Raw genomic sequence first — 72,089 nt, forward strand, 5'->3', positions numbered from 1 at the left:
GCACTGTCAGCAAATGTATTCCCTCATCAAATATTTTTCTATGGAAGATACCACCATGAAGCCCAGACTCGTTTATTTCAGGAATGGTATACATTTTGGTAAGAAAATTACCGACATTCTCATTAAGAGAGCTCAAGCTGCAGTTGATAAATGGTAGGCCGAATAATGTGATTCAGACTCAGTTAGTGATGGAGGCAGGCAATGTTAGAAAACAAATACGTTTTATCTGTAGCATTATCAAACATTTAACATTTGAAACATTTTTAACAATAACGTTGTAGATTTTTTGTATACTGTGATGGCATGTTTTAAATGATAGATCATTTCACGAAAGCTATACTAATACAAGTTTAAAGTACAATTTAAAAGTATCTAGCTTTATAATTAAGTAACGGTCAACCACCAAGATACATTTCCTACTAAGTGTCATACTTTGTCTCGTCCCAGTGGCCTCGGCACAGCAATGGCAACTTCATCAGCCTTGGTAGAAGTCATACCTGGAAAAGCCCGGCCTCACAGAGGTTCTGCCATCAAGAGGATAAGATCAGCTGCAAGAGGTCAGCACAGAAGATACTGCACTATCATCCTGCAAGAGGCTGATTTCTAAACATGTGAGGCAACTTGTTGCGACTTTTTGTCGTGCAACTCCTGACCCTCAGGTACAGTTGATGAAACAACTAGAGGTGGTATTAGGCCTCACCAAGTGTCGCTGTGCCCAGCTGAGAGATGCATGCATATGTCATCACCCTGCCCATAAGGATTGGGTGGTACACCACATCCCTCCCCCAAGTGGCATGACCACCAAATGAGTGATAACAACAGGGATCAAAATATGAGGGAGGGACACGTTCTTGCGCTGGTATACTTTTATCAAACAAAACCGCAAAGACAAGAGTTTAGTCGGGGGTTGGGCCGCAGGCGATAACGTTGGCTCACTAGCTGTCCACTCAAGTCCTTCTCACTGTTCATCTGCACCACAGGCAGGATGCCTGGGGTTGGTGCTCCAGCACCACCTGAGTGGCCACGTCCTTCACACAGGTACACTTCTGGTTTTGTGCCGAGAGGATTGGGAAAATCACACACCTCTACCGAGTTGTCCCCATTCTCTCCACTCTGGACATGTGGAAACTCTGTCAGGAAGAAGGACTACTATGTTGCAGATAGGGCTGCCACTCTGCATGACTGCTGCTCTGAAGGAACTGCTGCCCTGCTGTGCTGCCTACTGCCCTCTTGATTGGGGAGGAACAACCCGACTTGCAACTTCATATTGAACCCAGGACACCATAGTGACTGTAACGGCTAGTCTGCTAACCTCCTATCTGAGACTCAGAGACATCAAAGGCCCCCCAACATCATTCATCAGCTCATGTATAGGGTATTTAGTGCATCAGCTCCTGGACCGAACTGTATTGAGTTTCTGGCCCTTAAGTGGTGCCGCTCAGGCCCTGGCCCCTTGGTGTGGCTCAAGGGAGCTGAATTCAAGCTTGTGGGCTCTTTGCTACCGCAAACAGGCCAGTTTGCACTGCGTTCTCGCCGCTAGCACCACAATCCAGTATGAAGCTCCACTACCCCAACTCATCATGCTTCAGTATCGACCTCTAATGAGGACCACCAATGCGAAGATCTAGCAATGCCCCCCTACGACACTGGCCGCTTCCACGTGTTTCGCTGACAGCCCCCTGTGACGCTCTCCCTGCTCTTCAAAGCCATCTTAAATGCAAATGGGAATCTTTGCACCAACTTGAGAAGGTAAACTTCAGTTGACCTAACCTGGTAACTGTAGCATACCTGTGCTCAGCCTGAACTTGTAACTTTGACCGGTTCCAGCACGACCAGATATTCCAAGTTGGTGCCTTGTACTTTTTGACACTATTTTGACTAAATTCTTTAAAAATTCTTAACTAAGGTTCTACTGATTGGATTGTTATTGTTGGTATTGATTTGTTTGTATAACGTGTTGTTGGATCCATTTTTTGTGTGGTGTTTTTCCTTTATTTTTTGTTTGAAGTGTTCAACAAATACTTTACACATTGCCTAAAAGTTTAGCCTGACTTCTCTGCAACAAGCCACCAGGGGTTTGAGCAGAGGTTAATTTGGGATTTGCTTGTACCTTACCCTGGAAAGGATTGTGGATGCTTCTTGACCAGGGCTCACACCCCAGTCAACCAACAACCCAATTTCTTACAAACCGCATGCGTTGCTGCTAAAGAACCAGGAAATATACTGCCATAAGTTGAGAAATGGACAGTGGCACACCACTACCTAATAAGATCTTCCAGAATTTTAAAGTTCTTTAGAAATATGTTAGAACGTATAGGAATCAACATAGTTCTGACCTAGCCAGACTTGCAGTTGGATTCCCCCAGTCTTTATACCAAAAAGGGGTTAATCATAGAACAGCTAGTAGTCTGCTTTAAAAATGTGTGCGGCAGGGACACTGCTAATTGAGTTAAATTATGCCAAATGAGTAAAATAACATTCGGATCAGCAGTCTCAGTTGGTGACATAAACAAGAGTAATTACAAAAAGGGTGGTCGGTTACATCACATATTCTAACGTTAATTTCATCAGTAAATTGCTAAAAGGTACACACAAAAACAGAGTAAATATGAAACTGAATTTAATTCAGCTGTATGCAGTGATATCCAGTACTTTCACAGGTGTTATATTTCATTTCATACAATACATGGCAATTGATGAAGTCATCATTCAAAACAGTGCTCGGTGGGTGTCAAAGAGAAGGAGGGGTTTGAGATTCAGTAGGGTAGGGTGTGGTTGGGATAGATTGAGGGACAAAGAAAAGGAATTGTGTCCTGTAAACAATTCTATATCAATCTGAGAACATTTCCAGTCTACAATAGATCACACGGTTCCCTATATAAACAATACACGGGGGCCACATATGGCAAATTTTGTTGTGGCGTGTATGTTGAAAATAATGCTGTCGACGTTTCGACCCCTATGGTAAGGGCGGGTGGTTCCTCAGTCTAGGGTCTTCATCAGGACAATAGAAATGGTGATAGTGAGCACCTACGGAAATAGATACGTATATCACTCAGTAGGATGAATTAAAATTAGTAAAAGATTGGCCTCACTCAATGGCCCATAAGCTGGTGTACCTACATATATTATGGCGTTTGGAGACGTCCCACCTCAGTTGGAGACTTGCGCCTTTGGGGGTATTCTGTGGGAGAACAATTTAACATTAGGAAGGATTACGTTAAGCAGGTCAGGGAGGAGTAAGCCCAAGGTGGAAACACCCACACTTACTAGATTCTTCTATGGACGATACCTATAGATGGATATGTGGAGTCCCAGATGAGTTAAGAATTGGCGTGGCACGTAAGAATCTGTGGGTACAAAATATGCATCCATGTATATGTATCCCAGTGGAAGGGTTAATAAGCACGTGAGACGCTCAATGAAAGGGTGTAGCGTTTGGCGGCATAGACTTACTTGGAAATCACCTTCAATCGTGTCCATTAGTCGGTGTGGTATAAATCATACACCAGCTAGAAGAATTAATCAGGGAGATGGTCTTGGTGTAGGTCACTCACACCATCTGTAAGAACCAGAAAGACGGTATTTGCTAGACACTCTGTGTGCTCAGGTCAGCTTGCTAGTTAATGAGGCTAAGGCAGTTACTGATTCCTTAAAATATCATATCAATGCCCTCAAGTCGGCATCCACAGAACGGTACTAGTTATAAAGGTTACTGGAATCCCTTTGATTCCTTTGACAGAACGGGATCTAGAATTATGATGAAAAGCATGAAGCGCGATGACATGCTTCCATTGCTGTTGTAACGAGAAGAGCAGCCCGTATACGCAGCCTCTCTATCTGAACGTACCTGTGGCTCTGCTGGCGCGAATCTTCAGCGGGAACCACCGGCACTTGCACGGTATGACTAGAAATGCTCCATGCAAGGGAGGGGGCGTGTCCCAGGGGGTGTGTCAGAGCACCTCGCGGTGCCGCCGCTAGCTGCTAGTACCGCGGATGTTTCATCACTGCGCATGCGTGCTGACAGAACTGGTGTCATGACAGGGCGAGCGATTCGCAGGGGCGCATTAGCGTGTACAGCGACCTCATCATTGCGAAGCAGTACAAAAAGTAACCACCGACATATACAAATGGATCCTGTATTAGTAATATCGCATATATGTTCACACAAACCTTATCATCATGGACTAGCAATAGCTTAAACAGAGGCAGGCTCCCCTTGTAATAACGCAATGAGTTTCTCCAGCATTCTCACACAATGTCCGTGAATCGCATTATTAGATGTTAACAAATTAACAGATTGTCATAAGTCCAGCTTTCTCAGTATTAGATATCTATGTCCAATAAAACACATCCTAGCATACCTGTTTTTTGTGCAAAAGGCATTTATCAAAAATTAAGGGTCAGATGTCAGTCCTGCTGATTTCTACAGCATTCTCACACAATGTTCGTGAAAGGCATTATTAGATGTTAAAAAATTCTCAGTTGGTCATTAGCCCAGCTTACTCCGTGTTAAATATTTATGTACAATGAAACATATCCTAGCATACCATTTTCTGTGCGACAGGCATTACCAAAAATTTAAGGGTCAGATGTAAGTCCTGCTAGTTGTGAGTAGGTCGCATCAAGTTCATTAAGACCATTGTCCACAGTGTCCAGTGTGTGCCACCACCAGCCATTTGAAAGATTCTGGAGTATGAGCTTTGGACATAAAATGTTCGACGTCACTCGTGTTGCAGTTAGTCATAGATTTGAGAGTCACCTTGACGTGATCTATGCCATTATATGTCCTTGCGACCTGGTATATATTGGACAAACAAAACAACATGTAAAGAAACGAATTCTCCAACACTGTAGTCGTATAAGATGCCAAACACCAGGGTACCCCTTGGTCGAACATTTTATGTCCAAAGCTCATACTCCAGAATCTTTCAAATGGCTGGTGGTTGAGAAAATTGTGATTGGACCAAGAGGGGGTGATTTGAATTCGCTACTTAATTTGAGGGAATGTAAATGGATGCACACACTGGACACTGTGGACAATGGTCTTAATGAACTTGATGCGACCTACTCACAACTAGCAGGACTTACATCTGACCCTTAAATTTTTGGTAATGCCTGTCGCACAGAAAATGGTATGCTAGGATATGTTTCATTGTACATAAATATTTAACACGGAGTAAGCTGGGCTAATGACCAACTGAGAATTTGTTAACATCTAATAATGCCTTTCACAAACATTGTGTGAGAATGCTGTAGAAATCAGCAGGACTGACATCTGACCCTTAATTTTTGATAAATGCCTTTTGCACAAAAAACAGGTATGCTAGGATGTGTTTTATTGGACATAGATATCTAATACTGAGAAAGCTGGACTTATGACAATCTGTTAATTTGTTAACATCTAATAATGCGATTCACGGACATTGTGTGAGAATGCTGGAGAAACTCATTGCGTTATTACAAGGGTAGCCTGCCTCTGTTTAAGCTATTGCTAGTCCATGATGATAAGGTTTGTGTGAACATATATGCGATATTACTAATACAGGATCCATTTGTATATGTCAGTGGTTACTTTTTGTACTGCTTCGCAATGATGAGGTCGCTGTACACGCTAATGCGCCCCTGCGAATCGCTCGCCCTGTCATGACACCAGTTCTGTCAGCACGCATGCGCAGTGATGAAACATCCGCGGTACTAGCAGCTAGCGGCGGCACCGCGAGGTGCTCTGACACACCCCCTGGGACACGCCCCCTCCCTTGCATGGAGCATTTCTAGTCATACCGTGCAAGTGCCGGTGGTTCCCGCTGAAGATTCGCGCCAGCAGAGCCACAGGTACGTTCAGAGAGAGAGGCTGCGTATACGGGCTGCTCTTCTCGTTACAACAGCAATGGAAGCATGTCATCGCGCTTCATGCTTTTTATCATAATTCTAGATCCCGTTCTGTCAAAGGAATCAAAGGGATTCCAGTAACCTTTATAACTAGTACCGTTCTGTGGATGCCGACTTGAGGGCATTGATATGATATTTTAAGGAATCAGTAACTGCCTTAGCCTCATTAACTAGCAAGCTGACCTGAGCACACAGAGTGTCTAGCAAATACCGTCTTTCTGGTTCTTACAGATGGTGTGAGTGACCTACACCAAGACCATCTCCCTGATTAATTCTTCTAGCTGGTGTATGATTTATACCACACCTACTAATGGACACGATTGAAGGTGATTTCCAAGTAAGTCTATGCCGCCAAATGCTACACCCTTTCATTGAGCGTCTCACATGCTTATTAACCCTTCCACTGGGATACATATACATGGATGCATATTTTGTACCCACAGATTCTTACGTGCCACGCCAATTCTCAACTCATCTGGGACTCCACATATCCATCTATGGGTATCGTCCATAGAAGAATCTAATAAGTGTGGGTGTTTCCACCTTGGGCTTACTCCTCCCTGACCTGCTTAACGTAATCCTTCCTAATGTTAAATTGTTCTCCCACAGAATACCCCCAAAGGCACAAGTCTCCAACTGAGGTGGGCCGTCTCTAAACGCCATAATATATGTAGGTACACCAGCTTATGGGCCATTGAGTGAGGCCAATCTTTTACTAATTTTAATTCATCCTACTGAGTGATATACGTATCTATTTCCGTAGGTGCTCACTATCACCATTTCTATTGTCCTGATGAAGACCCTAGACTGAGGAACCACCCGCCCTTACCATAGGGGTCGAAACGTCGACAACATTATTTTCAACATACACGCCACAACAAAATTTGCCATATGTGGCCCCCGTGTATTGTTTATATAGGGAACCGTGTGATCTATTGTAGACTGGAAATGTTCTCAGATTGATATAGAATTGTTTACAGGACACAATTCCTTTTCTTTGTCCCTCAATCTATCCCAACCACACCCTACCCTACTGAATCTCAAACCCCTCCTTCTCTTTGACACCCACCGAGCACTGTTTTGAATGATGACTTCATCAATTGCCATGTATTGTATGAAATGAAATATAATACCTGTGAAAGTACTGGATATCACTGCATACAGCTGAATTAAATTCAGTTTCATATTTACTCTGTTTTTGTGTGTACCTTTTAGCAATTTACTGATGAAATTAACGTTAGAATATGTGATGTAACCGACCACCCTTTTTGTAACTACATGTTGACCCAGGTCGGTGAGTAAAGGGTTTACCCCATTATTACCTCCCATAAACAAGAGTAATGCAGCTTTTTAACCCCTTTAGTGCTGCCGTCGGCCGTTGGACGTTGCGAGCACTACCTCCGTAGTGCTGCGCACGTCCAATGGCCGATGCGGCCCCACCCGTTTCTTAGAACGTTCAGCACTGGCGCTGAATGTTCGATGCAAGAAACTGGTTAAAGGAAGGGTTGGGCCTACTGGTGTAGATATACAAATCAGGAGAAACGGAAAGAAGTGAAAGAGAAAACAAAATTGGCAGCCTGAGTGGAATGCAAACAACCTTTAAAGACCGAAACTTCGCCTATTGCTCCTAGGCCAAAAGAGGTCAAATGTTTAGCAGGGATTTGTGCTCAAAGACCATTTTCTGCTCCTGAGTGCCCCCAACAGCAAACGAGCACTAGTCATGCGAGTCCAAATCAGGTCATGCCTCAAACTCTCGCCAGTCTGGCACCCTGTACATGTGAAGGTCGTGTGAAACAACGTATTATGCTGAACTGTGTTACCTTCCCTTGTTCACCTTTCCATAAAAGGTCAGTACTTTCTTCAACATAGAGACCATTCCTCTTTCTAGTTGAAATGAGGGGACATCCTTCTTCCCTTCTAAAAATTCCTTCTAGATGTTTCCACCTTCAGCATCAGTAGAGAAGGACATTTCAGGTAAAAAGAAACAATGTTGTCAAACAGACTAAGCCTGTTGCCTCAGGTTCACTGAGACACCGACATGGCACATACTTGGTGTGGGCTTTTTCTTGCAGTCTGAACAAAGTTTTTCTCTGATGTGTGAGTCTAGCAAGAAACCGCTTTATATACGTTTCATTAGTTAACTTTATTCTTTTCTCCTCTCAAAAGCCCATTCTCCCCACCCCAATGTACCCTTGTCTTACCTTAAGCAAGAGCCCTTTGATCCAAACAGCAATAGCTAAAAGATGGTGCACTGGTACGTTATATCTTTTCTTAAACAGCTGCTGGACCTGCCAATCAAAATGCCAGTTAGAGAGAAGCAACGTGTGTTGACTGTGTCTGGTGGAAACTGCAGCTCATGTCGCCATTTGGAGAGAGGAGCATCTGTCCAGCTGTTCATCCAAGAACGCCGGCCTTGGCACTCCCTTTGGACTTTTAGTAGCAAAATCCATATACCCCTCTACTATTTCAAGATAGTTTGCATTGTCTCGGGCTACCGGGGAAACGCCCGGTGTCCACTACAGCTTGTCCGGCCCTGCTATGCTCCCTGAACCTAGTTCTGTCCTCCTGACTTAAAATAACAGAAATATCTCAAAACTCCTCTTTGTATTGGCAGTTTAAGACTGAAGGCCCTTTCAAGCCCCGATGTCTAGGACCTTTGAAAAACTATACATTTGGCTAAGAACATAATAATTTGGCCCCCGGAGTGTTAATTGGTTGTCTTCTGACCACTGCAGCTCAGGCCTGCCCTTTGAAAGAAGAACCTTCGCCTAACTTGTTCATACAAGAACTCAGACCCTGTTCACCACCTCTTGTAAATATTCAAACTACCTCCTAATACTTCAGCGGTGTTACCATAGTCGCTAATTTATGTAAAGTCATTAGAGGTAATGTTTATTACTGTTCATTATGTGTGCATAAATTGCAACGATCCCGATTTGCAACGGATATTGACAGCATATGTGGTGCCAGGTTGTCATTTTTTCGTCTTGCCTAACCAATTGTAAAAGTGCTCTGATACCCTACTGCGGTCAAGTCGCGCTATATAAAACTTCATAAATAAATTAAAAAAAATAATGATTACAGATCATTATTATCACCGGCTTCCCGTCTCTGCCATAACTCTCCTGCGAAGAAACTAAAAAAGCAGACGTGCAACCTTCACATTTTCCCAAGTTTTTCTGTTCTTCTGTATTTAATTGGAGCTCTGCGAGGAAGTCGGTGTCACTCAGGATTCTGAAAGTGCCACAAATGACCTTCGTGGTCACAATCTGCTGTGAAAACAGATATTATGCTAGAAAATGATAAGCTGCTCAAAAAACACATTTTCGTCCACCTCAATCTGAGCTGCACATGTGCTGAGAAAGTGTAGTGGTGGGAATCAGATAAGGACAATGACAATAATAAAGGTTAATTAGTTACTCAGACTATGCAAATGAATGCCAAATGTCATGTTCGAGATTTCTGAAGAGGGTAAACTGGGATGATCTTGCATTCGGATACTGCACTGCGTTAATAGCACAAGACTGAATATCATCAGCGTAACAAAGCACCTGAAATATACAGCTTTGTGACTTCTCTGCCAGGCTTGATTTGAGAAAAAAACGACCAGCGTATAATTCCTTATTCTTCTCACAGGCTTTGCATTATAGAGTGGCTCACTGTCGTCTCAATCCAGACAAAGAAAGAAGTCTCCCATTTTGTATGAATTTCCGTAAACTATGTTCAGTGCACATTTTTTTTGCAGATTTATTTAAGTTTCAAAAGATAAGTTTATTGATTGAAAATAGAAAAATCATCTAAGTATCATGTATTCCAACATCAAAAATACACTGCGAAGTTCAATATTAGCATATAGGCAGGAAATCACAAGCAGAATGATATTTAAGGCAGGAATAAAAAATAGGCTCAAATATTATCAAGTATACAGCTAAAACAAGTATAAATAGAACAAAATAAAGGTAATAGTAATCACAATATCAGAAAATCTAAGGAGGCTGAGCAACTTCTTGCATATGAGGGACAGGAGCAAAAGATTTTTTAGCACTATTATCTAACGATTACGTAACGGGAGACCACAGTTGTTGTCTTTTCTTGGCAAGAGACATAGGAAATACCAAGTTCGTGTTCAGTCTGATCCAGCGGGTTACCAGCAACAGGTGATCTAACACCACATACTCACCTGGGCCCATACATTTATTCACAACACACTGGCAATATCCGCTCGGGACATGTTTTGTAATTCACTAGATTAGTTGTCTTTTTAGTACCTAACTAATCTTTCACTGATCAAAAGTTCTTTCCTCTGGTCAATGGACCATTAGTTGGAACTAGTTGATGGTGATATGACATAAGATTTCAATATACTTACACATTTGGAAATGACCACAGAGTCTGGATGTCTTGTAAAATTTTATCTTAGATTAAATTCATGTGAACCACATACACCGTACAGAACATACTCCGTTTCTCAAAGGAAGGAAGATTAAAATGATCAATCAAATGTTCATTCATTTATACTTTGCAATGACACTGCATGAGAGAGAGGATAGAGAGAAAAGTACATAAGCGCATATACAGATATAGATATATTTACCAAGTATGGTGTCGAAACCAACTACCAGGCCTAGGTGTTGGAAAGGGTCCCCCAGGAAAGGTCTGACAAACAAAGACTTCAGGACAGGATTCAGGACAGATGACCTCTCTATCACCGACACTTGCGTAGCACCCCTCTCTGACACTCTCTTCCTCCTCGAAATTCTTCTGCAATCTTCTAAATTAATTTTCCCAAGATAAGTGGTTCAGCAAATCAGCATCTCTGTCTGGGACTTCTCCGTGCTCTTGAACAGCATCCCAGCCTCCCAAACTCTCTGGGCTCTTGTCTCTCTAACTAAAAACTGCCTCAATTATACCCTTCTGTATTCCACGACCACCCAATAATGTTTCAAATTTATGAAACTCCTAACTCGTATTGGACAGGCAACTGGAGGTGATGATCACACCATGCTTATTTTCTAATATTTAGTTTCAATCCTTTGTTTGAAATCCCACCCATTGAGGTTTATACATCAGTGTTTATTCCCACCTGTATTCACAACGTAATTATCACATATTAGAAGAAAAAAACCAGTAGATCTCATGCATTTTAGTGCACTGTTGTTCCGTTTCCCATGAAAGTTGCAACTTGCAGCCTTTGACGAAGTTCAAATTGACATCGCGTATTTCACTTTTGGTTCACTGCGCATGTTCGGTAAAACGAGAGGGAACAGACTGTAGTTCAAGACATAAGGCCCATAACAAGCACTATTGAAAGAGTCAAAAAGACAAATGTTAAAATCAAAAATAAATGATTTCACTATATACCACATATCTCTACTCTAATCCCATTTACTTATTTTTATTCTTTCCGTATTAACATTAGTACAATAGCTGAGTTTAGTTTTCCAGCGAGCAGGTGGCAAGCATATGAGTTTCAAGTGGCCATTTTATTAGCTACTGCGCAACTGCAGAATGTTTCCCTCCAAGCATAGTTATGTCATACTACATAGATGAAGTTGACGCATGCGCACTAAAGAATTTTGGTTAGCGGCCATTTTAGCATCACTCTTGAGTTACTGGTTAGTAAGACACATATGCAAGCTTCGATCTTATACTTAAGTGTCATGTAAAGGCATGTTATTTCCACAATACAAAATGTAATACAGGGTTAGCAGTTACCGGAGAGGATTGTTTCCAAGCAGTTCTCTTTTCCACGAGCCCTTGCTCCATCAAGTCTATGATTGTGACAGACAGAATACCACTAACCTATGTAGGAAAGTTTGGAAGCATCTTTCCAGTTTTTTGTTATCTGCTGAAAAGCAGCTGCTAATAATAAGTCAATGATTTGCAATTGTGCTTTCTTGTAATCCAACCAGTGGAAAGGCTGCCCAGAAATATGTTTGCGAAGGACAGGGGAATGTTAGCACAGAAAATTGTATTTATTTGTGACCAGACTTGTATCCAAAAATGCAATGTTTGTGGATAAAAAAAAAATGTCTTAAATCCGCCTGTGGATCAACTGCTCCCTCAACTCCGCAACCTTCCCGGAAAGCTGGAAACATGCCGAACTCAGCGCCCTCCTGAAGAAACCCACAGCTGACCCCACCGAACTCAAAAACTACCGCCCTATCTCACTCCTTCCATTCCCGGCCAAAGTCATCGAGAAAGCTGTCAACAACCAGCTCGCCGCATTCCTCGAAACCAACAAATCCCTCGACTCCTCACAATCCGGCTTCCGAGCCAAGCACAGCACTGAAACCGCCCTCATCGCAGCAACAGACGACATTCGAACTCTACTGGACAATGGAGACACAGTCGCCCTCATCCTCCTCGACCTCTCCGCAGCCTTCGACACGGTCTGTCATAACACCCTTTTACAACGCCTCAGAAACGTCGGAATCCAAGGAAAAGCACTGGAATGGATCACTTCGTTCCTCACCGGAAGAACCCAGAGAGTCCGCCTTCCACCATTCAAATCAGAGGCCACTGAAGTCATCTGCGGCGTACCACAAGGATCCTCACTCAGTCCCACCCTCTTCAACGTATACATGAGCCCTCTCGCGGCCATCGCACGCCAACATAACCTCAACATCATCTCCTACGCTGATGACACTCAACTGATCCTCTCACTCACCAAAGACCCTAACACCGCCAAAACCAACCTGCATGAAGGAATGAAAGAAGTAGCCGAATGGATGAATCACAGCCGTCTGAAACTGAACTCAGACAAAACAGAAGTCCTCATCCTAGGCACCTCCCCCTCCGCCTGGGATGACTCTTGGTGGCCAAAGGCCCTTGGAAAAGCACCCATCCCGACGGACCACGCACGGAACCTGGGCGTCATCCTGGATTCCTCAATCTCGATGAACAGACAAGTCAACGCCGTTTCCTCATCTTGCTTCAACATTCTTCGCATGCTCAAAAAAACATTTCGCTGGATCCCCACCGACACTAGAAAAACAGTCACCCACGCTCTGGTCACGAGCCGTCTGGACTACGGAAACACCCTCTACGCCGGTACCACCGCAAAACTCCAGAAAAAACTCCAACGCATCCAGAACGCTTCAGCCAGGCTCATATTAGACATCCCGCGTAAAGATCACATCTCTGGACACCTGAAAAACCTCCACTGGCTCCCCATCAATAAAAGGATTACTTTCCGGCTCCTAACCCACGCACACAAAGCACTCTACGAAATCGGACCCGAATGCCTCAACACAAGACTGTCCTTCTACACCCCCTCCCGCCAACTACGATCCGCCAACCAAGCCCTTGCCACTGTACCTCGCATCAACAAAACCACAATGGGAGGTAGATCCTTCTCCTACCTGGCAGCTAAAACCTGGAACTCACTTCCCACTCACCTTCGCCTTACTCAGAACCACCTAGCATTCAGAAAGCAACTTAAAACATGGATATTTGACAAGTAATTCCCCACCCTTCTCCAAGCGCCTTGAGACCCTCTGGGTATGTAGAGCGCTATATAAATTTATTGACTTGACCTGACTTGGAAGCGAACATGACCAGCAAGATTCAGGAATATAAAGATGCATTTTGTGTAAGGAAATCAGTGTAAGTAGGAGTCTATGGTAATGGTAAATAAAAAAGAGAGTTTGTGTAGCGCTAGCTCCTCTGGATGATTTCCTAATTATTGTCCAAATCTTATCCCAAACAGGAATGCGCCAATGTATACCAAAGTCGAATTCCCATGAAAGTTCAGTGTTCGTTTTGGGATGTAATAAACAAATATAAAGAGTAGAGGCTTTGGGCAATCTAAAAAGTAGGTTATACCAAGTAGAATCTGATAATGGAGAAGGGGGCTGCAGGGATTTAAAATAAGAGTGTGAATCTAATATACCCGTGCGTAAAGCTAAAAATGTATGTAAAAATGAGGAAGATAAATGGAAAAGAGACCAAACCTTTGAAAAAGTGAGGAAGGTGTCTTTAACGAACAATTGAAGAACCCACAGAATACCCTTATCTCTGCAGGTTTTCCGGTAAATAGGTTTGTTCTTAATGTTGATGAAGCTATTGTGCCATATGGTGGAAGTGAGGGATGTATCCATGTCATGTGGCGTAGAGTGGAGGAGAATGTTCAATATTTTAAAAGAATGGTTAATGTTCGGTGCGCAGAGTTTTTGTGGTTTACGCGTGAAAGATAAGTATTCCTGAAAAGAAAAAGGGGAAAGAAAGGATCTCTCCAGATCAATCCATAAAGCCAATTCAAGAGAAGGGTCAGACAACCACTTGGATATATGTCTTACTAAAAAGGTTTTATGATATTTGCGGAAATCAGGGAAGTAAACACCACCTTCAGATTTCGGGCGTGACAGTTTTAGTAATAATATTCTAGGTTTTTTATAAAACCACAAAAAGGATGTAAGGAAGGAATTTAATTTTTGAAACAATTTTATTGAAATGGGTAAGGGAATATTAGGAAGACTGTAGAGGATAATAGGAGTCAACATCATTTTAATAGTGTTGAGGTGTCCCCACCATGAAAGATGTAGAGGATGCAATTTAGTCGTGAGGGCATTCAGCTTCTCAATACATTGGTTACAATTTAAAGGATTGATGTTTTATTGGAGGGGGTGAACAATATACCAATATATTTTACATTAATTGGGTTCCAGGTAAAGTTAGAGACCAAAAAGTCATCCTTGAAAGTATATTTAGTTAGGGGTAACATTTTGCACTTGTCATTGTTTAATCTGTAACCCGAGAACAAAGTATATGACAGATCTTCATTTAAAAAGGCCGGGAGGGAATGGTGAGGTTGAGAAAGAAATAGAAGTATATCAACTGAGAAAGGGCAATGGAAGACAGCCTTGTCTTACTCCTCTGTGGAGAGTAAAATAAGGGGAGGTGAGACCGTTAGCAAAAAATGCAGCTTTAGAGTTTGAATAGAGCAAGGAAATCAAGGAAATGATTTTCGGGCCCAAACCAAACCATTTTAGTGTCTGAAAAATGAAAGGCCAATACACTCTGTGAAAAGCCTTCTCTGCATCCAGGGCACTGGCAGCAAGATTCTCTGAGAGATTTGGTGATTTGGAAAATTTGTCAAAAAACAAACCAGTATTGTCAGTGATAGAATGCCACTTGACAAAGCTCATGTGTTCCTTACCCAACAAGTGAGGAAGGTGCAATTCCAATCAAAGAGCTAATGTTTTAGGGAAAAAAATGTAATTTATATTGACTAGGGTAATTGGTCTGTAATTTTTACAATAATGTAGATCTTTGCCTTTCTTTGGGATAAAACAAATCAGGGTCTCTAAGAAAGTACATGAGGAGCTACCTGAAACAGTAAAAGAAGAGATTAGAGTACGCAATTTAGGTAGGATTATTTTGGAAAAGTGCAGTCAAAATCCAACTGTAAAACCATCCGGGCCTGGGGCCTTGTCCTTCTTGAGGGTTTTAAGTGCATTGAGTAAGAGGTCGGATTCTAGAAGTTCCATATTTGAAAAAGAGGTTGTATGCATTTGGATTGAGGAGAGATGGAGAGAAATGTCCTTGTCTGTGGGAGTGGTCTCTGGTGTATTGAACAAATTATTGTAGCATATCAGCGACTCTGTGTTTTGGAGTATTAGTGTCCGTTATTATAGATTCGATACAGAGTTTATTTTGTTTGGCCTTAAGATAGTTCGCAAATAATTTCTCAGATTTATTATGTCCTCCATAGAATCTGGCACTAGTCTTTAATAGAAATAAAGAGGCGCTGTCTGTCGTATCTTTGTTGTATTTAATCTTAGCATTAGTCAGATCAGTTAGACACTCTTTCAATTTAGAGGTGTAATAGAAATGTTCTAACTTCTTAAAGAGAAGTTCTGTGTTCAATGACCGGGCAATCCTCCGTTTATTGGAGGTGTATCAAATGATAAAGTCACGTGCTGAGACCTCGAAAGTACCCCAGAATATATGAAAGGGTAAAGTGTCAGTGTTAGTCAGATGAAAGTACTCATAAAAAAAGAAACAAAGGAAGTGTTAAAATGTCAGTCTAAAAGCAGGCAATTATTAAAACGCCATCTCCTGGGATAGTCAGATTAAGGTAAAATATCTAGCTGGATGGAAATAGGGGCAAGATTAGAGATAAGTATGGGACCTATATCAGCCGACAATAATGATTGGGAGACATTGTGTGATGTGAATTTATAATCAATTCTTGACTGGGTCTGGTGAGGTGAAGATTAAAAGGTATACTCTCGCAGGGCCAGATTACATAGTCTCCACATGTCAGATAGGTGTAGATGCTTTATGGTTTGTGTAAAGGTTTTTATGTGCTTTTGTTGGTATGAAAGAGACTTTGGAGTTTCGACCAAGAAAAAGGTCAACTACTTGATTACAATCCCCAATGAGGATCACGTTATTTGAAATGTTCTGAGTAATCAATTGGTAAACTTGGGTCCAAAAGGGGGCATCACCAGAAGTAGGGGCATAAACATTAAAACAAGAGAACAAAACACCTCCAATCTCTAATTTGGTAAATAACCATATACCCTCTTTATCTGTATCTTGTGAAAGGAGTGTAACATGCAATGATTTATGAACTAAAATAATAATTCCATTTCTTTTGCCATCGCCAGGTGAGAAATAGACTTTGCCAATCCAGTTTTTCCTAAGCTTTAATGATTCTGACTCTGTAAGACGTGTTTCTTGTAACAAAACAATATTAGCATCTAATTTAGATAAGTAAGATAATACTCATTGTCTCTTAACCGCATGCGCGCTAGTGGGTTTTCCCGCTGCGCGCTGAGATTTTGAAAATCGCGCGTTACGTGACAAAGTCAGCTCGTCATGCGCGTAGCGCAGGTAACGCCCATGACGAGCTGGCTTTGTCATGCGCGTCTGAGGGGTTAATAGGGGAGTTTAAGCCTTTAACATCCATTGAAACGATTTTTAAAGCCATAAATTAAAGACGCAGAATGAATAATAAAATGAAGCAGCCATAATGCATACATCGTTAAGAGGTACATAAGATATGCATAAATATAGAATGACGTTGAAACTCAAAAAAACTAAGAAAGAGTGGCAGAGAAAAGAAAAGGATGTATTGTGAGTATTGATAATCAATGTAGTAGAAGAGGAAAGGAAAGGACCAAAGTAAGGAAGCAGAATAAGATAGAGTTACAATGAAAAAGGTCACAGGGAAAAGGAAAAACATACCTACAACAATTTCAAGACAAATGAAAGATGGGTGGGGGGATATGTAGCCACATGGAACAATGGAATATAACACTTTACATCGCAGTTTTTACATCGCAATGCAATCAAAATGCGGTCGTTACAACAACCACTTTGTTATCTCCCAGTGCCATTACAATGCACTAGATGGCGCGCTGGACTTAGTAATAGTATGATTTACTATTCCAACTCCAGTGTGTGCAACACTACGGAAGGTGTTGGAATAGTAAATCATACTATTCCTTAGTCTAGAGAGGCATTTAGCACAAGTCGTTGTAACGACTTGCGTAGTAATGGCACTGCCTTGTAACAACGAGGTCGTTGTAACAAACGTATTGTGATTGTATTGCGGTGTAAAAACCGTGATGTAAACGTTGTTTCCCGGAACAATGACATGTCCAAACTCCAAGGGCAAGGGCGGGAAGAGTTGCAGAACAAACAACATGTACAGCAATTGAAGAGTTACAAGAAGAAGATGAAACCTGTACGGAGAGAAAAAAGGTTATTGATACTCAGTGCATAATAATAAACCAGTAACTCCAACTAACATTAAACCAAGAAAATATCTTAAAGTGGATCACAAATATTAAAACATGAGTTGCAACAAAACCAGACTATTTATTTTGTGGTAAGGAATCATCCATAGTCTCTGTATTGCAAGAGTGAAGACAACTTTTTGGTCTCAAGGGATCCTTATAGGTAGTAGTCTTATTATTATAGTTCACCCTAAAAAGACAAGGGTGAAAAAGGCTGAAGCGAACGCCAGTGGAGCGGAGGTGTGGTCTCATTGTCAGGAATGCCCTGCATCTGTCTGAAGTAGTCTTTGCATAATCTTGTGAGAAAAACAAAGAGTTACCTGACTAAGAAATACGTTAAATGGATCTGCCAGCCGTTAAGACCTTAACCAGATCAGTATATTCCAAGAAGTACAATATGATCCCTCTTGGTTTCCTCATGTTGGGAGAAGACATGGAAGATGCAGGACCTAATCTGTGGGCACGCTGAATATTGAGGACAGATTCTTCTGGTAAATTAAGAATTTTTGGAAGGAAAGATTTAAAGAAGGCAATAGGATCCGAACCCTTTGAATTCTCTAGCAAACCATAAATACATAGGTTGTTTCACCTGTTTCTGTTTTCAAGGTCTTCAACTTGTTTCTGGAGTGACATCACTTGGGACTGAAGAGCATCCACTTTGATGCTAGATGAGTCAAGAAATTGTATATTCTGTTCCGCGGTGGTAAGTCTTTCTTCCTTTCTTGACCAACTATCTGCTAGAGTTTGCAACTTAGAGTTCGTTTCTTCCAAAAAAAGGGCAAAGAGCTCTGATTTCCTCTAATAGAAGGTCCATAGAAACTGATGAGGGTTCTTTTGGAGGAGAGGGGTGATCCTTCTTCAGTCTTTTAATAGGCGCTTTATTAGTACCAGAGGATGTGTTGAAAACTGAGGTCGCAATGCCCTTAAGCGATGAGTTTGTAGATCCTTCCATTTGAAGGAACAATGAACTAATAATTGTGTACAATTATATGCAGAGGGTGCCAGAAAAGGATTACGTTTAATCATTGGGCCATAAACAGCAGCAAGGATAGAGAGGGTACAGCTGTTACATAAGAAGACTTCTTTTATCCCAATTATGTTTAACCAATAAGGCAAAGTTCCACAGCCAGATCCATGATGCTGATGGAGTCAGCCTCCACACAGTGTCAGACCAGTCATACACAGGGGAGATTAACCCTAGTCAAAAGATGAACAGCTTCAGAAAAAAACTGACTTCACAATAGGTGACAGACACTATAACAATACAGGAGGAAGGCTTATTTGAAGATGTGAGGAGCATGCTATAAAGGATGAAAAAATACACAGCTTTGCAATCACATTCCAGCAAAAAGATGAAAAAGTAAATCACTTCAAGAGAAAAAATAAAAGAGCAACATTGTAGTAGGCAAGGGAAGGGAGCAGGAGATTACATGACATATCTGGGATTGATAACGCTGTGCAAAGGAAAGAACACCATTAAAAATAAGCATTAAGGGGCCATCACTGCAACAGCGCCTGAGGATAAATTAAGTTAGAGTCAAGATGGCAGATGTGGCGCTGACGGAGTTGCTCAAAAGCCGATTTTCGGTAAAATGAGCCTTGCAGGATACTGCACTTCAAAACAGTCACAGCGATAAGGGCACCACATGATGAGAAACCTGTGCCATCATTTTGATGGACTTACAGGCTTCAGGTAAGTCGTGGGAACTGCCGTTTAAGCCACCATCCCGAGAAAGTAAAGGGAACACTGCCATTTTCCTCGGGCACTAGCCATGCCGCCTTTTTTGCATATTTATATAGCGCAAACTCGACCCCAAGGTATTAGAGTGCTGTACATGAGCACCAGTTATGTTACACAAGGACAGATTCTTTTTTTTTTTCGGTAGGCAAGGGGAGATTAAGTTATTTGCCCAGAGTCACAGGATTTGGAGTCAACCCCGGGACCCAAACCTGGGTTTTCCAGCTCCAAAGTTGGCAGTCTAGTCATGATACCACATCCTTTCCCACATCCGGCTTAATTGGGCAGACAAGAGAGTCGGGCATGGCATGGGAGTTAAATATGTGCAGTGTTTTCGCTGCTATGTGAATTTACCGTAGAGCCCTACTGGTTTGGAGACCAACAAGAAGGCTAAACATATACTCTCCCCTTTAAAGGTAGGTGGTGTTGTGTGAATTGTAGTGCAGGAAGGAAACAAAGAAAAATATATATGCCTGTTTTTGGCAAACAGCATTTACTTACAGGTGTAGTTGTGGGCAGTGGGAGGGGGGTAGTCCTGAAGAATGCCCATGACCATTACTGGCAGGATATTGGGGTCCTAAGGATACCCATGAGTCTTCTTTTTTATCATTCTGTTAGGGAAGTCTATGCAAAAAGTTGTAATACCTACCATTATACATTTGTATCTGCAAACAGAAATCAAAAATGAACTTGAGCTTTTTTTTATGACAGTCAGCAACATATACATGCTGAGCCCATCTTGGACACTTGCCCTTGAGGGGGATCTGGATCCTATGATGCCGCATGCCTCCTTGTGCAAATGAGAGTCCAGTGCTTTTTTTGTATAACGAGATTGACTCTAAACTGCATTATCACTTTTACCTTCAGTCTTAAGCAGGGAAGTATTCCTTCTTGATCTTCAGGCCTCTAGTAGTCTAGGGTAATTCACAGACTGGTTTAGAATGAGGTATTGTTGACCTCAAAGTCCTCTAATTCCACTCTCTTTCAGCCATATATACTTGTATATTAACTACTACCGCTTGCTTGTCCTTCAGGACTGTGAAAGAGGTGAGTAGGTGGGCATGGTCGCCCCAGGCCCAGCTGTTTTCAGGGCCTTGTGCTTCTACTGCTCAATGTATTTATAGATCAAAAAGAAAGCTTTAGCCTCTTTTGTGATACAGTCATGATGAGGAAGGAAGCATAAGCTGTTATTACATGCCAGCATATGCTGAATCAGCTTTGAGATGTGCTGCATGATGTTTCTGATCACATCCTCATCAAAGTGCCTACGACACCTTATTGCCAAGTGTAACTACAGGCACCGCACTTGCTATCTTTGCTTCAACAACCACTTTGACGGTCCCTGATTTCAACTCCTTGGCCTGAGGATCAAATTGGAGGGTTTGGACAGGAAAAGGAGTCAGCATATAATGTTATCAGTGTCAAAGGGTGCATGATGTCACTTCTACTTCCAGTGGCATTGTGATCAAATAATTTCCATGAAAAGAGGGAGTCACTTTGTAAGAATTTCCATGTGCAAAATGCAGCACATGGGAATCGGAGTTCAAGTAAGGTAAGGAGAAGGACAGGAAACCACAAACACATTCATACCCATTAAGGTCAAAATGCTTGATTACATTGTATCCTTACAAAAAAGTGAGGTGTTACTCACACAAAACAGCGCAGCAAGGACACGTACGAAAAGATCTGGTTATGTGTTTCAGTTGTAAGCTTTCAATTTATAAAGATAGTGCAAACATTACAACCAAACCAAAAGAAATAAAATGATACTGTGAAGGAGGTTAAGGTTTGGACAAGCAGATCAGAAGAGCGGGGCAGACAGATCATTAATCTCCAAGCACTGGATTTGAACAGGGCTCCATGACCTTTTTTTTTTATTACTTTCTTTGCCATCAGGTACAAATTATAAACACATTGGGAAAACCAATGATATATACATACAATGCTATGAACAATACAAAAGTTTGTAGAAAACAAAAAGCAAGAGGCGCGGAAAGCAGGGACATACTATAGAAAAGCATACCAAACAGGAAACATTATCCTATGCCCACTCTTTTTCCTAGCCCATCTTGGGTATTTCCCAGCCATTTTGATAAGGGCACCGAGATCTTATCTCCTTTCTTCCTAGCCCGATGACCCTTATTTATATACAGGGCCAGTTCCAGATGATATCTATTCAATAAACGATGGAGCCAAGTGGTATACACCGGTGGGTTCGGGACTTTCCAGCTATAGAAACAAAAACAAAATTCTAAATTCAGGTATTAGCTCATAGCGGCTATCATATCCTAAGAGCATCAATGGGGCACTAATCTCGATTGTGCAATCCATCAAATCGTACCAACATTTTTCTATGCCTCTTTTTAAAGAGGTCAGGGACGCACATGCATAAAACATATGTATAATATCTGCGGGCTTTGTTGACATCTAGGGCATTGATCGTTATCTCGTTTCCCCCATCCGAACAGTTTTGCTGGGGTCTAATATAAATCAAACAAAGTCTTATAGTGCTGGGCTTGAAGGTTTGCAGCTAAGAATATGTTTTCGCCCAATTTTAGTGACATATCAATGTCTATATCATCATCCCCCAATTTGATGCACATTTTGACTCGGTTTTATCCACACTGTCCGGTATTGTTGCTATAAATACTTTATGGAATTCCCCAATCCTCCCATCTCCCCGATACACCTAAGTCATTAGTGGTATTGCCCCAAGTTCTTCCTGTTCTCTAACTAGGTTCTTTATACACCCCCTTATTTGGACATACTTAAAGTATGTTCTATTGCTGATCTCAAATTTCTGAGTCAGTTCTGTGAATAACAGCATGTCGAGGTGCTCATTGAGCAAATCCCCAACTCGCTGTATGCCTGCTTGTGCCCACTGTTTGGCCATATTATCAAAAACTTCAGCTGGAAAAATGCTCCCCATAGTGGGGTATACCGGTTACATTTCGGAATTTTCATAATTTTACAAATTTTTCTCCATACCGATCTAGCTGCCTTCAAACATCTAGAGTGTTTTTTTTATACCAGCTAGATTCTAACTGTTTGAGGTGGAGCCCTGATGTTTCTTTCCCCACGGCTAGTTGATATATAGATGGCAAATTATCCTCACTCACACCACTATCTACTCCCAATATATCTCCCATTTCTTGCACGAAGCTCGCCAAGTAGTAGAAATATAGATTTGGAACTGCCCAGCCACCTCTATCCCTTGGTAAAGTTAGTGTACTCAAAGCCCGTCTAGTTTTTGATAGTTCCAGATAAAATTGGAAAAGATTGAATTCATCTTCTGAAAAAAACGTGACGGCAGTTCTAGGGGAATTGTTTGAAATAAATAAAGTATTTTAGGGAAGATCTTCATTTTTAAGACATTAACTCTGCCCACTATCGTTAAATGCAGGTTATCCAGTCGCCGGAGCTCACTAGCTATTTCCTATAAGACTGTTTTTTTATTATTTGCCCATAGTGTGTTCATATCCGGCCCGATCTTTACCCCGAGATAGGTTGCCATGTTTGTCTGACGCTGATCTTGGAGAGTTCCCTGCCTAGTACAGATGATCTGCGTATTTTCTTTATTCAGGCGGTAGCCTGATCCTCTCCCGAATACCTCTGCCATTCTCTCTACTTCTGCTATTGCAATTATTGGGTTTGATGTAATTACCGCAATGTCATCAGCATATGCAAGTATTTTCGTCTCATATCCATTGATTTTATAAGGTTCAATCCCCGAGTTCTCAATTATCTGTCTAACAAATGGATCCAGTTATATAGTGAAGAGAATTGGGGAGCAGGAGCATCCCTGCCGAGTACCCCTTGCTCCCTCTATCGGGTCTGATGTTACTCCCATCATTTGTAATCTTGCAAATGGTTTATGGTACATTGCCTGAATTGCTGTTATCATTTTGAGACCTATCCCTCGCTCTGCTAGAGCCCCCCACAGATATTACCATTTCACTCTATCAAAAGCCTTCTCTGCCTCCAAGAGAATCACATCCAGTCCTTGTTGTCGCTAGATCTAGCAGCTATATTACTCGCCGAGTGTGATCCGTTGTTCCCCTCCCTGGCACAAATCCATGCTGCCAGGGTGAGACCAAACTGGCTATGATTCTCTGGAGTCGAGTTGCCAAGACCTTTGAATAAACCTTTGAATCTGAGTTTATCAGCGCGATGGGTGGATAGGACCCTGGTTCTGACGGGGGTTCCCCTTTTTATGAAATATGATTATATCTGTTCCTTCCATGAGTTAGGCAGGATCCCCCGATATTGAACGTCTTAAAAAAGATCATGTAGACGTACCGCCAGATCGCCCAGAAGTATTTTATATTGCTCTAATGGTATTTTGTCTGGACCAGCGGCCTTTCCTGAAGAGAGAGAATTTATAGCTAAGATCGTCTCCTCCAATGTAATCTCACCTTCCAGGTCTGAACGTGTATCCAGATCTATCTGGCTAAGCTGTGTATACTCCCTTTCAACGGTTGGTAAATCATCACAGGGAGCCTGCTGGTATAGTTTGCCGTAATATTGCTTAAAAACTTTCAATATTTTATCAAAAGATGTTTCCATTTGCCCCTCTGTGTTTTTGATTTCAGTTATATTATTCCTGTTGGCTTTTTGTCTGATCCTAAGGGCCAAAAGCCTTCCTGTTTTTTTTCCATATTCATACATCTCTTTTCAGTACGTTTGATATTTCTCAGCTACCTGCGTTTGAAACACCTTACTCATCTCTGTTCTAGTAATTACTAGCTGATTCTTAACTGCCTTTGATCTAGTGCCCTCCCCCTAAGATATTAATCTAGTATGTTCTGTTTCTAACTCTGCTAATTTGGTCATTAGGGAAGTAACCTGTTTTTTCCGCATTTTCCGTTGTCGACCCACATAACTTATTATTTCACCCCTTAAGCACCCCTTAAACGTATCCCACACAGTTATGCGTGAGGCACTATACCGGTTAATTAAAAAAAAATCCTCTAGCCCATTCTTTAATATGTTTTACAAATTTCTCATCTGTCAGCAGTTTCCTGTCAAACGACCAAGAGCGGGGTTCTTTTTCCAGGCCCTGGCCCACTATTTTGAGCATAAGCGGATTATGATCCGAAAAAGTTTGCGGCAATTTATTAATCTCTGCCCCCCCCCTCCAATAGGTTAGCCGAGACCAAGAAGTAATCTAACCGGAAATATTTTTGATGTGGGTATGAAAAAAACGTATAGCCAGGGTCAGATTCCTTCTTGGCTACCCACACATCTATCAAGCCGTGACTAGCCTTAAAATTGTTTATAGCCTGGTTGACCTTCGGCTTTCTCCCCTTATATTTTCGCCCTTCCACATTGTAACTTTCAGAATGTATATTAAAATCGCCACATACTATTACTGAGTTTGGCCATGCAGCAAGTTCTAACTCTAGTTCGTCCGATAGCTCTGGGTCATCTTGATATGAGGCATACACAGTCACTATAGTTACACCAATACTTATTGATACAATGTCCCACCTTCCCCATTTATCAGCCATCGTCCGTTTAATGCTGCCTACTTGCCGCTTAACAAAGATTGTTACTCCTCTAATCATCAAGGTTTGTAAAGAGCATACTGCTAGATCATATCCTATCACTTGAAGGATACCCTGATTGTTCCACGATACATGAGTCTCTTGTAGGCAGATAACTTCTGGGGCTCAAAATCTCTGGAGTTTCAAAAACCTTTGCTCTTTTATTCCTATCATTTAGGCCTGCAACATTAACTGAGCAAATCTGTAGATTATTAATTAATTTTTTCATAACATTGTACCATCTCAATATTTCCACCCTCTTTCCTCTGTTCATTCCCTTATTATCCAAATTTCTAGTCCTATTTGATGCCATGTACCTGAAATGGCCATTTTCCCCCCACACACCTCCCCCACCCTTCCTGTCCCTCAAACTCCCTCGTCCACTAACCCGCAACCCACCCATGAAAGCCTCTAGACCGTAGTCTAGTAGTTATGTTGCAGCTCTTGGCGTAATCCTGGTGTTCTCTCCAGTTTCTACCATAATCATCCATAATCACATAATCACATAATCAAATCATTAGGGCGTCCATGTATCCCAAAGTGTGCGAAAGGGGCCTAACAAAACTACTGCATATAGTCAGGACATCTATATTACTACCATTCTTCATACCATACCACCCCCTGTACCTTTCCACATCCCCTATTTCACCACATGTTACCTAAATCTACAACCTAGCCTACCCCTCCTATTTTTTCCCACTTAGCTCATCCAAAAATTATTTTGCCTTGACTTCTGAGGTAAAAAACCGGACCCTATCCCCAATTACAATTTTTACTTTTGCGGGATTCAAAAGGAATGCCTGCGCTCCCTTTTCCTGAAAGGGACCGATCATCTGGCGTAACCTCTACCGTTTCTCCATAGTCACATGGCAGAAGTCTGGTCTCGTAAAGAATTCGATATCCCCCACCCGCCTTTTGCGATCTGGTCTTGCTTTCTCAAAAATACTTTGGCGTAGGAGATAGTTCCCAAAGAAAACTAACACAGCCCGTGGTCTCGAAGTGACACCAGGCTGTTGTTTCTGAGTTATTCGGATCCGGTGCGCACGTTGGACTTCCTGGTCCCAGTTCCATCCTTCAATCTCAGGAAATGCTTTAGCTAGCATGTCAACCATATATGGACGGATATTCGCCCCGCCTTTTTCTTCCGGGATTCCCAGAAAGCGCAGATTATTTCTTCTTTAGCGATTTTTCTGATCTTCAAGTTTCCATTGCATATCCACAAGTCTGGCCTCATGGGAAGTAGTCTGCTGCTGCGTTGCCATCATCTCAGTCTCAATATTGCTTGTTCTTGTTTCGAGATCTGTCAACCTATCCGAAATCTCCATGCATACTTTGGCTATTTTGCGCACCGAGCCTTGAATCTTCCGAATAGCAGTCTGGTATCGTCTATTATCCTGCTTAGATTCATCCCGGTATGCCATAACAGACTGCAGTATTGCATCCAAGGTTACCGTAGTTGCTGATTTCGTATTGGGAGGAGCTCCGAGGTTGTCTCCTACCAAATGGCTAGTGGCTGTATAGTCCCAGTTTAAATCTTGTGCTCCCCCCTATTCAAACTGTTTTTGTCCGTAAATTGGCTATCTTCCGTAACGTTGAAGCAGAATCCCTGGCGCTTGTATCCTGCGGGCTTTCGCTGTCTCCCTCCATTTCACTACAGCTGTCACTTGTTAGCCCCATCTGTGACCCCATCAGTGACTCAGCATCCTCAGAGAGTGAATAATAGAAGTCTGTCGTCTCAATGTCCGTCTCCTTCCCCAGATGGATTTTCTGCGCAAAGTGCTTAGAGCGCATATAGAGCTTGGGAACTGTATTGTCCAATGTCTTCCTTATTACCTCAGTTTTCTTTTTTAACCTAGAGCTCAAGTTTGCATTTTTAGTAGGGGGCTGGGTCGGTTTTCCATTACTTTTCTTCTGACTCGGATAAGTTAGAGTTTTTTGACTGACCCCCCCGGGGCCCCCCTTGCCCTGCTTGCCTTTGCCCTTTGTCAATTGCAGTTGTGGCGTCTGGTCGCCTCCCTCGTGTACTACTCCCGCATCAGCTTCCATGTTGCCAGCATTAGTTTTTGCTCCTGCCTTTTCATTTTGCCCTCCCCAGACTCCTAGAACCTCCGTATTAGTCTCCTCTCCACAGCTACACTCGTTTTACTGGGGGTTTCTGTTGATCCTACCAGAGTATCTGGCATAGTCAACAAATCCTCTCCGGGCATCAACTCGGCTGCAGGCAAGGGGCTCTGATGCTAGCTCCTGACTTGCAGGTTCACTTTCCTCTGCTGCCAGTCCTACCTGCATCCCATCGGGTGTTTCTTCTCTTGGCTGTTCTTCCTTACCGCCGGGCATCTCCTGCGTCTGTTGCTTCCTCCGGCTCCTCGCCAGCATCTCCATGATGCTCGGACCCGCCGGAGGCTGCTGGAGCGATCCTCTTCCTGGGAGGTCCTCCCGGGTCGAAGTCTGCACACATCGCCCGGGCGGACGAGTAGTCACTCCTCCAGTAGCGGCACCATCCTCCAGCTCACGGGAGGTTTTTGCCGACATGCCGTTCACTTTGCCCGCAGGAGAGACATCATCCGCTGCTCCCTTCGCACCAGCCTTGACTCGGGCCTTCGGCTTCATCGCCGCACCACCTGCACACAGCTCCTCCAGCCGTACACTCGATCAGATACTCTGCTCGCAGCTCGCTCCACACCAGGACAGAGCCCAGGAAGCCCACCAGCAGCAGGTAAGGGCGGCTACCCTCACAGTGGCCTCCAAAACTATTGAACACCAATGTATCTGCTCCGCTCTATTCTCCAGATGCATCTCTTGTAAGTCCGATCAGTGCTGGGACAGGGGGATGTTCATACTCATCAGGGGAGTATCACCAGAGCACGCCATCGAGCAAGCGCAGCAGCCTAGCCTAGCTTGCCGCCATCTTGGCTCCACCATCTCCTATACTAGGGACTTCTAAGGGGATTGAAGTCCTATCTAAGGGGATTGAAGTCCTTTGGGCTCCATTACTTGTGTTGCAATATTCATTCATAGACTCTAGTGCAAAGGTGCCCTATTTATTGATCACGATGAAGCTAATATTGTAAGGGTTCACAGGAGATTTCCTTCTTGTGACCCTACTGTGGCCATTATATCCAATTCACGATTTTGCAGGCAAGGTTCAGGGTCTCGTTGTGACCTGAGCTGGCGGGCATGTTGGCAGCGCTGGACCTCTAAGGCGGCTGCCAACTCATCCGTCGTGCAGCAATCTAGTTTTCCTTAGAATCTCCTTGCTTGGTGAATCGCGCGTCAACATTCTACTGCGCACTTCACCGGAGATTTTTCTAATTTAGCAGCTTACCTCTGTGTCTCAGCTGCATCCAGTCAGTCAGGGTAGACTTGTCGAGGCCGGCACCTAGGTTCAACGGTTGCCAGTATTCCAGGGTTCAGGTTAGTGGCAAATTTGGGTGCAAACCCAAACTTCAATATTAATTGAGTTTGGTATTTGCTCACATAGAATTAGTGTTCCTGTCAGAGCACTCTTGAAATAACATTAATGTGGGCGCGTTCTTTCCTCACGCTGCATTTCTAGATACAATGTTACAGTGTTCAGAGACAATTAAAGTATAAACATTTCTAAGGTCAAATGAGTTTAGCTAGCAATGTTTCCTCTCACTAAATAGGATAATCCTTAGCATTCCGAGCAATTTATATTTAATGTTCCCATCTGCCTTAGGAAAAATACATATAAATACTGAAGATTCTGTCCCAGCCGCTACACATGCTTTAGCAGTCAGAATTATATTCTTACATACCACTTAACTAGTATAAGCTCTCACTTTCCTGAATTTCTCCTCGGTGAAGAGTAGCACAAAGAGCTCAATCCTTCTCATCCTGTAAAGAAGAACTGTGGTAATCCATAGCTCTCGTTAGACGCTTCTCTATTCTACAAACCTACAAGTGAAGATAATAGAAGAGAGGCTAAGGCCAAGAGTCACTCTGGTAAGGGCAACTCGCTAAGATGCATTGTAAATTGTTTTTTTAGTTTTAAATGTATTTTATTGGTTTTTTCAACACAGGAAATAACAGACATTTTGGCATCTTGCAAAGACTGGCGGTATGTGATGCTAACGGGACAGACTAGCAAGTCTTCCCTAAGTGAGATATAAAGAGCGAAGCACATACGCCAACTATGGTAAACAGTATCATGAAGGCAGATATTATTCGATGTAAAAAGGCAGAGCAAGATAAGGAGCAGCCAACAACCCTTGAACATCCCGAACCCCCCCCCCCTCCTCCCCAACCATCCCAACCAGTGTGCCATGCGTCAGAAAAGAGTCTGTACTTCGGCTTAGAGAGGTTAACTTCCATGTGCCAGGGATCACCCGGGATTAGGTGTGGGATCTGTGAGGCGCAGAACTCTGAGGTATTTAGGACATGTGATCTCATTAAATTCCTTGGACAACAGGGACAGCAGTGGCTTCCACGTTGTCTGAAAGGTGGCTGTGGAGTGTGTAAGTGTAGCATGCATGCGTTCCATCCCAAGAGTGAACCAAAGTTTATGTAACCACCCTGTGTGAGTGGGTGTAGTCGCCGAGCCCCATAGGGACAGGATATGTTGCGTGGCCGCCTGCATAGCAATTCCCATTTGACGGCCCCTTAATGATTTCAAGGGGAATGTGAGTGCATTGGGAAGCCCCAGGATGGTATAAGCTGGGAAACGCGGGACCTCGGTGTCAAAGGAGGAGTCAATGTCATCTAGTACCGCCTCCCAGTACCCGCGGACCTCTCGACATTCCCAAAGGAGATGAGTTAAGGTGCCACGTTCCCCACAGTGTCTCCAACATTGTTCGCTACGTGATGGGTTACCCACATGAAGTCGAACGGGGGTGAGGTGCCAATACATTGCTAACTTCACTGCGGACTCTCTCGCTGCCGTGTTGCGTGTGGTATGTGAGGCCCTGTAGTATATATCCTGCCATTCCCTTGATGTGAGCGTCCTGCCTATCTCGGTCTCCCAACGTCTCTGGCTCGGGGTCTTATCCGGGCCGGGTGTCGGCGTCAGCAGTTTGCAAATGTCTGAAATGAGGTGTTTGTCAGATTCCTTGGTGAGTAGCCATTTCTCAAAGGGCGTCATTGGGCGACCCACCTTGTCAACAATAGCTGGGTCCGTGAGCCAATGCCTGAGTTGGAAGTATTGGAAAAGGTGGGGGTTCCTCAGATCATATCCCTGTGTAATGTCTGATAGAGAAAGAAAGCCTTGTGTATCAAAAAGATGGCCAGCCGAGCGGCACCCAGAAGAGCGCCATTGTGAAAACGCGTTTGGGTCATTGCCCGGAGGAAAGTCCGGGTTGTCCAAAATGGGAGTGAATGGAGAAGGGAATGTCGTCAAGCCCCTATGAAGAGCGACCTTGTCCCAGACTTGCAGGACAGTGCGAGTGATAGGTGATTTACGGAGATATGGCGTGCGGTGTTGCCTAGCAAGAAACGGGACTCTCCACAGTGGCGTCTGAGCCATTGCTCTGTCTTGGAAGAGCCATCTTTTTTCCGACTCTGGCCTGTGCCATTCTACCAGATAGCGAAGTTGAGCCGCTTGAAAGTATTGTGATAAATTAGGGACGCCCAGGCCTCCGTCATCCATGCTCCTGTACGACAGTGATTTCCGGAGGCGTGCGCGTTTCCCGTTCCAGATAAATCGGTGGAGGATGTCCTGCAGCTCGTTCAAAGCTCCAGGTGGGGGCATGGCAGGAAGTGTTTGGAATAAATATAGAATGCGAGGTAATATAGACATTTTTACCGCCGCCACCCTCCCCAAAAGCGAGAGGGGTTGTTTGGACCAACGAGTGGTGTCTTTCCGGATTGCAGTGGTAAGGGATTCATAGTTGGTCTGAACCGTCAACGTAGTGGAGGAAGCGAGGGAGATGCCTAAGTAAGGGATTGAGGGGGCAATCTGGAGGCCGCTCTCCTGTGCCAAATTAGGAGTTTGCGGGTGCGCATTCTTGCCCAACGGCAACACCAGAGATTTGCCTTTGTTAATACGAAATCCCGACACCGCCCCGAAGGAGTCAAGCTCCTCCATGAAGGCGGGGATGGAGCGAGCCGTGCAATCAAGGGCCACTATGACATCGTCCGCATACAGACTAATTGTGTGGGGTTCGTGCCCAAAGGTGATACCCTTGATTGCAGGGTTATCTCGGACTTTCTGTGCTAGGGGTTCTATATATAAGGCGAACAGGAGGGGGGAGAGGGGACAACCCTGTCTCGTGCCGCGTTGAATTTCGAACGAGTCCGAGCGCAAGCTGCCCAATCGGACCCTGGCATGCGGACGGTGATAACAACAGGAGATCCACGTCAGGAAGCGGTCCCCCATTCCAAAGCGCCGCAGAACCCGTTGTAGGTAGGTCCAGTCGACGCGGTCAAACGCTTTCTCGGCGTCGATGGCCAACAGTGCGGAGTCCGAGTCCTGAAAGTGGGATTTGTCAATCAAGTGTAGTATCCGTTTGGTGTTGTCACTACATTGTCTGTTGGGCACAAAGCCCGATTGGTCGGGCTCCAATATCCCAGGAAGACAGGGGCCAAGACGTGCAGCCAAAATGCCCGTGAAGAGTTTGAGATCTAGGTTTAATAGGGAAATAGGGCGGAAAGCTGAGCAATGCGTGGGTTTCTTACCCGGTTTAGGGAGGACCACAACCTCGGCGGCCAGCATGTCTGGGGGGATGGCACCAGCACCCTCAAACGAATTAAAGAGCCTAGTGAGTACCGGGGCCAGCAGATGGCTGAAGGTCTTATAGAATCCCGCCGAAAAGCCGTCTGGCCCCGGGGATTTGAGCGGACGCAAACGGGTTATGGCGGCCAGCACCTCATCCAGGCGAATGGGGGCATCCAGAGCGTCCGCATTGGCTGTAGAGAGCGCGGTGACAGCCACGGAATCTAAATATGTGTAGATCATCTCAGGGGACGTAGCCTCTACTCCGTATAATGAGGCATAGTAAGACCTGAACGCCTCTGCCACTTGCGTGTCATCAGTGAGGACCGTTCCAGTGTCGTCAGTGAGGCCAGAGATCTTGGCGCGTTGTGTCTTAGCTCTAAGGGCGCTGGCCAATAAGCGGCCAGTCTTGTTGCCGCCGATGTAGTAAGTATGCCGAAGGCGGAGCGCCGCAAATTCGGCCCTGTCCACGTCCAGTCTAGCGAGTTGGGCTCTAGCTGCTTTCAGTTGCCTCCAGATGCGTGGAGCGCAGGTGCGACTATGGGCTCTCTCTAATTCCGCCACCTTTGCCGTAAGGTCCTCACGTTTGGCCTTCCGGTCCTTGGCCTCCGCAGCCGCGATGGCTATCAGTTCGCCCCGGACGACAGATTTTAAGGCCCCCCAGAGAGCCGTCATAGAGATCTCTGGTGTATCATTAACGGTTAAGTAATCAGTGATGCACTTCTGAAGACGTGTGATGACCACTGGGCGCTGTAGTAGAGTCTCCCGCAGGCGCCAGGAACCCCGGGGGCGAGGAGGCGCGTGAAACAGGAGCGACACCTCCACCGCATCATGATCTGAGACAGCGGCAGGAGTTATGTCAACTCCCCGGAGGGACCCGAGCAGCTCCGCAGAGCCCAGGAAGTGATCGATCCTAGCGTACGTGTGGTGAACATGGGAGTAAAAGGTGAATCGTGACTCAGTTGGGTGTGAAGACCTCCATAGGTCTACAAGTCCCCTTTCCCGCAGCCATTCAAGTCCAGTTGCCGAAACTGCGCCTGCATCTCCATATCTGTGTCCCGACCTGTCGGCGTGTGTGTCCATAACAAGGTTGAAGTCCCCCCCAGGAGTAGAAGGGAGTCAGAGGAACCTAGAGCATCGGACGTTGCGTTCTTCAGAAAAGTCTCCTGTCCAGTATTCGGGGCATAGAGCGTGCCAACCGTGAGGCGTGTGTTCCCTATGTGGAAAGTGTATGCCAACATCCGGCCCTTTATTTCCCCCACCTTGATCCCCACCCGCCCCCCGAACTGTTTAGAGAGGAGAATAGCCACCCCGGCGTGTTTCGTGGTTAGGGAGGAGAAAAATTGTTGTGGGAAAGCATGTGAGCGCATTCTATGCCAATCTTTCTGCAATAGGTGAGTTTCTTGTAGCAGGCAGATATCGGCCCCAGAGTTTTCAAAATAGGAAAGGATCGCCCTCCTCTTAATAGGATTATTCAGCCCCTTTACATTAAGTGTGATTACCTTCACCTTCGTGTCACACATGACTGGGAAACCTTGACAAATAGCGCGGAGACACTGTGGGTCGTCTATAACGTGTCATCGCAGTAACACCTGGATAGCGACCTCTAAGGGGACACCGTGGGGCCCCCCGCTCTCCATGAATCCAACCCCAAACATGAAGCCCAGGTGTATTGCTGAAAATTCGAGCAGTAGAACAGCAAGAACGCAATCGCGGCACACTGGTTCCCACCCTGGATCCCTCCCCCAGTCCCCCCCCAGCAACAACCCCATCAAACCGTGTATAACCGAGCAACATCCAATAGTCAAAGACAGAATAACAGTCCCTCCCCCCCTCCCCATCCCGTAACAACCCAAAAAAGAAGAGAAGGAAAAATAGTCCCAGTCCTGTGACTCCGCACAGGGCCGTGGTAACAGTTCTCATGTGGGTCATCTCCAGTGGCGGCTTCTCCGGCTCCCCGCCCGACCCCCCACCGCTGGTGCAAAGGGCTGTGCCATAGTTGATCTCCCCGGCCACGGGAGTGCCTAATCATCCGGGGGAGAGGTTTCTTTGGCTACCTCCGCCACTGCAGTGGCGCGTTCCTGCAGAATGGTCGATGCATCTGGCTTCAGCCGGCGCGACGGCGATCGTTTGTAGCTCACCGTGTGCCATTCACTCCTGGGTGACCGTTGGGAATTTCGGGGCGTCGGTGCTTCAGCATCTTGATCCAGTCCCAACAGCGAGCAGGTGTCTTTGAGCGACCTCATTTGGTGCAGCCGTCCGTTCCATTTGAATATGAGTCTAAACGGATGACCCCAGGAATAGGGAGTTTCGTGCTGCCGTAAGAAGTCCGTCGCTACCTTGAATTCCTTGCGTTTCTGCAGGGTGGTGGCGGAGAGGTCGTGATAGAGAGCTATGGGACGATCTTTATAGTGAAGGGGCTGAGCCCGACGGGCCTCCCGGAGGATCCGTTCCTTTAGCGGGAAATCGGGCAAAAAGGCCAGTATGTCCGGGGGAGGGGCTGAGTCTCGTCGCGGCAATCCAACTCTATGCGCCCTATCAATGCGAATGGGGAAATCCGTGGGCTCTCCCAAGATGGGTCTGAAGAGGGCTCTTAGATATTCAGCGACGTCAGACCCTTCGTCTTTCTGAGGAACACCCCGGACCCGTATGTTATTCCTGCGAGAGCGATTTTCAAGGTCCTCCGCATGGGCCTGTAGATCCAGCTGTTGGTCTGTAAGTCGCAGGATTTCTTGTTGGAGTTGCTCAATTTCAGTCCTCTTAGTTTGGTCTGCCTCCTCCACTGCAGCCACTCGTTCCCCGAGGCCATCTACCTCGCGTCTGAGTTCCCGAACCTCACCCGCTACCTCTTGTTTCAGGGATTTGAAGTCATCACGTAGGGAGTTGAACAGCGTCTCCAAAAAGGATCTAGTGATGGGGGTTTGGTCTTCTGCAGGTGGCGGAGGCGATTTAGCGACTATCGGGGAGGGTGGGTCCTTGGCAGGTTTAGGCTGGGTTTTGGCCATTAGCTCCGGGAGCGTCTGGTGTCCTCTCTTGCCCTTCTGGCCCGCCATGTTGTGCAGGGACTTGAGAGTAAGCTGTAGGGGCCCACAATGAGGTCTATGGATGCAAAGGCGTCCGGGGTACAAAGGAAGGCCAGCGATGGGCGCCGCTGGGCAGTCCCGGTCAAGCACTCATGTCCAGCCTCAATTCGCGAGTATAGGCCGTTGCAATATTAGTGTCTCTGGGGGGCTCTACCCGGGTTCACCCCTCGAAGCCAGTTGTCGTCTCCCTCACTTTGGCGTGGCTTCGGGGACGATTGCAGATTCCCGCGGGGGCCGCCGCCTTCCAGTCTCGCTTCGCGCAGTGGCGGTGGGGCCTAGGTTCAAGGCAGTTGGCACCCCCCAAGGCCCAGATCCCAGTGCAGAGCGAGCCGGCGTATGGACCCAGGTCCAGAAGCTCCAACCTCGTGTCCGCCCGTGGCGAAAGTCTGTCAGGCCCCGGGAGCTCGAGGTTAACCCCGGATGCTGTCTCCCCTCCAGGGGCTATGGGGTCTAGAGGCAAAGGCGGCCGGTGCCCCCCAAGGCCCAGGTCGCGGTGCAGTGAGGATCGGCGGTGTGCTCAAGACTGGGAGACCCAACCTCGTGTCCGCCGAGCGAGGGTCGGCTTGTTTATGGGGAAGAGTCTGTCAGGCCCAGGGAGCCTGAGATCGGTCCCCGCCGATGTCCCCCCTCCAGGAGCTCGATTGTGCCCCTCGAGCCTGCCGCAGCGCCCAGCACCCGTCTCCTCACCTGAAGGCCGCCAGGCCAGGACAATCTTATGGCGGTGTTTCTTCTCACCGGGCCGCAGAGAGAGGGGGCCGGGGTCCGTGAGGCGGCGGTGGTCTCTCCTCCAGGTGTCCCACCCGCCCGTTCTGGAGTTCGCTAGATGAGGCCTCAGCAGGGGGCCCGCCGGGCAGGTCTGGTGCCACCTCCAGGCCCGCCGCCTTAGTGCTGCAGGAGGGCCGGTGCACAGGCCCGAAGCCGGGGCCTGGATTTCGCGACCCCGGGTCAGCGTCTCTCTCAGCAGCTGGGCGGCTCCGGCAGCGGGTCACTGCAAGGTCCGGACCCAGGTGGAGGCGCCGCTCAGAGCAGGGGGGCCGCCGGGCAGGTCCGGCGCTACCTCCAGGCCCGCCGCCTTATTGCTGCAGGAGGGCCGGTGCACAGGCCCGAAGCCGGGGCCTGGATTTTGCGACCCCCGGGTCGGCGTCTCTCTCAGCAGCTGGGCGGCTCCGGCAGCGGGTCGCAGCAAGGTCCGGACCCAGGCGGAGGCACCGCTCAGCTTATTCTGCGGCCGCGCCTCCCCCTCACTATCCTCTCCACGGGGGTGCTCCCAGAGGCGTCCGTGTGAAGGCGCACAGCCCCTCAGGGCCGCAGCATGGCCGCCATTATGGAGCGTGGGAGGATCGGCGGCGCAGAAGTGCAGCTTGCGGGCGAGCGGCTCAGCCGAGGCCCGATGTCCGGTCACCTCCGCCGGACGGCCCCTCTCCCGCTATTCTCCCGTGGTGGCAGGGGGATATACGGGCTAATATCGTGGTGGTCAGGCGGGGTCAGGCAGGGAGCTCCGGACACCCACGTCCGCTCACACCGCCATGTTGGACACGCCCCCGTAAATTGTTTTTTTGAGTAATTTAAGTGTTATTGAGAATTTGTAAATTGTTTTCAGCAAATCGCAAGAAGAAGAAGCAGCAGAGCAGACAGAACACATAAATCCTTCACAGTTTCTTCTTATTTCCCCATTCACTTTCCCCCTTGGTACTTACCTGTGAAGGACAATTAAATCCTAACAGAAACATTCAGAAAGGGACATTGGGAACTAGGCTTCATTCGGCTCCTGTGCTGTCAAGAATTAATGAGACCTTGGTTCTGATAAATATAGCTAATCCCCACTACATTTTTCAAATCCTCTACAGGTCATTTTCTATTTACAATTTATAAATTCTTTTTTTTTATTTGTTGAACCATACTCCACCAAATCAGACTTGTCTGGGTTGAGAATAATTCAGACCACAGAGTTACTGAGTGTACACACATGAATTCATGGAAATAGTGAAAGCCTTGGAAACAATTGTAGTTGTTGTGTTTGTTGAAAGATTTACGCTTTATAGATCACAGATCAATAAAGTGTGGGGTAATATTGCATGCTAAATAAGGTAATGGCTCAATACAGCTGATGTTGGAAGTGGAGGCAAAAATAGGTTTGGAGGTAGGTTGTGCCATAAAGGCAAAGCCGATTACCCACGATTTCTGAGAAATACCAAACCTTCTGATGACAATAGATTATCCACTAGTGGATATCTGGGCACATCTCCTTAATAAATAGTAGTAAAACAGTGCTATAGACAACTTGCAAGTAGCAGGGAAGTTTATAAGGTGTGAATGTTTATTTACAGAATGTTGCTGTACATTTTGAGGCTTTGAATATCGTTAAATAATGTAGTGGTGTCCCGCTTAGAGATGGTTTTACTCACTCTAGTGTTGTAACCATTGTTCTAAGGTTGTATGCCACTGTGCCCATCTCAGTACCATGTGTAGTGCATTTCACTAAACGATGGAAGGCTGTCCATAGGGCCTCATAGAAGGTGTCTTTTCAGTGGCAAATATATACCTGTCAACCACTTGACTTACACTTGTTGGTCGCGTGAAGACCTTAAGTGGGCAATCGCAATAAGGTGAATAGAGAATTGTTCACAGCTGTAGTGGGAGCAATAACTCAAGGCTACAAACCCTACAGGATAGTGACACTATGAGTGTATGATATCATCAGTGATGTCATCAAAGATGTCATTTCAGATGTCATTGAAGATGTTTTTTCATATGTCATGGATGATGTAATATGTGAGGTAATAACAAGTGCATGGCGGGCGCAAATTATAGTTAGCCTTGTAAACTAGAACTGGTGAATTTCAATGCTTTTTATTTTTAAATGTTAGTTTTTAATGTGTTTCAACGCCTAACTATAACATCACTTTGATTTTTGATTCAGGGAATTCCTAAGGTTTTATAATATGTGCTAAAATCCTACTACTGTACCTAACTATATCATCACCTCAACGTTTGTTTTTTTAAAGTAATTTAAGTTTTTAATTTTTTTATGTAAGGTAAGATCTTATTAATATACCAAACTACAGATTCACTTTAACTTTGTTTTCTTTTTTTTAGTGATTTTCAGTTTTTTTATCGGATTCACTCATCTCCACACACACACAGTCTATGGCTATGTGAAGGGGGGCAACTCCCCATGCTAACCCCTGCCACACATGGCCTTAGACCAAGCTTCACCTTTGTGGTACCACAGGACCATGCAAGCATTACACAGTGATGCTTGAATGGTCCCACAGTACAACTCCTACAGGAGTACTGTGGATCCGCATAGCAGTGCTGCACTGTGTCCTATGGAAGAACTGCAGTACCCACGGTATGAGCGATCCTTCTAACTTTAGTTCTCAGGTGATCCTCTGGTCCTCCCTGTGAGATACAAGGGTCAAAGTGTCATCACTTTGACCCATATATCTCTTTTTTAATTTTCACTAGTTCTGGAAAAGGAAACCAGTCCCTGTGCTGTGTAAGGGCAGCTGCAACACTTTTCTTCCAGTTGCTGGTAGCCAAACAAATCATTTGCTCCCATGGGACTCGTACCAATTCAGCGGCACTGAAATGACTGATTCTCCTTCAACCAATCACATTGTTTTTGTTTAAAGTTATGGTACTGTGGCATTCCAGTAGAATGCAGCATCCACATACTCTTGTTAAACCTTTTATGTCTGCGCCGACTGCCTCTTTAAATGAACATTTCTCAAAAAAGGGCAATGGATATACACCAAATTATTAAAAAATCATGCTTTTTGAGAAAAGTTCATTTTGCAAAATTTAGTGTAATTCATTTCAGCCATTATGTCTGTATTACTTCCCAAAATTTCCAAAGAGAACTAACATAAGAAAACAATGTTTATAACCCCAGTTTTCTCTGCTCCCACTTTAAGGATCACTCCTGTAAGTTTACTTGAAGGAACTGAGGTAGATGAACTTTTCATAAAGATTTGTCAAACGGTGCCAATGTGATTAGTGAAACAAAAAATGCTTTTCCTATGGAAACTGGTAATTAATTATAACTACACAATAACAAATATATACATTAACGATCCAAACCACCAGAACCCACTGCTTGAGGATCATGAGGGTGGACTCATGAATACATTATGCTCCGCAGTGACCTTTATCAACGTTCAGTGAGTCTTAACATTGACAAAGATGACTTCCAAAATGCATCCATCTGTACATCTGTGAGGAATAAACAAGTGTTTTTCGCATTCTCCCCTATAAGTGTTGGTTTCTTTTTCTAAAAGACTGCAGCCTAATTTAGTTAGACTGGCACATGATTGAAATATCTTTACAAGATCAACTTGATTTATCAGCACTCACCATTTGATCAAATTCCCATCAGTCTGCAAATTCAGTTCTTCTTATTTCTTGTGGCTGATTGTGTCACCACCCTTCCCTTGTTCCTTGACCTGCTTTTGTTTTTGCCATTTCCGGTGGATTTATACTTTTTACCGTTTTTTCTAAATTTGCCCTAGTGCCTATTCAATATCTTTCCACCGCACTACAAAAGAAGTTGTGAGATTGCCTGCCAGATCTATGTTACATGCCCGACTTGAGGGATCTTCTCCTGTGTAGATCATAATACTGGAAAGGGCCAATTCACTTGTAGAGCTGAGAGTAGTTGTCTTTGTTTTGTTATTTTCCAATAGTTTGTTTAATTTTGTATCATCTAACTGTATTGATAAATACCCTGCCATTCCTAGACATCGTCATCCCTTTTGAGTTTGCATATTTTGTTTTCCTTTATGTAAAGTTGATTTTTTCTAAGGACATCCTTCTAGATATCATTGGGGCATATTAGCAATAACCTCGGTAAAATTATTGCTGTTTTAGCGGCAGGTAACTGCAGCTAAAACGGCGATAATGGGCTTGCTAATATGCGTTATAGAATTCCAATAGAAACCCAGGTTAGATGTCCTGCACATCTAACCTGGACTTCTATTGGAATTCTATAAAACATATTAGCAAGCCCATTATCGCCATTTTAGCGGCAGTTTCCTGCCGCTAAAACGACGATAATTTTAATGAAGTGCTTGCTAATATGCCCCATAATTCTTAGTTGTTGCCTCTGGTAAATTCAGCCCCTTCTCCCCTCCTCTAGTATGTCGATTTTAAGTAACAATATATCACGTTTACATTCTGCATGGCGAATTAAGATATTCAAATGTTTGTTAATTCAGTGCACTCTGCATTATTCAATAGATCATCACAATGTCAACGTTTTTTGGGGTGCAAGAAGGTATCGCCTTCTGATCCGGGGTGCAAATCTCCATTGAAACAATTAAAGTAAAAATAATTCTTTGTTTTATTGAATTTGTTCCTTCATATTCAATTAACTGTTTATTTTAGTTTTACTAAATGAAATACCGTATTCTTAAATATGTATTAGGAATATGGTATTTCACTTACAAAAGGTAAACAAAACGGTGAATTGAATGTGAAGGAACAAATTCAATAGACAAAGAATTATTTTGACATAAAGTGTTTCAATAGAGCTTTGTGTGGGAACGGAGAATTTAAATTGATGAAACTCACCAGGGGACAAACTAGGACTAGAAGTGCAAAGGGAGACACAACGCCAGAAGGGCAGAATGCACTCATTGATTTTAAGATATTCATCATGCTGTACGAAGAGTTGTTTAGTAGTTGTTCCCTTTCCAATAATACATCTTTTTCAAGAACTTCAAATCAACGAAAAATAACAATACAGAGTCCAGACCAGGGAGTGCCTCAGGGCTCTGCTTTGAGCCCCACTCTTTTTAACTTATACATGGCCTCTCTGGCGAAAGTTGTACACTCGTTTGGGGTGGAATTAGTGTCGTACGCTGACGACACTCAGCTGCTGATCTCCCTATCACAGAGTACCTCCAACACCCCTAAAAATGTTAAATCCTGTATGCAGGCATTAGCAGAGTGGATGGATGCCCATTGTCTAAAACTCAATGGCTCGAAAACAGAGGTGATGGTGGTAGGGGGCAAAAGCGAAAAATGGTCGGATGAGTGGTGGCCTTCATGTCTGGGCCCTACCCCCATACCATGTCAGGAGGCCAAGAATCTGGGAATTTGGATGAACCCCTCGCTCTCATATGAAGGCCACATAAGGCGCCTTGTGGGCAAATGTTTCGGAGTCCTAAACACCCTAAACAAAACCTTAGACCTCCTCCCTTTATCGGCCAGAAGAACACTAACGCAGGCACTAGTGACCTCTCGGTTAGATTATGGCAACATTCTGTTCCTTGGGGCAACCGAGGGCAGCATAGGTCGCCTACAAGTCATCCAGAACTCCGCCGCCAGACTGGTGTTAAGAAGACCCAGGAGAGCTAGCTCGAAACTGGCGCTGGATGCGCTTCATTGGCTGCCGGTGAAGAAGCGTGTGCTATTTAAGTGCCTCCTTTTTTGCCATCGGATTGTCTGGGACAAGTCACCGACATATCTGAAGGAGCTAGTCAGCCGCTATGAACCTACCAGGACCCTCCGCTCAGAGGGTACCGGTTTGCTGACAGTCCCCAGGATCAGGAAGGCGAGAATAGGTGGACGTTCCTTCGCGCTACTAGCAGCTCAAAATTGGAACAAACTACCTCCTGTGTTGCGACTGGAGGGCAATGAACTGCGGTTCAGGGCTCTGCTCAAAACACACCTATATACGGCATAGAGTCTGGGTTTTCTATGCTGGTGTCACTGGTAGCTTAGCGCGGGGACACGCCGTGATGGCGTTACTGAGCGCTCTATAAGCTCTTTATTATTTTATTATTATTATTTATCAAGGTACTTTCTTGTATTTAATGTATAGTTTCAGGTGGTGGCATCCTACAATCAGGAAAGTTCTTGTTTTTTAATTGTCTGTACTCTGAAATTTGTGTTTCAAACCCCCTTTACAAGTAACTTTTGTAATATTTGGGTTGTGTCTAGTATTGTGTTGTTTATTTTTTTTTATCAATCTGTCCATGTCATCATCAAACCTGGCCATCTATGCTACAGCACAGGTCTATCGAACAACTCGCAAATCCTATGTAATTGAGAGTGTTGATCACCTCAAATTCATGAGAAAAATCACACAGCTGCAATGCTTATGGAATAATTGTACATCTGATGTACTACAGAGTAAGGGTTAGGTTAATCTGATGCAAACTCCAACTCCAGCATTCACCAAAATTTTACATAATTTAGGTGCTCCAAACAGTGTCCATACACCCTGCTGCCACTTGCGGTGTCCATTTGATTGGCATACCACTTGACACCTTTGTATGGTCCACAGTGATTCAAACTGTTAATCACTGCAGAGTATGTAAGGGATGTTTCAATTTTTAGATAAAGTAAAATATGGAAGGAGTCTGCGCCGAGTGATATGAAGGGGTTTCTAAAGTTAGAAACCACTTCATATCACTGAGTACCCTTACATACTCTGCAGTGAATATAACTTTTAATAACTGCAAAGGGTGTAAGGGTGCCAAATGATATGCAGCCGTTTCTAAAATGTATAAACCACTGCAGCCAACTCACCACCCTTACATATTTTAAAAGTTGTATTCACTGCAGAGTATGCAAGGGTGCTGTCCTATACAGCTATAGAGGAGTCTGGCCCCTTGGCCATCACCTACCCAGCCGGTCTTCTGACATTGTTTTTCCTCGTCTACCCAGTCGGGTTTCCTTCCCTCCCCCTCCCCCTCTACTTCCCCCTCCTCCTCCCTCTGTGATTCTTTGATACAAATTGATGGAACTATGTAACCTGTAACACGCTGATTCAACTGATTTAACTATGGATCCTGTAACTCTCTGATCCTCATGTAAAGCGCTCTGATACCTCCGGGTCTAGCCAGCGCTATATAAAACTTTGCAAATAAAAATAAAATAAATAAGCTGCACTGTTTTCTTAGAGTGAATGCATCCTTGCATCCATTTTAGATGCAATTGTGCATTTTGCGCAAAGAAAATAGCACACAATGCCCACTTTGCTTTGTTAATGAATTCCACAGAATCTGGCAGAATTGTTATTATAATCCTGCTTCATTCTGCAAAATCAAACCTGAAAATTCTTCCCACCCCTACTCATAATATTATTATATGTAACAAAAGCCCAATGTGCTACCATGTCTAAAATTATTAATTAGTTGTAATTTTATTATACAACCAAGTGGACACCCTTACTCTGTAGTGCATTAGATTTTCAATTATTTCATAACGTCACCTACTAGTACATGTGTGGTTTTCCTCATAAGAAATTAAACCCATGACCCCTGGGCACTGGCACAACCTGGTAGGATTATACTTAAAAAGGGCAAATCTACTATGCCGAATATGATGGCCACTCTTTGCTGAGTTCTGCCAGCACTCTCCCATTAATTCAACTTTATCTGTGGGCATAGGGGTTCCCAAGTGGCTGATCGGTTTGCCGTGAACCCACAGCCACTGCATTACTGCTCAGATACACAGAAATACCTCTGAGCCGCATGGCGTATGATAACTGTGTCACAGAGAGGGAAAGGTAAGCCACCCAGTTCTTCCTGCCTCTTATGAGCTGGTGGCCATGGCCCGTTCCAAAGGGGAGGAGTGTGGACGACATACCAGACCTTGGCTTTATATACAATGTGGCAGATGAGGGAGTTGGTTAACACCTCCTGCAGACCCAGCGCATTGCTTGATACCTGGATGAACTTCCCTCCTTTCACCCTACCCCATTGTCTTTTACTTGTAGCCGCCCCTGGAATTGAAGGTGAACTTTAATGTGGGGTGCTATCTTGTTCCCTGGCACGTGGGTTGATGGCACCTTTCTGACACACCCTCCGGGCCGGAAACCATCTGGAAAGGAGAGAAGGCACTTAATACTGGCCTGAGACTAGATGGCAACATCTGGATATCTCCACTACTCATATCCCTTGCAGTGAGAGAACAACCCACTACCCAAGGGCCTTAATGTTAACTTGTTGCTCTCCCCTGCTGGTTTGGGCCCACACTCGGGGTAAATATATTACTCTATACTCTTATCGATGCACTTATATTGAAAGGTGGCACCGGCCGCTGAGTTCTGTGTCCTGGGGAGAGACCCACTTGTGCAGTTTCCTAGGTCCATGCTGCTACCCCATACTAGTGACCATCTGTGCATATGGGAGTATGGTGGTCCATGGAAGTTGCCAAATTTGGCACTTCACAGGGGAGAAGTTTCTCCCCTTCTGGAATTCCACATACGTGAAACTAATAACATAATTTCGAAAGACAAGAACTAGTGGACCCAGGCCTCACCAGATTACATCAAAGAATACACTAAGCCTACCCCTGCCGTGTACGGGGAGCCTCCCTTCACATCCGGTGATCCCCTTGTACAAGATGGCCTCAAATCTGCAAGCCATCCAAGACTCTCTATCATCATTAGAAGAGAAAATAGGTGTACTTGGAGTGCTCTTTTCGTTACTTCACAAAAACCTTTGCAGCATGGTTGAGAGAGTCACAGAAGCTGAGGGGCGGATATCCAGGACAGAGAACTCCCCACAGTCTCCATACTAAAATATCTAGGCTGTAAAAAATAATACATCAGCTGGAGGCACAAGCAGAAGAGGCAAAGAGAAGCTCCCACCGCAATAATATCATAATAGTGGGTGTACCAGAAGGGTCAGAGGGACTGTCTTCACAAAGTTTGTCATGGAATGAATGAAATCACGAGATCATAAAGACAATGTCTCCATGTGTTTTGTGATGAAATGTGTTCATAGGTCCCTGGCCCCTGATACCCACCAAGGGGCTTTACCACTTCCTGTTTATTCAATGTTGCAGACAAAGATGCCATTCTCAAGGCCTCTTGTAAACGTGATGCATTAATATGTAACTGCTCCTAGATTATGATATTCCCAGATTACATTTGAAAGGTCCAACAGCCAAAATGCAATTCTGTAGAAGTCACACAAAAGATGCAAGTAATGCAAGTACACAACCTGTTGCTCTTTCTGCCTTGTCAAAAGGTTATTTTGTAGCAACAAGCCCCTCTTCTTTTTCATCCCAGAGGCCAGCTGCCAAATTTCAATCAGCCAAAGTTTGAGAGAAGGCTGGTGGGGCCCGCGCATGCAGGCAGCTTCCTCAATGGGCCCGAAAGGCCAGGAGGAGGCCCATCCCTTTGGACAGCCCTCCTGACAGTCTAAAACTTCAATGGTCAATGTCTGTTGACACAGAACCTGCAAATATGAGATCTAGCTCTCTGTAGACACTGGACATTGGCTGATGGGCACCTCATATAAATAGATCAACCGTATGTGCTTTGAAGATTTGTTGGAAGGCAGCCTTCTAGTAGGCTTAGCCTACACCAATTGTTTTCAGGTGTGGGACTTATGGGGATTGGCAGCGAGATTAACGTACATGGGAAGACCATTGGGGTTTGTATGCCCAGTTGGTAATTATTCGTCGTTTATTTCAGAACAGGTAAATCAAGTTCTCAAAATATGGGTTTGTGATATTGGAGGTATGTTTTTATTTCTCATGTTTACAACTGTGTCAGACATGTTTACACATAGTTAACACATGACAACGGCCACTGCTCACGCTCTTCCTGTGCTCACTGCTAACAGATATTTCCTTCCACATGACTAAACAATAAGATGCATCACTTCAGGGCCATACGCGCATTCTGACCTTGAAAGTTAATGGCCTCCTAGACTGGATTAAAATAGTAACACAGGTGCAAACTGAAAGTGACTTAGCACCTCTCTGCAAATATCCTCCTCCTTCAGGAGACCTAATTGGTGGGCAGCAGGTGTCCCTGGGTGCAGATGGGTATCTCACAGATGTTTCCTGCTTTTTTTACCAGAGGGCTCAGGTTAGTGGCCATATTGATTTGTAGCCATCTGCCCCTGAACAGACTATTTCCTTTTACAATGCTCTCAAACTCAAAGGGATAAGGGTATGCCTGCTGGATGGCGAGGGTCTGTCTGATCACTCAACTGTGAAATTACTGCTCTGTCCAGGCCAAGAGGGCCAATACCGAGTTGGTACCTGTGAACATGGTGACTGCAAGACACTAAGACCAAGCAGCATATTTTATCCACCAATAAACACTTTTGTAGTAAACAAAGGCTCGGCTGGCCTTCCCAAAGACACTTTGGGAGGCATTGAAGGCCACTCTGAGGGGAAATATTATTAGCCACCTAACAATCAGACACAGAAAAGACAACAACAAGTGACCAAACTTGAGACATGCTTTCTAGAATTAGAGAGAGAGTCTGTTGTGTCCCACTCACCTTACACCCTTAGGGGCTCCCTGCATATGTAGATAGTTCTCCAACAAATGCTACTAAATGAGGCAAGATTGGCGTGGTTTGCTATGCAGAGCTACATCTATCAAAAGGAAGCTAAATTGAGTACAACTCTTCAATGGCTCTACCCTAACACTGCCTTTTGTGAGCCCTTTGCCCTTGTTTTAGATGGGGAATGATAACCTGGTAAGTGGTAATATTGTTATTGCCTATTGCTTTGCATCCAGCCAAATGTGTCAGACTTGACTGCCCTAGGAGAGGTAATTGTGGACTTCCCCACACACCCTTTGATGAAGGATGATAAAAAACTTTTTGAGGCTGAATTTCTCAACACATATAGTACTCAGATCCTGTGACCATTACCTGAGGTAATTGCCATGGCCCAAAAGATAGGGCTGGCTTCCCCCTGATCTATGGATTGCAGAAATTGTGGCCATACCTGGACATCTTCCTGACCATTGCCCCTTGTATCGCCCTAGCTTTCTCCTGAATATCAAAGGTAAAGTTGGTGTTAAAGCACTTGCCAATCATCTGGTTTAGGTAAGACACTCCCTGGTTCATCCTGATCCAACCGGCTTCATGGAACATCACACCACTAGACATAACATCTGATGAGGCCACAAGGCTTTCGCCTCAGCTGAGAGATTATCGGAGGCACATGCAATCCTTTTAGCAGATTTCCATAAGGCATTCAACTCTGTAAATTAGGACTACATGATCTTCTTCTGATCAAACTGAATTTTGGTACTAGGTTTCTCAGCCGCATCCATCTATTATATACTAATCTGCTGTCTCAGGTGGATGCTTCCTCGCTGATATTTTCCCAAGTGCAAGGGGAGTGAGTCAGGGATGCCCTTTGTCACAACTGCTATTCGCTATCATAAATGATGATGGCAGTGTGGCTAAGGATAGGTGCACCAATCACGGGGTAGGATGAACTCTGGGCATCTCACATAAAAAAATCGCTATGCGGTGACAATGTCCTTATGTTTTTGTATGACTCTTGGCAGTCCAGATCCCCAGGTCTTCAAAATACTTAAGATATTCAGAAGATTTTCTGGGCTCATCATTAAAAAGGCTAAGTCTGCATGTGTCCTATGAGCGGTCTCGCGTCAGCCTTAGAATGGGCCAAAGGTTTACAGGTCTTAGCGGATGGATTTAAATATCCTGGTGGTTATATTACAGAAATTTCACATAGGTTATGTGATAGGAACATCCAAATCCAGTTGGACTGCCTGGCTTGAGACCTGGGGTTTTGGCCCACACTTCCTTTGTCCTTTATGGGACCCTCCTCAATTATTTAAAATATGGTTGTCTTACCAAACCATTTGTAACAATTACAGAATTATCCTTTCTCCTATCACTTTCCTTTTTAGGCCAGTTGACACAATACTGAGCGAATTCCTGGAACCACTGGTCCAGAGATTTGCCCCAACTAAAAGCTATAGGTCTACATATGTGGGAGGTATGCTACTCTGCAAATCACATCATATTAGAGGGTGTCACATCTTGCTATCATTAATGAATGGTGGTTTGACAGTAGCGAGGAACCTATTTTTGCATCAGAGAGGTGGGCAAAGAAAGTAGTGGCACTCTTAATTTTGCTTTATTGGCGGGGGTTCCCCCAAGGCTCTTTGCCCTGGCTGCAAGTGTGGCACTTAACGTGTGAAAGGACACTAACAGAGCTCTGGGGTGGGGGGCACTTGATCAAGGAGACCCCTGTGATTTGTGACCACATTGAGACAAATATCTGACCTATATGGATTCAAGTCCTGAGACACCATTGGTATCTCTACGTTGGGAGATGTTTTGTTCTGTATGGTGTTAAACTTCTTTGTCGAATTACAAAGGGAGTATGATCAGCAGTGCTGTCAGTTTTGTTAGGTCCCTAGAGCTACGAAACTCCGTTACACCTTACACAGAAGATTAGAAGAATTACCGAACTATAGCCCCATAGAAACTAAAATCCTAATAGACGAGTTGACAGTTCATAAGATACCTCAGGTTTACCGCTCGCTAGTGACTAAATCGAATGATGCGTTCAATCAACTGCTAGAGGCCTGAGCCAGTGACCTAGCACCCCTAACAGTTGAGGATTGGGGAGAGGCTCAAACCTCCACCACAAGAAACTGCTATTGCCTCACAGTTTAGAATCATTCAACAGCAATACTTGCATAGATTGTACTATATGCAGGGAAGGCAATGGAAGATGGAGTGATAGGTATGCCAACTTGTCTGAGATGTGGGGATTGCTGCCATTTCAGGAGGGTGTGCTTATGTGCCTGTGGTGGATTTTGGATGGAGACTTCCAAGGAATCCCAAATTCACACTTCTTCACGTCGCAACTAATTCTGATAATAGATACATTGCTCAACTAGAGATACTTTGTTAATCAAGATCTCTACAATAACTATAAGCAGGCAATTGCTGAGAGGAAAGGGGTTTCACAAGAAGAGGCATGGTCCAATTTGAGATGAGCTGACGAGACAAAGTATAGTAAGCTGTTTTGGAATACGATTAATGCCCCTTTTCTGAAATCCGATAAGATCCCAGAGCTTAACTTCTTTGTAGCCTGCGATGCATGGGAGGAACCTTTTTCCAAACTTGTTTATGATATTATAAACCTGGGCAGAGAAATGAGGACTGATCAAACCTGCAGTTTGCATCCAATGCCTTTTAACAACTGTATTGATTAAGTTATTTGCTCTATAAATTCTAGTACTATTGAAAGGTCCCCAGGACCAGATGATATCCCAGTAGATGTTTTAATGCATCCAAAGAACTTTGGGGACCAATTTTAAGAAGGATTTCTAACGCAGCTTTGAAAGTACAATTCCTATGTCCTTTTCTGTGTCAATAATCACCCTCATTTTTGAAAAAGGTGACTAATCAGATCCTAAATGCTATCACCCCATTTCCCTCCTGGACTTTTCTGTAAAATTGATTAGCATGGTTGTGTTACAGAGCCTGAAGGAATCTGCCCAATTATTTTATTCTTTCCCCAGCCCAATATAGGTTTAGGAGGGGCCTATGAACAACATAAGAATGTGTTAATTTAGAGCTGTTAATAGGGAAATGGGCTAAACCGGGGTCTCTTTATCTTTGCTTTGAAGATCTTAGCAGTGTGTTTGACCTAGTTGATCATTCTATCCTATAGGTAAACCTGACTAGCCTAGGTGCTCCTATGGCAATTATTTGTTTCTTGACTCACCTTTATGAGAATCTATTGATCAAAGTCTGTTATGGTCCACGGGGTGAATGCTCACCTGATTTTAGGGTAGTAAAGTGTAGACACGGATGCGTATTAGCCCCTTTATTGCTTTCCTTTTTATCAATGGATTGGATGAAGCCTTGCAGGTGCTTCAGGGAGATGTACCCTTCATTATTGGGTGCCCTTTTCTGGTGTTGTTATATGCTGACGATGCTGTAATAATATCTAGGACCCCAAAGGATTGCAGAAATTGATGGTAGCCTTCAAGGAGTATATGGCATCTGGAAAATGCTAATCAACAAATCAAAGACTTTCACTATAATATGTGGGAGACAATCAAATAAATGTAGACCTTCTATATCAAAGGCTCTCTATTCAACAGAGTGAATACGTTTTGCTATCTGGGGGTCCAGTTCACAAATAATGGCAATGGGTGCAAAAAAATGCAAATGCTTAACTTAAAATATGCAGGAATTGTGAGGGGATTTGTATTTTTTCATCTAAACTGTTCTTATAGAAATGATTGATATTTACAAGGCTAAAGTAATACTTGCTACTACATTTGGGACTGGACTGTGGGGGTACACTACTAGTAAATCTCGCCAAATCGAAGAAAACACTTTTTTAAAATGGCTGCTTTAAATGCTGGCCTCAGCTCCATCCCTGATTGTGATTAAAGAGGTGGGGTTGTTTTTTCTGGAGTACTTTTTTTTTTAATGAAACAATTGTTGCTTTGGCTCTCAACATGGATGAAAGAAGAAACTTGCTTTACCAAGTTGATCATACTTGATTGTTTAAAATTGGATTATGCCTTTCACATTCTACGGCTGGCCTAATTAGTTCCAAGTTTAAGTCTATGTTCCATTTGGCAGTAGGGAGGAGCCAGCACAGGTATTAGCGTTAACCAAGAGTATCATTAAAACTACTTTTTGTTTATATAGGTCTGAAGATAGACTTTGTGTAGAGTCAAAGAAAACAATGGTTGCTATGTATATGTCGTTGGGGGAAAGTGAGGGGTGTCAGGAGATTTGATGTGTGTTAAAAACAGCCAACACCGGTATGTCTCAACTAGACTTAGAAGTGGTATGGTGGACCAATTGGTTGCATATCCGAAGATGACTGCCTATGCCACTGACAAAGCTCCTTGTCCCTGGGATGGAATGAGCAACCAAAGCACACAACACTTTATTTTATTCTGTACGATTTTATAAGGAACTGTGATGTCAGTATTTGAAACGTAAGTCCGCCTTTGATCTGGTCCACCATGAAGGCACCTAAGCAAGGGTTAGGTTTGGAAAAAAGGGAGAACTGACAGCGCCTTTCCCAGTGGAGCAAGGGGTCAGGCAGGGATGTGTGCTGGCCCCAACCTTTTTCTCTCTTATCCTGAACGGCTTAATTGACACACTCTTGGCCGTGAAGGACATCGACTCTCCAAGGTTAGCAAACAGAAAAATACCAGCTTTAATGTTTGCTGACGACACGCTGCTCCTGTCTAAATCATCTATGGGGATGCAGCTTGTCCTGGATGAGTTTAGTTCATTTTGCAGGAAAAAGAATTTGGTGATTAATATAAAAAAACAAATATATGGTCTTCCACGCAAAAAAAACTAACTGTCCACATCCCCAAATGGATGGAAGACCTTTAGAGCGAGTCTCTACCTTTGATTACTTAGGTATCTCACTGAATGACAAAATGGATTGGAGATCTCAGATAATGAAGGCTAATTTGAAACTAACCCAGTCCTTGGGAGGCATCCTTAAAGTGTACAAAAAATGCTCCCTGAAGGTGATAGGTCCACCTGCAGAAATGTATAAAACACAAGCTAGGGGAGCATCCCTATATGGTGCTGAACTGTGGGGACATTCTGCATCCCACCCACTACAGGTCACCGAGAACAGCTTCTCTAGACAGTTGTTAGGGCTACCAAAAAGCACGCAAATAACACCGCTTAGGATGGACCTTGGTATTGGTCCCATTTCTGATCTTATTGCCTCTCGTCCTCTCCTCTTCTGGCACCGCATATGGAACACGCCAGAACTAAGTAATTATAGGGAGGAATTGAGGGAATTAATGTGTAAATTGGGTTCCACAAATTCACCATGGTTGTCCTACGTTAGAAGTTTGTGCTTTTCTCTAGGTCGTGGTAACTTATGGTTGAACCCGGAGGAGTCCTGCTCCAGTACCACAAAAAAGATTTAGTCCTAGCTCTGAAGAAATTTAAACTTGCCCATTTAGTTAAGAGCACAATCTCTTGCTCTTTGACATCGAGGTTTCTCGATGTCAAACAGCAGTATAAACTGGAAAAGACCTTGGATAGCATCCAACCCTTTATGGCAAAAAAATTGTTTATTCAATTTAGACATGGAACCAATAGATGCATTCACAAATAAATGGAAAGGTTCAGTTCAATCAGTTTGCCCTGGTTGTGGTGTCGTGGAAGAGACAGAAATCCATGTAATACTCTTCTGTCCTGCTTACAGGTCTAGATCGAAGTGGGTTTATCAGTTGTGTAGAAACCTAGGGCTAAGAAATTATCATGAGGTCTTTAGGCTACTTAAATATGGAACTTCACCACTTTTTGTAGTCGCGACCTCAAAATTCCTCTTTGCAATGTGGTGCACCCGTAGAGGAATTTTAAAGGGAAAAGAGCAGGGTAACAGTTGATGTTGCGGTTCGCATTACTCTCTCACCTATGCTGTTTCTTAGTACTGTAACTGAATGTGACGTTATTAATCATGTCTATTTTACTTGTTTAGGAATATAGTTTTTAGCTTTATCCCTTTAACTTATATTTTTAGCATGTAGTTTATATATGAAGTATTAGTGTTGTTTTTATTCTCCCTATACACATATCCTTTTAATCGTATTCTGGGTTCCTTCACCTTTGTGCTCCCGAAATCTGGGGGTTTGGGTAGTCACTTAACTTGTGTCATGGCTGCAGTATGAAGTAATTTAATGTTGTATATCATTGATCCCGCCTTGATAATCTATTCCTAATTGCCTTTTTGTGATCTTTTTTTATTTTTTCACAATCTACTCAATGTATGTATATTTTTATGTGCTTTTATGGCTGTAAAGCCGAAATAAAGTATTTTGATTGACTGACTGAAAACCCTTTTTATTATGTTACCCGTTTTTGTTTTAAAAGCTATTCACCTAGGGAAAAGTGATATGCTAGATTCTGTCCAGGGCCTATGATTGTTATGTGATGATATCTTAAAGGAGTTTATCGTTTTATGAATTATATTGCTTGAATCGCTTTTTAATTGTATTGTACTTTTATGGCAGTTTTTATTCGCCAAATAACGTTCTTGAATTGAATTGAATTGATACCATGCAGCTTTGGTGGGTTTGGAACTGTTTGTGACCAAGAGCAACTTTACTAAAGAATGGAAAAGCACAGATCCTCCCCCGAATCTCTCATCGAATAGGAAATGTAACCTAATCGACGCAGTCTCACCTAATACTGATACAGTCAATCAGCCCGAAACTTTGCTTTAACACTCGGTGGGACGGGGGGGGTAAGGGATACCTAATCTGTGCCTAGTTTTACATTGGTTTATTTTCAGCACTACTTTAAATTGGTATACTGTAAACTTGAATTAAACCCTGTACATGAACTGGCCTTCAGGCCAATGCTGTACCATGAATAAACCTGAATAAAATGTGTTATTAAACAGAAAGCACATATCCCTTGTCCTTGTAAGGATGGAAGAAGGGTTTAGACCGCTGTAGGAGCTTGAAGATTCTAATTTATGTAGCTAGAGGATGCCTACAGGATGCCTACAGAAGCACTACAAAATATAGGCCTAGTGTTATCATTACAGGGAAATCCTCCTTGAATAATCTGGCGATCCATCCCGAACTCAAGATAATGAAATTCACCTATGGAGGATCTGTCCTTGTCTGAGGACTGGAAAGGGGTTTTTCTTATTTGATCATCAGGCTGTTCCTTCTGTGGGTAATATTTGTTTTATTATGAAGTCCAACTTCATGATTGCTCTTTTGTTGGTGACCAGTTTGTCAGAGATATAATTAACAAATAGTTACATTAAAAAAGGGCCAAACTTACCCTTTTTATAATTTTTTACTGGAGTATTAATGTGCTATTGTTAAAAAAAATAACAATATTGGCCCGAGGTCCAAAAAGGCATAGGGGACCACTGTTACCCTACCCAACCGCATATATACTTTTTCCTTGACACTGAAATTGAGTCCCTGGATCCTCAAATGGCTACCGAACATCTTTGCTGGTGTTGCCAATAGCTAATCAGATCATTATCTTTTGATCTGCCAGTCCGCTGTACTTCTGTGTTCAGAAATATCTATACATGTTGAACCTCATTTTTTTTTAAACTACTGAACAAGTTGACACCAAATAAATCATGGTTTCTGGCTAAAGAACTAGCTGCCAAATTTGGTGTGGTTCTCTCTAGCTGCTTTTGCTGTAGCTGTGTCCAAAGTTCATATGGTAAAGGGCATGGGGACCCCCTGTTACTCGCCCCCTTCTTGATGGATAACCCAGACACTTTCAAGAACTATTTTTAGAGGATGAACATTTTTAGGAACATTTTGTGAAGATGCTTCAAACAGTGCCATGGTTATTAGTAAAACAGATATACTCTTTCAATCAAAACTCTGACCTAACAATAAGTAAAGAGTGTTGGCTGTCACTGTGTAATAGATCTGTCCATCTAATTATCTATCTATCTATCTATCTATCTATATATCTATCTATCTATCTATCTATTTGTCTATCTGTCTATCTATTCTCTTCACTGTTGTCTCTCTCGCCATCTCCTCCTCCTCATACATCTTGGTAGAACTGCGCATGCACACACGTGTGCACATGCGCAGTCCTACCAAGATGAACAGCCACTGTAGGGGTTTGCAAGGGTGGATGAGGAGGCGGCAAGAGAGACCACGGTGAGGATGAGGAGGGCTGCCCGGAGATGCCACAGCAGAGGTAAGTGCCTTTTTTCCCTTTTTGTGCAGCGGGGCTGGCTAACTCCACTCTGCTGTGGAGTTGGAGTTTTGCCTGAACTTAGCATTCTCAACAGAGCCCAGAGTAAGCAAAACTCTGCAAACTTCGCTGCAGGAGCGGAGTTTTCAGACCGGACTTACCCAAAAGTGTACACGGCTCAATGATGTAAAACCCAAAGTGCTCTATTAGTGGTAGTGTGCGCAAGCAGCCTTAGGCCTAAGACAGTGTAAGACATTTATTGCACAACAGTGACCACTAATGGACACAAAACTCACAAAGGAGATCCGCACCAATTTTAGAAAATACGCTCTGTACTTTATTTTAGATGAAGTTCTTCACAATAAGGTAAGTAGGTATTGAAATAAAAATATTTTCCTCTTTCAAAAGTTGACAAATTTAACAATTTCTGAACAGTTCAATGTTGACCTATTGAGAACACAATATCGTGGTTAAACAGGTAAGCATTACACTTACAATTCCAGTCTTCGGGACCAAAGGTCAGCAAGGGTAAGGTGAGTACCAAAACTGTACCACCAGCGACACAGATCGGCCAGGTGCAGAGGCCAACTGTGTTTTAAATGGAGACTGGGTGTGCTTGAAGCCATGTTGCAGGGTTCAATTTCAGCATTGGGCGCCCAATGCTTTAAGGGGGAGAGTCTTCTTTGCACAAACAGGCTGCAGGCGTGGCACCAGAGGTTTCAGAAGATCAACGACAGCAGAGGAAAGTAGATATGTAGTTAGTTGTAGGTGCACCATGGGTTCAGCTTTCCAAGGGGAAGGGACTTTGGGTGCAGGGGGGGGCTTTTGACGTCAGGGTCTTCTTACCAGAGCTAGTATTGGTCGAAGGAGGTCCTTGATTCACACTGCAGGAGCTTTCGTGGAGGTCAGGAGAGGTCAACCAATGCTGGACTCAAGGTTGGGATCATTGGTAGGATTTTACTGGGCTAGTGAGCCACTTAGACTTGGGCTGTCGCGTTGGGTGAAGAGTACGCAGAGATCATGGTTCCAGCTGGAACTGGAGCCCTTGGAGTAGATTTATTCTGGACAGGTCCACTGTCCACAGAAGATTGGTGTCTTTTTCAAAGGCAGCAGTCCTCCCGGGGTTTTCAGAGGTGACTGGCTGCAAGACAGGTCGCAGGTTCATCAAAACTGGAGACAGGCTGGTAAGGCTGGGGCCAAGGCAGTTGTTGTATTCAGTCTTACCTGCAGGGATGGTTTCTTAGGTCATCACAGATCTAGTTTCTAGGTCTGCGGGAGCCCTCTAAATGTAAATTTAGGGGGATTTTTAGGGGAGTAGTAGGTAGGGCCAATAGGCACCTTACCTGGGGTGACAATACACCCTATTATGCCATCCTCTTGTGGGAGGGGGCATAGACCTAGCCCTGATTGGAAGGGTCCCCCTCATCTTCAAGATGGCAGGGCCTGAAAAGTGTGCTTACCCTCACCTCCTTCACCTGCGGGGGGGGGAGTTGGCAAAGGTGGGCACACCTCCTTGCCTTTCTAAGTTTTCCCACCGGTTTTCCGAGCCAAAGTGGGGGTGTAAACTGAGGGATGCAGATTACAGCCCCCAGTTTACACAGTTTTCCCAGTTTGGGGAGGGAATGTATCCTAATGTCTGGGGCGGTCAACCTCAGAGCTGGGGAACCGAGTTTTAGTCTCGACAGTAATGCTCAACATTCTGTTATTCTGGGCAAATCACTTAATCTCCCTGTGCCTAACAAAAATGAATAACTCCGTCTGTCACATAACTGGTGCTCATGTCAAGCTCTCTATAACTTTGGGTCTAGTTTGTGCTATATAAAACTCACAAAAAAAAGCAGAGGCTAGGTGTCACATTACAAAGGCGGCATGCCTTTTAGGCTTCCGCTTGGAGCACTGACCCATCCTGGGGGAGGAAGTGTGACACTTCTGCCAAGGATGTGCATTGTTTCTGGGCCCAGAGAGCAGAGGCTCTCCAGCCATGGGTCCAGAAACATGTCTGTGTGTGGCAGGCTGACTAAAGCCAGTCATTGCCCATACAAGGGTCGGTAGGTTTTCAGGGGGCACCTCTGAGGTGTCCTCTTAAAACATGTTTTAATAAATCTCACACTGGCATCAGTGTGGATTTATTACCAGGAGCTGTTTGGTACCAAACACTCCTGGTTTCAGTGAAGCCATGATGGCGCTGGGGAACTTGAGTTGTCGAGTTTCCAGCCCATGTAGTCCTTATGGCTTCCCTTACACTTACAATGTTGAAGAATTGACTTAAGTATTGTAGAAGCATATCCACTCAGGTAGATATGCCCTCACCTGTGGTATAGTGCACCCTGCCTTAGGGCAGGATGTGCTGGTTGGCCTGCCACCCAGGCAGAGTGCCATGTTGACTGTAAGTTTCCCCTCACAAGGGCATGCAAGCTGCAAGGGCAATGGCATGGTCCAAGTGAGGGGTGGGCTCCAGGGGTTCGTCTTCAGCTGCCATGCCATTGGTACCCAGGGTACCACTTACTAGGGACTTACAGGGGGCAGACGTACCAATTGTGGTTATGTTTTAGGGAAGAAGATTTGGCCCTGAGGACCTGGTTGGCAGGGACCCGGTGCACTATAATCAAAACCACATCAATTACAAGGTGAGGTCTAACCATGTCAAAAGAATCACAGTCTCAATATATATATATATATATATATATATATATGTATATATATATATATATATATATTACCTACTGGCGGTCGCCAGTAGGTATATATAGTTAGGATTTTTTCCCTATGGGTTTTTTGAAAATTCTATGTCTAATAACTTTGGCGTTTGTGGACGGAATTGGCTGAAATTTTCAGGAAAATGGCACATTTTGTTTCTGAGCAGCCCCTGAAAATTTTGGGGGGGTTCGTCAAGGGGGGGCCGAGAAAAAAGGGGGGTCCCAAAACGCGTTTTTCCCATGTTAATTTCCATAGGGCGGTTGGCCTCACTTTTAGCCCGAACGGCTGAATGGATTTGCACGAAACTTGGCAAAATTGTAGGGACTGGTAGCCCGATGTGCCTTTTGTAGGTCTCAATATATGTGCTCCAGTGGATTTTGAGAAATTAACATTTAAAAAAAGATATATATCTGTAACAGCGGACCGGGCAGCGCTCCAGGACGCGTACTTTTCGCGCAACGGAGCTTTGTGAAGCGAAGCTGATTGGTTCTCTGGCGTCTGTCAACATTCCAAAAAGTCCGTAGCTGCCGCCATCTTGTCTCTCGGTAGGATCGAGAGACAAGAGGAGGCCAAAACAAAGGGGCAAATAACCATAAGGGGGCACATTTTTTTTGTTTTTTTGCGTGGGTAGCGCCCGGTCCGGGAACCGGGAAGCTTTCTGGGCAGCGTACTGCAATGAAAAATGAATGATAGACTTTTCAAATACTGTTGTTAATTGATTGTTGGTTTTGTTGATTATTTTTTATTTTTTTTTATTTTTTAAGGATTGTTTATTGTGTTTAATAATTTATTAAACTTTCTAACGCGGCGCGTCATATGACGCATTACGCGACAACGCAGGTCCAGAATATAGTGAAAATGTCTCCACCAACCAGCGGACGGCACACAACCCCTTTCAGCAGGCTAAATAGTTCTGTTAAATGACAACAGAAGGGACAGGCAACAAGAACCATCAGTCAAAGAGGGGAGGGCAAGTTCTTCTCTACCGGGTCACGTTGGAGCGCTACCGGAACTGATCGAATTGGTAGTCTACAGTGTTTCTGGATGTTTCAGACTGAAGCTGGCGTTAGCATGAGAGCACCACCATTTCGTAGCTCCGTCGTGGCCATTCCACGAGCAATCATGCTAGGCGCTCCCCACCAGAAGCCTGCGGGAGTCGGGGGCCCCCAAGACTTTTGTAGAATCTTCAAGGATGAGGGGACGGTTTCGAGAATGGAGCCCAAGCTCTAGCAGACAAGCGTCCGAGTTCCAAGGTGTCGCAGGCCCATTTTAGTGGACCACGCCCAAATCTGAAGAGATGGCCGCCATTTTGAGAGTCCTGTGGCAGCCGCCTATCGCTGCACCGCAAGAGCGGGAGCAACTCAAGTACATGGTGAGCGAGACGCTGTAGTCGAAAGAGCGGGCGGTAAACAGCTGAATAGCGGAAGAGGCACAGTGTAGCAAAAGCGGGCTGAATGGCAAATGAAATGGAAAAGGGGTGCCCCACTACAGCGTGTCTTTAGGTGAAACGGATTGTGGGACAAGGTGAAGAATGGAAGAGTCACCAAAAGGAAATATATATATATATATATTCACTGAAAAAACCATAGGTTATAGACCATATATAGTTAGGAATTAGCATTTACAAAACCTTGAAAATTCACTGAAAAAACCATAGGTTATAGACCATATATAGTTAGGAATTAGCATTTAAAAAACCTTATTTTACTCACACAAAACCATTGAAATTCCATATATAGTTAGTTGCACTAACTATATATCGCGCACCCGCAATCCACTGCTGATCATGTCACATATTACATCATTCATGCCATGGTCAGTGACATCACTGATGACATCACTGATGACATCTCAAATGACATCACTGATGACATCATCCAGTGACTGTGTGTTTCTGTAAAGTTTAAATATGTTTTACATATTGAAGAATGAGTAGATGTAGAAGTGTCTGGATGAAGGATTTAGTAGGTGCGTGACTGACTGTATGAGTGAGTGATTAAATGTGTCTCACTGAATGCATGGGTTAGTGACTAAACTGTCTTAATTTGTGCATCATTATGTCTGTTGTTCTGTAAACTGCTGCATGTGTTGATCAGTAGCTATATGAGTAACTATATGGGTTATTGATTGGTTGCCCAAGCATTTGTATGGGAGACTGAGTGTGTGTGTGGGTGGCTGGGAGGTGTATGACTCTGTGCATATATGTGTGAGCAGTTGATTCACTAGATGTATGGGTTCAAAAGTGCATGTGGAAACAGCTGTATGGGCGGTTGACTGTGTGCATGAGTGTATTGGTGAGTGAATGGATATCTCAGTGCTACATGTCAAAGTAAGTACATATGTAAAATACAGTACATGTGAGAGTTGACATATATAAATAACTGTGCATAGGAGCCAGTGAATGTGTGAGTGGCTGTATGCATCATTGTGAACTTGTATCCAGGATTGTATAAGAGAGTAAATATGTTTTAGTATATGTTTGAATAAGTAAGGTGTGTATAACTGTATAGTTGAGAAAATGGAGGTGTGATTGATTCTTTGCATGACTGACTAGGTGTCTGAGTAACTCCATGGATGAGTGACAGTCTGTGAGTGTATGTTTACACTGAGTGTATCTAAGGTTATATTAGAGTCTGAAGAGGTTCATTGTATTATCACATGAATGATGTCATCAGTGATGTGATCAGTAATGTCAAATGAGATGTCATCAGTGATGTCATCAGTGATTTCATTTGAGATGTCATCAGTGATGTCATCAGTGATGTCATTTGAGATGTCATCAGTGATGTCATCAGTGATGTCATTTGAGATGTCATCAGTGATGTCATCAGTGATGTCACTGACCATGTCATGAATGATGTAATATGTGACATGATCAGCAGTGGATTGCGGGTGCGCGATATATAGTTAGTACAACTAACTATATATGGAATTTCAATGGTTTTGTGTGAGTAAAATAAGGTTTTTTAAATGCTAATTCCTAACTATATATGGTCTATAACCTATGGTTTTTTCAGTGAATTTTCAAGGTTTTGTAAATGCTAATTCCTAACTATATATGGTCTATAACCTATGGTTTTTTCAGTGAATTTCATTGGTTTTTTAAAAGCTAATCTCTATAGCTGTAAAATGTATTCTTCTTTAAATCCAAAAATATATTTTATATGTTTATTAATAATTTTTTTTTAAAATATTTTTTTTCTTTCGCTCCCGGTTCGCGAACCGGGAAGCTTTCCGTTAGCTCAATTTGATGCCGCGACCCGGTCCGCGAACCGGTAAACGTTCCGTTAGCGCAACTGCCGCGTTAGAAATCAACATCGTGACGCGTCGCGGAAGCGCGACGTATCACGTTGTCGCGTAATGCGTCTTATGACGCGCTGCGTTAGCGCACCCGGAAGTGCTCCGGTACGCGAACCGAGGCGCGAAGCGCAGCGACCCGGAAGCGATCCGGGGCGCGTTCCGCAGCGCGTAACATAAGCGTGAGAGGTCATGTGACTTGTTAATAAAACTTTTCATTGGTTCATTTCACTTTTGGTTTCATAATCATGTAAGGTTAGGTCAGGTGACCTAAAAATAACACTTTTCATTGGTTTAGAACTATTGTTTTTCCCAAATGATGAAAACCCCTCCTTCTTTCCTCACTCTGACTTTCATCTTTGTGAGAGGAAGACCTTTATTCATAGTAGAGCAATGGCTTCAGTAGTTGCTTCAGCTGGTGCACCCCCACCACCACCTCCACCTCCTCATGGGAAGAGAGGACCACCTCCCCAGGTCATCACCAACACAGAGGAGGAAGAGGAAGAACTAGAGGAAGAGGAGAGAGAAGGACCACAGTTCTTGGAAGAGGTGCCCCGGGTTTCCCATAGGAAAGCCAGTTTCATTTGGCAATTTTTTTCAATCCCTCCAGGACAGAAAAAAGTAAATGCGAGGTATGTCACCTGCCTCATTTGCAAAGAGAAATTATCAAGAGGGACTGATAAAAAGTATAGCTATGGGAACTATACCATGCATCGGCACATGAACAGGTGGCATCCACTGAATTACAGCCGGGCGGAAATACGCGACATGGAACAAAACCCAACAGCAACTCCTGTGGCCAGGTCAACATCGTTAATATCATTGTCCGCAGCAGAGGCACGGGAAACCGTGCCAAACATCCAGGAGAATTTTGGGCATATGAAATATACTTGTCTGCACTGCGGTGCATTGATATCATGTGGTAACATGAGTATTAATTCAATAAACCTAGCTTATAACAATCATAATTGCCCTAACCGCCCCAGACAGTAATTTTTTTTTGCTCCTGTTGAGCCCTTTTCAATGCCTGTTTTTTGTTGTTTCCCCCCCCCAAAAAAACCAAAAAAAATATAAAATTGTTCAAAAAATACAAAAAAAAACAAAAAATAAAAAAAAAATATAAAACAACAAAAACATAAAAAAAAGTTCTTTTCAGAACTACCTCCCCTTTCAAAAAAAATTGCTAGAATGTTTAGCACTCTGGCAAGCTCTATTTCTTTTAGTTCGCTTCCCAGTTCGCTTCCCGGTTCGCGAACCGGGAGCGAACCAAAAAAAAAAAAAAAAAAAAAAAAAGAAGAGTAAGTATAAGGAAAGTAAACAGAGAGTCATGTTAAAAGAAAGACAGCTATAGGGAGTAAACCAGAGATACTGTTTAATAGATCTATTTACCGAAGAAAAGACGGAAGAGGGTATAATTGTGGAAAACAAAATAGATAAGGAAGTGAAAGAAAAAAAAGAGAGTAGAACAATAACAAAGAAGAGTTTCTTGGAGAATGTGAGTGAATGTTCAAAATAAGATTAAAACATGGGGAATAACAGAGAGAAAAAATAGAAAACAGAAAACAAAAAATAACAGAAAAAGATTAATTAAAACAGCAAAGAAATGTAAATAACATAGAGCCATATCATCAACATAGGCAATAAAAGTTTTGCAGCTTTTATCGGCAGAAATATGTCACCAAAGCCGCTTTTGCGGCAGAAAACTGCCGCTAAAACCACTTTTGCACCAGTTTTCTACCAATAAAAACAGCAATAATTTTATTGGCTGTGTTCATAATATGCCCCTTAGTGTGCTTCAACTACACAGAGAAAGCATTATGAACAAGTAGTGAAAAAGTGATCAGTCAAAGACACTAAGAGTAATAGAGACGGAGTGAGTGAACAAGAGTGAGGAACTAAGAGAAGAGAGGGACTGAGAAAAAGAGTGGAAGGAGTTGAGTAAGTAGGTAATAGAGAAAGGAATGAGGAAAGTAGCAAAGGCAGGAAACTGAGGGTTAAAGAAATGAAGCTGTGGAACTAATAGTAGGTGAATGTGATAGAAATGTAACGAAAAGAATACAAAACATTTACCTTATAATTGTCGTTAAATTACTCACTTTTTGTTTTTATACTTTCAATCTGTGAAAGAGAGAACAAACATTTGAAAAATATTAAAACATGTATTTAAAAATTACAAAAGACAAGGGAAAAGATTGAAGGACAAACACTTTGACACTGACAGAAGCTTCTGCTTCTCCAGGCCCCCTACACAGTCCTAAAGATATACATTTTAAACTAACAGTATCTTGATGCAGATGAAGTGAGGCCTATCTTAAAACATGGTGCATCTTTTGCACTGCTGTTGTCTCAGAAAAGTGTCGCAAGACACTAACATTTTAAATGATTGCTTCAGGATGCCAATAAGATGTGTCCTATCCAGAGGTTTGTTTGAGGTGAGACCTATTCAGGGTTCCAAATGAAATTTCGAGTTGTTTGAAGAGAACAGAGGACATAATACATGTGAAGGCCTACCAATGAAGTAAGTCATGTCCACTTCACTCTTGAACAAAGGCCAGACCTCTTCTGTGTCCGTGGACAGACCTAAACTTCATCTGCACAATGTCATTCATAAACTTAGGAAACACAGGTGATGTAATTGAAAAATGTGGAGTTTCTTTTCCTCATTTCACAATCACATCACCTGTGTTGCCTTTGCTTAGGTATCTCATAGTGCAGATGTTGTCCAGCATATTAAACAGTACCTAGAAGTGCAGCACTGCATGCAACAACTTTGTCACTTATAAAAGCTTTTGCTTCTGCATGCCCCCTACACAATGCTAATTATATACATTTTAAACTGATGGTATCTTGCTGGAGATGAACTGAAACCTATCTTGCAACATGGTGCATCTTTTACACAAAAGTGACCCACAATGGAGCAAAAGAGGCGCACGGCCACCATAAATCTGACCCTAACATTTTAAATGATTGTTTCAAGATGCCAATAAGGTGTAACCTATCCACAGATTTGTTTCAGGTAAGTCCTACTCAGGGTTGCAGATGGAATTTAGGTTTGTTGAAGAATACAGAGAAGATAATGCATGTGGAGGCCTACCAACGAAGTGAGTAATGTCCACTGCACTCTTGAACAAATGTCAGACCTCCTCTGTCTCCAGGAACAGGCCTAAACCTCATCTACACAATGTGGTGTGTAATGTTAGGAAACACAGGTAATATAATTGAAAAACATGCACATTTTTTTGCTCATTCCACAATCATATGACCTGTGTTTCCTTTGCTTAGGTATCTCATTGTGGAAATGTAGTCTATCATATGAAAGACTACGTAGAATATGAGCACTGTATGCAAGAACTTTGACACTTACAGAAGCCTCTCCTTCTCCATGCCGCCTACACAGTTCTAAATGTACATCATAAATGGAAACAGTACAGAATTAATTATACATGTTAAATGGTTTATTTTTGCTGTTCTCAGAATGTATCAAATTTCACTAAAAACAGTGACTTGAAGGTATTCATCATATAACAGCGGGGAAAAAAAAACACAATCAAAATGATTGTGTTTAAAAAACCCATACAACATAACAAATCAGAATTCAGAACTCCTTAAAGTTAACTTACTTTCCATGACGTCAAAGGATGTCCTATGAACAGCTTACACTCTGTTGTGCTGTTATTACTTTCAGCCCGCCACTTTCTGAAAGAAAACCTCCATCGTTTTGAAAAACATGTTACATACAATAAATGACTTCTTGCTCTCTACCACAAGTTTCCACAAGGCCAAATCTTGTCAGAGCCATTTATAACTCTTGGATTTCTTGTAAGCCAATCCCGTCATTTGGCATTTCCGCAACTTTCAGAATTAAAATGTTGAAGATCATTTTCACAATCCTGGACTAGTAATATCTTCCCCTTCTTCCTCAGTCATGTTCTACATTTCCTATGACACTGATACTGCTTACTATGAAGCAGACTTACACTACCTCTATGACTACTACAATTATTTAATTCTCTACATCACTTTTAATCACAAAGCAATGTAAAACAGTAGACAGCATTGCAGACTTACATTCCCTCTACTCTATGTTTTGATTGGCTGCTTCAATTAGCTTATAAAAAGAAATAGTTTTTCTGAACTCATTCAAAGTGCACTTATTTCTCCATGACGTCCAGTCTTATGGTTAGAAGTTATGTCTCTGAACTACACTTATCCTCAAGGCCAAATCGTGTAGGAGCCATTAGAACTTCTTGAAAATCCTCAGAGCACATCCCGAGATTCTTTCCCTAAAATTTTGGTTTTAAAAACACCAGGTAAGAGTTTTTAAGGTCATACGGCAATTTTTTTTTGAAAATTAAAACAGAATCATTGCAGAATGACCAGCCATTTCTAGACTTTAAATAAGCTGTGTAATGTCCTGATGTTGTTGAAGGACCGTCATGATATATAATTGCTGCAGTTACAAAAGTCCTTCCTGATATTGACAACTGCAAAGCCACAAAATTTTTAATTAAAGTTGTCAATTTTGTTCCATCAGGCCTACATCGTTGGAACATTAAAATGACATACTGGCCATATGTTCGTATAAATAATGTGGACATCATTTCAGATTTACATTGGCTACACTCCATGTTGTGATCAGCTGCTTTTACTAGCTTATTAAAGGAGACTGATTTACTGTCTGGCAAAGTTAAAAATATAAATCTTTCTGAGTCTACACTAGTAGTACTTGATACCCTACAGTTCTCGCAGTCATGCTGCCATTGATAAGAAAGCCCAAACAGCTGATCTACATCTACACCTTCAGCATGCAATACATCAAGCATATACATTAAAAACTCTTGACAATCTTGCTGAATATTTTGAGAGAATTGTGTTTGGCCTGAACATCTGTCTAACAGATTTCGAATTTCAGACACACTTTCTATGTTTGTTCTATCAGTGCTACATTTTTCTAAGACAGAATTTAACAAACTGCAAAATCTTTGATCAGAATGACCACAATCTCTTCTTTTACATTTTCTAGAGAAAACAAAACATTAACCACTACATTAGCATAGCAGTTGACACCAGAACTGTTTTCAAATTGAAAACCAACAACATCTTCAACAGAATCCTTTTTGTTTCTGCTTATAATTTCAGGTTCATCGACTTTTCGTCTTTTTGCTACAACCTCCCCAGTATTGGTCACATTTCTTCGTTTCCGGCCTACCACACGTTTCTCAAACAAAGGATATTGAGGCAAATGTGGCGCATACTCTCTTCTTAACCTATTGTATTCCTTAACACAATCTAGATCCGCACAAATGCTTGTGACATCACACTCAATCAAGTACAATCCCGATAAAGTTCTAACTCGTGACAATGCCACATATGCCATACCCTCCTTGAACACAGAACTGCCAATATTCACCAATGCACTGTCTACACTTAAACCTTGCGATTTATGGATTGTCACCGCATATGCCAAGCAAACAGGAAACTGCTTATGGCGAACATATAAGTCTTTTACAAGCAAAAATCTAGCAGAACAACGACCAATTAGCTGTGCTTCCTCAATGCCATCAAATTTAATTTTTAAAAATTCAATTCCATCTCTATTTCTGTATTTTACAAAATCAACAACATTACCCATTGATCCATTTACCAGACCTCTTTCAACATGTAAATTCCTTCTTAAAATTATACGGCAGTTCAAGCACACATTCAGAGTCTTTTCAAAACCTGCAGTTTTAGATATACTCTTCTCTAATGAATCCAATTTTGTTTTCAGATTCTCAGACAAAATAATTGTTGATCCCATATGCTCTACTCTGTCAATAGCTTCCAGTTTCACAATCTCGTGCTTTTCTAAATGCAACATTTTGTTGTTGAATTTGGCACATTCTGCAAGAGTTGGCATCAAACATATTCCAGATTTCTTCTCAGTAATTTTCTGAAAAATATTCTCAGGCACAACATCTTGTTCTGGATATAAATTTGACAGTAATCGTGCATGTAAAGCTTCTTTCCCATGCTCGGTCACTTTTCCAATTCTAACATCTTGTAGAATAGTCTTGTAAACTTCATCCTTCGCCTGACGCATATTTTCATGCAGTTCAGCATAATTGAAGTTTAACCATATATTGACGTTGCCAATGCTGCCTAGGCACTTCCTGGTATCTTCATGCGTGAGCTTTTTGAACACAGGTTGCCCTTTCACTGGTGTCAGCTGCAGAAGATCTCCGAAAACAATGATGTGTTTGCCACCAAATAACACATCATACTCTGTTTTGAGAACTTCTTGCATTCTCAAATGCACAAAGGCAAGCATGACATTGGAAACCATGCTTACTTCGTCAATGATAAGAAGTTTCATTTTCCTCAAGATTCTTGAAACTTCAAAACAAGCATCTCCAGATAGCTTGTGATATTGTAATTTGTTGTCATGCTCCACTGGCAGCATCAGTAAACGATGTAAAGTAATCCCTTTAATGTTATGTGCTGCCAGTCTAGTTGGAGCGGTGACAACACAAGACAGCGATGACTCTGTCCTTTCCTGCAAATAACATGAAATTGCTTTAATAAGGAAACTTTTTCCAGTTCCCGCTTCTCCACTCACGTACAGTCGGACAGGCTTCAACGACGTACATGAGCACTCTTTCTTGTCATGACTTAATCCATGATCAATTTGCATGGTAACTTCGTCATATATTTTCCTCTGCTCAACGTTGAGTTGTCTTTCCAACTCTTCTAAGTTAACCGCATCCTCCTGAGCATGTGCCATGGCTCTTTCCACTTCATTCATAGCAGTGGCAGCTTCATTTTCGATAACAGGTCCTCCTAGTGGATCCTGACTCAATGAAGCAGAACTCTGACTGTCCTGAGAACTGTCTCTGGCAATCTCGGCTGCAATCATTGCTTCCTGCTCAATTTCTGCATTCAACATTTCTACATATTTGGGAAAAGCAGGACATTCTATGGTCTCCTTGGCGGCATTGAAAGAGTCTTCGTAACAGAGAAAATCTCCAAGCAGTTCCTCTTCTGCACGCCAAGGCTTGAAAAGTTGCAAAAGTGCTAAATAGAAAAATTCCTTTTTTTCAGGAGATTCGCCACTCAATTTTCGATGGTTTACAAAGTGGCATTTTCTTTGCTTGACCAGACATCCCTCACTTCCTATTACAGCATACACTCCTTTCTCAGTATCTTCTTTGATGTTCCTCTTGAATATGTAATTTTGAAGAACCTCATACAGACAAACATTCTCGAGGTGAATGCTTCGATTTGGATAATATGTATCCAACATGTTGGTCTTCAAAATGTCGGTACTGTTTGGCTCCTTTTCCGCCAAATACTCAATTTCCCGCACAGGTTTGAGAACTCGATTACGCGTTGCAGCAAGACCAAGACTCGCCCAAACGATACTCCTGGACTTGGCATAGAGACTTGCTGAAGACAACCGGTCAGAACATTCGTACGCTCCAATTTCTCGATGCGACAACATCTTCAGACTGAACCTGTACAACTTCTTGCTGAGGCTCTTTTCATGGGAAATGTCCTCCCACATATCCTTCAATTCTGTCTTCTCTTTTTTGGTGATGTAAGACGTCACATACCGAGCCACAGCCATACAGTTATCAGCCACAAACTGTATATCCATGTTAGCATTCCACATGGACAAAATCACCGGGTTGTAGTCGTTGATGTACTTGGACTCTTCGTTCCTCTTCAAATTGTATGTGTTTTTAGGTGATTTCTTCATCACATTATGTCGCAGCGAAGAGATCAAACTGTTTACTCTTCCTTTAGAAATCACCGGTCGTGGAAAGCCGAAACGACATTTGGTGTAGAACTTGTCCTTGTTTCGGAATTCACGACGACAGTACTTTCCACATCGATGGCTTTGGAAACGCAGAACTTTTTCTCTTAGGCTTTTCTTCTCCTTTGCGTTTGGAACAGCACACGTAGAATACTGTTGTATAAAACTCATCACTGAGTCTTCTGGATCCGTTCCAAATTTAGGTGCATCCTTGATCCACAGCAACATATGTATATGAGGAGCACCTCTTGCTTGGTACTCCTTTCTCCAGAAGAAATCCAACACCTCTCCAAGAGGTGGATTCTTCTTATTCATGATGAAAGACATCATAGCTTCAAATCTATGATTGAAGTACCAACATACATTGACTGGATCCAAAGAGCACAGTTCTCCGGGTGTCTTGAATTCGATGTTTTCTACGTTAGCATTTGCCTCTCGTAGAAATTCAAGTAAGTCTTCCCAGCCATACTCGGCACAGCTCAGAGTGAGGAACCATGTGGGAGTTCCTAAGTTCCTCAGCATACATTTTAAATCACCATGACGACGGTACCAGTACTCATTAGTACCACGCTGACACGCCATGAGATTAATCAGGTGAGAATCCAAAATACTGTCTTGGACATTGACTTTATCCATAAAGTCACTTGCCGAGATGTTTTGCATGTGTATACCACTTTTCAAGATGTGGTTCACTGCATATGACAGTCCAGACAGATCGCTTTCAAACAGGAGATGAAACAAATAAGGAATGCATTGTCGAAACCTAGCATCTCCTGCATACAATCGCAAAGTCCGGTATTCAGAAGCAGGAATTTGATGAGGTCGCTCATCATATCTTCCTCCCTGACCTGTTGGAAAAAGCTGTGGGAAACACCGAGCTTCCAAACTTTCCTCCCAAACACTAATGGGACTCCCTTTGGCTTGTTTCATTTGAAACAACTCAATAGCATTCCCCATGACTTCCTTGGAATGCAAAGGATGAACACTATAATGTTCATATATTTCTTCACTAGTAGAGGGTTCTACTTTCTCAATTTGACCAGCACACAAATCGTTATCCTCTTCCTCACTTACTTCCTCTTCTGCAACATATACATTTTTATAGTATTTATTATTTTTTTTCAAATACAATGTTGCCTTTTTAACTTTCCTAACATCCACTAAATCTTGCCATATTTTCTTATTCTTTGTCGGAACCCCATTAACTAAGATAACCAGAGGTTCCTCTTCCACTTTTTCTACTCCAATTGTGTTAATGTTTTTCTTCAAATCTAGAGGCAAATAAACAACTCTTCCCTTTAATCCTCTCTGTAAATCTGATGGAGGCAATTTCCCTGTCTTTGGCTCCATTCTTACAATAGCCTGAAAGGGATGGATACTTTGAATCAAAATAGATTCATAAGTATTTAAATCCTTCAATTCAGAAGGAATCTCAACCAATTCCAGATTATTATGAACTGCTCTAGCAGGCATCTGGTTTTGATTTAATTTGCAACAACAATAAGTACACACACGTTGATCCAATCCCAAATCAAAACAATTTTCTGCCATCAAGTATGTTGCGAAATCCTTCCATTCACTATTATTTTCCCTTTCACTTTTTGCATATAAATCCACTAACTTAGTCTGATTCTTATAATAAGTGCATCGACAACACACACAAGTGAAATTTGGCCTCTCACTTGATTTGACCTGAAACGTCGCAATTTCCCTCTGGAAATTATCTGTACTGGAAACCTGTACACTATCTTCCACATTACCCGCTTCTTCTTGGTCAATTTCAACATTCTCCTCTTTACTTCCAAAGTAACAAAACTCAATTTCTTCACATATATTCTTCACATCTATTTCAGAACCATGCAAAAGAGCAGCGCATAATTGTTTAAGCATAATTGCTGGACTCTTAGCATAATACAACATTCTAACTAATTTCCTCACTTTATTATGATGCACTGCTAGCATCCTGAAATGATGAAAAACACTCTGCCATACTCTCCTGGAAAGACAAGCCAGTGAATGACCATGCAAACCTGTCACTTCTCTCACTCTGCAAGGATCTAATTCTTGCAACAACCTCATTTTCTCCTTCAAACTTTTCTTATTAAATGACCGTACAAAATCACAAAGCAAATTGATGGAATCCTGTCGCACACTGCAAATACTACTACACTTCCAGGTGTACACAGGACCCTTAGCACGTCTTCCTAAAACCTCATTACCTAACACCTCTTCTGCCTCTGTTGTCACAAGTTTTTCTTTTTCAACTGGACAACCATCTTTCACTTCATAAGCACGACCACTGGTGTCAACTGCATGCACCAAATCATTATCCTGGAAATAACTCTCCTCATTAAAAATTGCCTCACAGCTTGAACTATGCATCCATTCTCCAGAAAAAACTTCACAAAAATTACTACGATTAACTATTCTCTTCCATCTACTATTTCTTTTGAAATCATAAATTGCCTTGTTTAGCTTCCTAATTCTATTGATTATCAAAATAAATAACTTACGTTTAATTTCAAATGCCTGATCAATAACTTTCTCAACTTTTTTTTTTCTCTTATAAAAAACCACTTTCTGTTGACCTTTCTTAATATTTTTTAACAAATTGCCAATTATCCTGTTGTGGAACATTCGTTTACGAATGTCCCTAAACTGTTGTTTCCTTCTACTATCATGCACAGAGTTATCTCTTGCTCTAGCAGTAACATTTTTCATTGGCCTTTCCTTTCCGTTTGAATTGCTTCTCTTTTTCTGGACTGAAACATTTTCTGTAGTAATATTTTTTTTACTACAGATATTTCTTATGAATGTTTTTGTACTCTTACCCGGTGCTTTCTTGGTGACTTGACAAATCTTTTTGTTAGAGGACTGCTGCTTTTTTTCATTAACCTGCTGTCTTTGACGTTTTGCAGCCTTTCTCACTCTTTCTTTGGTTGGCATGCTGAAATCTTGAAATGATCTGCAGTTGAATCTGTGGTAAAATATAATAAAAATTTTTATTAACCACTATTACCCAACAGTAAATCAATAACAGTAATCAAAAACTTAAAACACTACTTGACATTTTTACATAGAAGATTTTTTAGTGCTTGGCAAATTTAGAATACAGAAATAGCAGAAAAGAAATGGAATTTATATTCATGTTACCTGTGCTATTTTATATGTGAATCTGATCTAATTTTATGAGCATATTTTAATATTTTATTGAAGACACTACACATAACCTGTTTTTGAAATTAAACGGTTTACATTTTTACTTTTTATTTATTATAAATTTTTAAAATAAATGTTTATAGTTCCATAGGCTCAAGCACGTCAGCTTCCCATCCTATGTCATATAATTCGGACAAATCTGCATCCTCATCACGTTCTTCTTCATCCTCAGGATTTAAATCATCCAAGGGATCAACATCCACTGATGTTTCAATTACGAGTTCAATGATGAGGTCAAAATCAACTGATTGCTGATTGTCGCTCATGTTGATGTTGTCTTTATCTTTAAAGAAAGATAACAACAATGAGATGTTGCAGAGTAAGAGACAAATCTCAGAGATTATAATAGTAAAATTGTTTAACAAGAGTAACATTTTGCAGCTATTATATAGCCATGTCCAACGATGCTGAGCAGGTGAAGCCTATGTCTAATTTTTCAGTGAACAGGACTCATCTCTTCTTAACCTTGGATAAGCCTCACCGACTCTGTGTCCCCTGCACATACTTAAATGTAAAGGGGCAGATTTATGTTAAATGGCACATCCCCAGGCATGCACCAGTTAACGTGCACCGCTGCTCTGCCACTCATGGTGTGCCGCATTTACAATCAGATAGGAGAAAGCTACGTCAAAACCCTGCGCCTGCTTGAAGCAGGCATAGGTCTTGACGCAACATTGTGGAGATGGGGCACCCCTGAGCCTTGCTGGAGCTGCATCACACTTGCGATACAACTCCAGCAATGCGCTACCTTTACGGCACAGATGCGTCACGCATCTGTGCCATTTTTGCCCCATGCTGTGCCGCATTGTAAATGCAGCACACCATGGGTGGCGGAACAGCAGCGCAGGATGACTGGCACATCCCTGGTGATGCGCCAGTCATCATAAATCTATCCCTAAGCTTCTTATCTTGTTAGAGATGAACCGCTATATGTATCATCAAACTATTTAGCATTTC

Source organism: Lissotriton helveticus, chromosome 6, assembly GCF_964261635.1.
Source record: "Lissotriton helveticus chromosome 6, aLisHel1.1, whole genome shotgun sequence".
Classification (NCBI taxonomy): domain Eukaryota; kingdom Metazoa; phylum Chordata; class Amphibia; order Caudata; family Salamandridae; genus Lissotriton; species Lissotriton helveticus.